The following is a 72,089-nucleotide window of genomic DNA, read 5'->3' on the forward strand; positions in this document are numbered from 1 at the left end:
TGATCAAGTCTGGTTGTACATCAGCAAGGACAGAATGCAAGGTGAAGGAAAGAAGCTGAAGCCAATAAGGTATGGGCCTTTCAAGATACTTGAGAAAATTGGTAAGAATGCTTTTCGCCTTGATTTGCCAACTTACATGCACATCTATTTAGTAGTTAATGCAAAGAACTTGAGACTATTTAAACCTTCTTTGATTGAAGATCTCGAAGAGCAAAGTCAATTGCCTTATATTGATGATCTATGGCAACAAGGAAGCCTATCACTCACAATCATAAAGATGGAAGTGTTGTTGCCCCTAGCCATCCACAACCTACAAGGTTGACACCACAACAATTGGAAGAAAAAAGAGCAAAAGGGTTTTGTTACAGTTGTGATAGCAAATACACTAAAGGTCATAAGTGTGCCGAAAAAAAATTATTTTACATATATTGTGAAGAGGAGGAAGAAAAGGAACAAGAAACGTCAAAAGAAGAGGATATACACCAGGAACAAACCCTAGAAAAAGAAGAAATGAATCCGACCATATCTTGTAATGCATTGGCTGGAATTACCACTCCTCAAACTATCAAGATAGAAGGGCATATCAAGAAGAAAAAGGTAATAGTGTTGATTTATTCGGGAAGTACCCATAATTTTATTCATTGTAAGATAGCCAAGGAATTGAATTGCTTCCTATATCCAGCACCAGAGTGTCAAGTGATGGTTGCAAGTGGAGGAACCATAAATTGCTCAGGAAAGTGCCACAATATCAAGGTATCGATGGGAGAATATGTATTAAATAGCCCAATGCTTTCCATTCAAATGGGTGGTGCCAATGTTGTACTAGGAGTCCAATGGCTACAATCCTTGGGTACAATAGCTTTTAATTTTCAAGAACTTTTCATGAAATTCTCTTCAGAAGGAAAGGAAGTTGAATTAAGGGGTATCGCAAGGAAACCAGAAAAGATAATCAACTCTAACGAGATGACAAAGCTTCTAAAGAAAGAACAGCGAGGCATAATTGCACAATTATGTTCACTAGAGGTTCCCACATCGAAATCATCCATTTCTCCAGATATCCAAAAAGTCTTGGACAATCATTCCAAGGTATTTGAGACTCCCAAAGGCCTCACACCTATTCGTGATCATGATCATGCTATTAATTTGATTCCAGGAAGTGTTCCTCTAAACATCAGGCCTTACAGATATCCCTATGTCCAAAAGAGTGAAATTGAATGTGTGGTTGCAGAAATGCTAGAGGCTAGTATAATTCAACCTAGTCAAAGTTCTTTCTTTGCTCCAGTAGTATTGGTTCACAGGAAGGATGGATCATGGCGCATGTGTCTAGATTATAGGGAGCTCAACAAGCTCACTGTTAAAGATAAATTTCCCATTCCTGTTATTGATGAATTATTGGATGAATTGCATGGATCAATTTACTTCACCAAGTTGGATCTTCGTTCAGGATATAATCAAATCAGAATAAAGACTGAAGACATTCCAAAAATAGCATTTAGAACTCATGAGGATCATTATGAATTTTTGGTCATGCCTTTTGGCCTTACTAATGCACCTTCTACATTTCAAGGTTTGATGAATTCCATTTTCAAACCCTTCCTTAGAAAATTTGTGTTAGTATTTTTTGATGATATACTAATCTACAGAAAGTCTTGGAAAGATCATGTCCAACATGTTGACATGGTGCTCAAACTATTGGAGGAGAAACAATTATATGCAAAAATATCCAAATGTTTCTTTGGAGTACAAGAGGTGGAATATCTGGGTCATATTGTATCTCATGAAGGTGTTAAGGTAGACCCTAGCAAAATTAAAACCATTAAGGAATGGAAAATCCCCACATCCATAAAGCATCTACGAGGATTTCTCGGGTTGACAGGGTATTATCGCAAGTTTGTTAAGAATTATGGGAGAATAGCAGTACCTCTAACAACATTATTGAAGAAAGATGCATTTTCATGGACTCCAGAAGCAACAAAGGCCTTTGAACATCTTAAAGAGGCAATGTGGCAAGCACCAGTCTTAGCTACACTGGACTTCACAAAAACCTTTATTGTGGAATGTGATGCCTCAGGAAATGGAATTGGTGTTGTTTTAATGCAAAAAGAAAGACCCATTGCTTTCGAAAGTCATCCAATCAAAGGAAAGTATTTACACAAAGCTATTTATGAGAAGGAAATTTTGGCAATACTACATGCACTTAAGAAATGGCGACCCTACCTAATGGGAAGACACTTCAAGGTAAAAACAGATCATGATAGTCTTAAATACTTTTTAGAACAAAGATCATCTTCAGAAGAGAAACAAAAATGGGTCACAAAGATGTTGGGTTATGACTTTGAAATAATCTACAAAAAAGCGTAGCAAAATGTGGTGGCAGATTCACTCTCAAGAAAGGATGAGGATGTGGAAGCATTTCTTTGCGCCATTTCTATTATCCAACCAGATTGGATAAACGAAGCAAGGGATGAATGGAAGAATGATGAGGAAGTGTGGGCACTCATTCAAAAGATACAACAAGATCCCAGTACATCTGATACAATTAGCTGGAAAAATGATTCGTTATGGTACAAGGAACGGTTATACCTATGTAAGAATTCCCAACTCAAACAAAAGATTCTTAGGGAATTGCACACCTCTCCCTTAGGAGGGCACTCAGGATTTCTAAAAACCTACCACAGGGTTAAGAAGGATTTTTTTTGGGATGGCCTTATATCGTATATTCAAAAGTTTGTGGCGGAATGTTTAGTTTGCCAACAAAATAAAGTTGAAACAATTAAGACCCCAAGACTATTACAACCTTTATCCATTCCAAGCCAATGTTAGGAGGAGGTTTCAATGGATTTTATCACAGGTTTACCCAAGTCTGAACGAAAGGGTGTTATCATGGTGGTAGTTGATAGGCTTACCAAGTATGCACACTTTTGTGCATTATCTCATCCATTTAAAGCAAGTACAGTTTCTACTGCATTTATGGAAAAAATTCAAAAGCTACATGGGAACCCAAAGATTATTGTAAGCGACAGAGATCCCATTTTCATTGGAAATTTTTGGACAGAATTATTTTCTTGTCTTGGTACTCAGCTAGCTCATAGTTCATCTTATCATCCTCAATCTGATGGGCAAAGTGAGATAGTAAACAAATGTTTGGAAGGATATCTTCGTTGCTTTGTATCTGATAAACAGACACAATGGGTCAAATGGTTGCCTCTGGCTAAATGGTGGTATAACACTTCCTTCCATACTGCAGCAAAAATGACCCCATTTATGGCACTTTATGGATATCATCCACCATCCATCACATCATATTTAAGAGAAAATTCTAAGGTTCAAGCAGTGGAAGATCACATCGAGCATCAGCAGCAAGTTCTCCAACTCTTAAAGGATAACCTCACCTTGGCGCAAAATAGAATGAAACAACAGGCAGATCAACATCGCAGCGAAAGAAGTTTTGATGTAGGTGATTGGGTATTCCTACAGCTACAACCATATAAACAAATGTCCCTCAAGCAAGCTAAGAAGGATAATAAATTATCACCAAAGTATTATGGTATGTACAAGGTGTTGCAAAAGATAGGTACAATGGCATACAAATTGGAGCTTCCTACAGCTTCCCGAGTGCACCCAGTTTTCCATGTTTCATGTTTAAAGAAGGTTATAAGTGACAAGCTTCCAGTTCAAACAATATTGCCAAAACTTGATGAGGAAGGAAAAATCATATTGGAACCTGAAGCAGTCAAAGAAGCAAGAACTCAACAGCTACGGAATCAATCAATTTTAGAGTATCTCATCAAGTGGAAGAACTTACCCATTGAAGATTCCACATGGGAGGATGAGAATTTTATACAGAAGCATCCAAAACTACTCAAGCGTTGAGGAAAACACTTTTTTGAAGGAGAGGGGCATGTTAGGTCCCTATAATACTAGTGATTCCCCCATTACTATTGTCATTGTATCCCTTATTGTTATTGTTGTGCCCCTATTGTCCCCATATTGTTATTATTGTGCCCCATAAAATCCCACTATTGTTATTTTTGTGCCTTTATATTATTATTGTTAGGTCAGCTTGGTTATATTGTGTCCCCTTAGACTCCTATATATAGAAAGGAGGTTTGTCATTTGAGTCATCCAAGAATTGTTCATTTGTGTAATGTAAAGGAGGTTTCCCCCTCGAAGAGGCTGAATTCTAAGACGTTGATCTATATTTTCTATCTTTTGGTAATATGGTTTCATAACAGCAACTGTAACCCTCCAGTCACTCCCACAACAAGGCCTCCATGTGACTGCAAACTCTTTCACTCAGTTTTGTGCCAATGACTGTGAGATTTAAACAACTTTTCAGGCTAGTCTCTAGACCACAGATCCGAACTTCATAAAACTTTCTTGAACAATGAATGACACTAAGAAAAGTATTTCATACAAAACTTAGATGATAACTTGACCTAACTAGGCCTATCCATGACAGACATTTCATCAAACAAATCATGAACATGTAATCTACAAGTCATAACTACATATATGATCTTAGGGGTCTCATACTTATATGAGAATTGTCAATAAGGTTTGATGCCCTCTCATAATAGTTGCATTATCATATTTTATTTCATTCATTCATTAACATTTCATCTACTAACCAAAACATGATGAGAACCATAACTCAAATATGTCATTGATCATGCTTGTAACCAACATATAACCAGATAAACAATAATAATAGAATAATCATCATAGCCACATAAGAACAAGTCCATTTACACATAGAACACAAGAGGAAAAGATCTCTTATTAACATATGCAAATCCAACCATGTCAGAGACTTCCACGTAGCACTCGACCATAGATTGGACTGAACTGAATCTTTCTTTCAACCAACCACCTTTGTGCCATATTATGAGCATGAATGTGGGATCTCATGGAATAAACCAAGAAACCAAACTAGGGATTCCAGAGGCCAAACCACCTCAACCCTCAACCAGTGATTCCACCTCACGCTCAAGCATCACTAACCATCACCAAATCGGTCTCTATCCAAGTTTTCCAGGGCTCCAGAGTGTTTGTTCCAACTCGGCTTCCAGGACTAGTAACTCAACCAAAAATTTTCATCGGGCTCTAGAGCGTTTTTCCAACCAAGGCTTCCAGGACTATTAACTCAACCCACCAAGGGCTCTAGAGAATTTGTCCAACCAAGGCTTCCAGGACTAGTAACTCAACCCAAGTTGTTACAGGGCTTCTAGAGTGTTTGTCCAACCAAGGCTCCAAGAACTAATAACTCAACCCACATTCATAAGGAACATGAGCACCAACTAGAAACAAAAGTTAAAACCCACAACACCATGGCTATCCAGGAAATGAAAAGGCTAGGCAAAACCATTGTCGATCCAAGCAATCCTCCATGCCAATGACAGACCGTAACCAAATAACCATGTGCGTGTGCCAGGAATGTCAAAACTAGCAAGGAAATAATACATGCAACTCAGTACCTACAAACAAAACCCATTGTAGTTGTTGATCTTGATGTTCCCTTACTCTTTCCCGATCTTCATTTTCCTTCTTGCTCCAAATCCAAAGTATACCATAATGCTCCAAGAGTGCACCAAGAAAACTCTTAGTGTGAAATAGTGTGTGAGAGAGTAGAGAGAGAGCTCCAAGTTAAAACTAACAAAAAACTATGAACTGATCCTCATAGGAATTTTTATCATTGAGGCCTCTATTTTCTTCATTTTCTATGATTTCCCTTCATTTTCTTCCTCACATGAAACTTGTGACCTTTCACCTTCCTTTTCTCCTAATTTCCATTATTTTCATAAATAAAATGTCAATAAATGCCTCATGCATTTCCAAATACTTTGTCATTCTCTTTGCCAATTTCCATAGCCAATAATTAATCATAAGTGATCCCCGTCACTATGTTTTTCCCAACATTTTTCTTGGAATACGTGTCCCATGACCTTGGCCTTATTTTGCCTTTATTAACTTTATTACATAGATTTTTAGCCCGGGGTTGTTAAAAATCCCTCCCCCTTAGGGGAACATTGTCCTTGTGTTCAATGACATCTACAACCAGAAAGGCCACTGACAACCATACATATTGCCCATGGAGCTCTATAACTTAGCTCATTGCAGTATTCACAGTGAACAACCTGCTGAAAAGCAAACCAACATGACAACCATACCGCTTATTGGAGCTTTATAACACAACTCGTTCTGGTATTTACAATGACAACCATATATAAATATGTACATATACCAAAACTCATTTGCCTCCACTGGCAAACAATGAAGGATATGTTGTACCTCTGAGATAGTAGTAGGTCAGTTACCAATTCCAGAGCATCTAAAATAAGTGTTCTGGGGTTTTTGGTTTTAGTTTTGGAATGCCAATGAATGAAGACAGATGTAGAATTGAAATACTTAATCCTTTGGATAATATTAATATGTCAACAAAGGGCTACTATAAGCTTTACACAGTGATATAGATCAAATAGTGGTGAGAAGAAGACAGAAAATAATATGATTATCACAGTTTCCAAACTGTAAAACAGAACAATCATAAGTATGAAAACCTTCTAAACTACGTTCCAAAGATTCAAGGCAATATACTTAAGCTTACAAAAGATACTGATGATTTATTGATTAGAGGGGATTAGCTAAACAGACAGTTCATTAATCCATTCTCTTAATAGATGATCACTTCAGGAGCTTATAGGAATAAATTGAGACACAATTATTCCTACCTAGATATCTCTATAAGTCATAAGCATATGAAGAAAAACATAATGATTGATAACTGGAAAAACTTACAGGATAACACAAACTGTGTAAAACCAAATTCAGAATCCTCTGCTTTGTATTAAGGTTCCAAAAATACTGAGTACATCAAGTGTCTAGAAAAGCTTCCTTCAAAGGTGCAACCAAGTTCAAAGTAGAATGAACAGTCACAACTTAACAAGTAGTGAATAATGAACCTTGGACCTTGAACCCTTAACAACTCGAGAAGAGAGTTATTAATACAATAATGAAACTAAGAAAATATCTTAAAACTGATTAAGATTTATTCTAGGAAAGGAAAGATCTTCATGCAAGAAGATAGGGGCAGCTATTGAATTGCTTCTTGCTGTCCCTTTTATTCAAGTTGTGTTGGCTTTGTTGTTTGATATTTTCCCCTTTAAGCTGGTTGATTCCTTCATTTGACCTTTCATCTGATACTCCTTAAACTTTGTGAATATCCTTTGACCCCGTTGAGTAACCTTTACTGTATTCCTCTTTACCTTTACTATGCATTTCAGGTTTTTACTGTGTTTTTCAATAGTAAATCATTTTAGATTTTATGTTACAGGGTAAAGTGATTTGATATTATCTTCATATTTGTCTTCTAACTATATGTAGGCTTTTTCTATGTAAGCCTAGAACAAGAGTTTTTACCTGCAAAACACAGAAATTGTTAAGAAAAACATAGGTGACAGAGAAGGTCATCAATGGCTTTGTTGAGCTCGAAAGGATATTTGAAGGAGTCCAGAGTGTATCGAAAGGTAAAACAATGGTTTTATTGGTCGCAGAGGCTTATGGAGGCTTCCATGTGTAAACGGGCGAAACAAAGCCGAAATGGTGATTTTTGCGTTTAAATGGAAAAACAGCTTTCTTTTTTGAAATATGGCGCAAAGTGAACAATGGTCATTTTGTTGTTATGCGGGAGGTGGTTTTGGTTTTCATCGCACCGCTTATGAGGCGCGGGCGATTTTAGGATGAGTCACCCGATACAATCTGAACCTGACACGTAGAAAGGGGAGGTCAGTGGAATACCGCTTTTCAGGTGGGTAACGCTCGAACAGAGAGCCAACCTGAAATTGCCGAGGGTCATTGGATTTGAATACATTGGATCGGACGGTGGTGGAGTGAAAGAGTAGTGTGGAGGTAAGAGGAAAGAGCAACGAAGGGGCCCAGGATTAATCATGGTGGTATGGCTTATTATGGATTAAAAACTGATATTAGTGGGGTTTTATGGTTAAATAGAGGTTTAGGTTTTGTTGGACACCTAATCCTCAATGGGTTAGTGTGGAAGCCGAATGGAAAAAAGGAGTCCAAGAGACCTTGGGATGTGGAACCCAACGGTCACATATTGTACTATAAATGTAAATCATTTGTTAATAAAAATGGTACTCTCATGATTTATCCTTCAGATTATTATTGCTGCCCATGTGTGTTTAACATGGTATCAGAGCAGGCGATTGCTGGTCCTGCTCCAATTTGAGCCACTTGTTTTGTGGTCTCTATATATATGTCAGTTCTGCCTTTCTCCTAATCAGAATTGAGCAGAATTGCCACCTTATAAAGCGTTTTACTGTGTGCAAACCTGCTAGTTCTGCCCATTACCTGTAACGCTCCATAACGCTCCATTAATTCATTATCTGCTACCTCTCCTACCTGACCTCTAGCACTGTATACGCTGCACCTGACTCTAGCTATTTTAAGACTCTGACATTACCTGCGCTCTCTGTCCATAAATGCTCCATTTAAAAGCGTTCCTCCTGTAGCTACTCCACCTGCATGCAAAACGCTACTCTCTGATAGGTTGCAATCTCGCTGCTCTCTGAAATACTCCTTCGACTGGTATGCTGCCACCCATACCAATCGATTTCCTATAGGCATAATGCCCTCAATCGACGACCAAAACTTGAGTCTAGCACCTGAGATCACTCAGCCATCCTTAGCTGTATTTCACATTCAAGATCCTTAACAGTGAGATAGAATTCAGGTTTTCAAACCTTAGTTCCCGCACTCTGTCCCTGTCTGTCATATGCGTTTTATTTCTGAACGCTGGCCTGCTCCACGTAGCCTGAACGCTTGGATTTCCATTGACATCGCTTGGATTTTCATTTCCTTTTACCTGCAATATTGAACGCTGTCACATGGAGGAGATGCGGTGAGCATGGTCCCGTTTGGAGTCTGGTGGAGAAGCGGGATATCGTGGAAAACACTGCTCCAATCCACGCATGAAAAGAATGTTGTCACATTGAAGAACACAGAAACGTGGTATCGTTGTTACAGTTATTACTAATATGCATATAGTCACCATTCCGTTGAACGCTGTTACGTTTATACGCATATAGTTTTTCAATGAAAACGCATATAGATCTGTTAATACGCATATAGTTTTGGGGAAATGGTGTGATTTGAGGTCAAATAAATCATAATGGACCTGATATGCGTGGTTATAATACCTGATATGCGTGGTTATGTCATTGTTAATGGAAAATGAATTCTCCGTGGAGTGCAGAATTGCGTGGGACGAAGTAGAAGAAGTGAGCCAGGCCAAAGCCCACTTTCGCCTATGCTCCGAGAAACAGGACCCTTTAGAAGGTTACTATAAGGAGAATATAGAGACCAATGAGTGTCGTATATACGAGGACTGATGAGTGTTTGAAGTGGATCTATGTTTGAAGGAACATGCAACCTTCCTTTGCAAGTGTGACTCCTCCGCACATTTTTTCGCCTCTTGAATCTCCAAAAGTTGTCGTTGTAAATCAATTATCTCATTGTCTTTCTCCGCTTCGGTGGCTATGGACAATGCAAATTCCTTTTTGACGAAATGCAGAGTTGCTTCCGCCGCCCTAAATTTTCCAGCAAGGGCGTTCAGATCACTTGCCATTGTTACAATTTTTTGAAGCGCCAAGATTTTGGCATTATTTTCGGTCGATTTGGGTATTATTTTTGACCCATTTTTGAAATGGGAAACTCTTTTCTGTCTAACACCTCTGCCTCTGTCTTCTATCATCTTGTTACACAGCATAAAGGAAAAACTGGAAATAAGGTGAAAAATTGAAAGCTGGATTTTCTCCACTTCTGGCAAATCCGCTGGCAAATCTTCGAGGGCAAACCCTATACTTGGGGCCATTAATATAAATATATTAAAGCCTTTTTCTGAACAAATTATTTCTATGAATGTCACAGGATTTATGATTCTCACCTTTCAAATTCAGCAGCCCATCACTTTCCAATTTCTTCACAACTCTGGCTTTTCTGCATAGTTAGCGCGCAGGGTTTTTAACTGTTTTTGGGCGCCAAATCAAAGGTGTTGATTTTGGAAGCGAGATATATAATTTGGAGTAGAGAGATTCTCACTGAGGATGACTCTACAATTATATGCAAAGTTATAATGTTTTGTATCATATATGGCAAATGGATTAAATGCTTAGATTAGGAGTGTTAGGGGCATATTGAACATTGGTGTTACACCTTCAGTTTTATTTGGAACTACAGTAAAATGCCAGTTTCATGGAGATTTTGTTGATGGGAGATTTGATTTCAGTATCAAGGACAGCACGTGTCAAGTTTGTGCAAGGACGTGTCTGGACCAAGACTAGAGACCAAATTGAGTGGAATATCAGCCCATCTTGCTCACTGATTGAACATGGAAGCTGTTGGTGCAATTTGCATATGACTGGTACGAGTTTCAGAGTTAATAACACTGTTGGACATGGCCAATTAAAGGTTATTATGTATGGTTGTTTTCCCTGAAAGGAATTGATAAGTTGGAGACATCTTTGCTGAAACTACATTACCAGTGAACTATTAACAAAGGTACTATTGAAATTAAAACACCCGTGGAGCTTATTAAGAAAGGAGACAAGGTTGGTTCTTCCGAGGCAGTTTTGCTGGCAAAGCTTGGCATTTTGCCATTTTCCTATGGATTGATTGGGCAGTCTATATACAACAATGGATCGGTATTTGATCATGATCTCACAAAGGATGATTTAATAGAAATTTACTGTTGATATTTCTATTGTGACAGTTCTTTCTAGTATTTGAAGGATCCAAGAAAGTTTGGAGATGTTGCTGCCCCAGTTGTGGAACTATATTTAAAAACTCATTATAGTTTCTGTCTACATATATATGCATTGATTTCTTGATTCATTTGCTGCACATTTATAAAGGATATTGTTGTGTACTGTGAGTGGGTATTACTTTTCTGCATTGAGTAGTTTTTGTGATCAGTTTTTTAAGGTGTAAAATCTGACATTAAAGATAAATGGCCAGAATCAGTGAAGTATTAGAGCTCCTCAAAACTCTCATATTGTCTACTAATCATGATACAATAAAAGTCAGCAAATTTTCTCTCACAGACATTCAGGTCTATCTACAATATGCACAAGAATAGATTGATTTTTTGCAGCTTGAATCTCAGCTACAGCAAGAAGAATTAAAACGGAGGAGTCATTCTGAACCTGCTTCTATTCAGAACAATGAAGCAGACTCCCATAAACAGCAAGACAATATTGTTGAAGTTCATTTAGATCCAGTGCCCAATAAAGCAACAGTTGTACATGCAGATGCAGAAACTCAGTCTGCACTTCCCAAGCCCATCATCAGACCTTGGGAACAGCCTGTCCACAACAAGCACAGAACTGTTCTTGGATATGAAAAGGACTTGTCCTTTCATATTCCAGACTACTCAAAGCGCATTCAATTTCAGAGTGCTGGATTCATTCATGACAGTTCACTGCCAACTGTTCCAGATTCTGCCCCTCTTCCACAGCAACAACCACAACAACATATCGTGAAATGCCAACACTGTGACCGAGTTGGCCATTTGAAAGATCATTGTTTTGATCTTCATCCATGTAAGCACTGTCATAAAACCACCCATTTTTCACACAGATGCTTCAGAAACAAACCTCCTGCAAGAACAAAGATTCATCTTGGATGGATCGCTTCTTGGCAATGGGCATCAACAGCCAAGAAGATATTCCAAACACATGTCAGAACTTGTTCCAGAGTATTGAAAAGTCTTGCAGTTGAGTTTTCTCCATCATCTCACCTTGTATCTGACAAGGGGGGAAATGATGGTCATCTACAACCTTCAAAGTCACATCAAGAGAGCCTGAGCCACAAGTTGCCACACTAGTTTCAGAGTTGTAGCCAGAGACAAAGATGCCCCTGAACATGCCTTCAGTTGGTAATCTGGGATACTTCCTCTAGCAGAAGACTTCAGCTTCTTGCCAGTTTTGGAAGAATTCCAGGAACACAATTGAGAACGCTTCCTCTAGCAGAAGACACCAGCTTCTTGCCAGATTTGGAAGAGTTCCAGGAATTGCATTAAGCATTCTAGAGTTGTTGGTCATCCTTAAACCATCACAGGTTGAGACTTCCCTTTTCATGTTGAAGTTCTCCCTTTTATGCGGGGTGAGACCTCCTTTTATTGGTTGAAGGTTTCCCTCTTCAAAACAATAGGAGCACTTTCTCTAGCAGAAGACTTCAGCTTCTTGCCAGTTTTGGAAGAGTTTCGGGAACTGCACTAAGCGTTCCAGTGTTGGTGGTCATCCTTAAACCACCGCCCTTTATACCAACATTTTAGAGAGCACATTCAGCCTAGTGCTGCCATGCATTTTTTCACATTTTCTATTACAGCTCTCTTCTTGGACTCATACATAACCCTTCAGATTAAGGGGGGGAATGTTGGACACCTAATCCTCAATGGGTTAGTGTGGAAGCTGAATGGACAAAAGGAGTCCAAGAGACCTTGGGATGTGGAACCCAACGGTCACATATTGTACTATAAATGTAAATCATTTGTTAATAAAAATGGTACTCTCATGATTTATCCTTCAGATTATTCTTGTTGCCCATGTGTGTTTAATAGGTTTGTTCTCTATTCAAATCATAAAAACCTTTTAACAAAGAAATCCTTTGCAAAACACGATATGGCAGACTTGAAATAGCATGAATTCGGACGGATAAATGACGTCGGGTCCGGGTTCATCGCATATCGCAATCGTAGTTTACCGAAGGAAGTCCCATCGCAAAGGAATGTGATAGGGGCCGGACGCGATGTGGAAAATAAATTGTAGATAATACTACATCGGGTCCGGGTTCCCATCACATATCGAAGATCACAATGGCGAAGGGTATATGTTCCAGCCGAGACTTGCAATGAAGGGCGGACGCGAAATGGCAATGAATTATGAATATATTTGCGTCGGGTCCGGGTCCATCGCGCATCGCATATCGTAATGTGGAGGAGAGTGCATGCATGTTGAAAATCTTGCGATCCACCGATGCGATGTTTTATTGAATACATAGTTTTATAATAAACTAATGGTTTCGGGTTATTTAATAAAGGGAGTTAAAAATATACGGGAAAGGGAACTTTTAGGGGTTTAATACTATAAGTTAGCGTTAATATGAAACATAAGCGGAAAGGGGAAATACACTAAGTATAATGTTTTTTCATGAGTTATTTGCTTTTCACATATATACATCAATACTTAGGCTAAACATCTTTTTGTGGGTTTTTTGGGTAAAAGGGGATTTAACATAGGGTTTTCACTTTTCCTAGGCAAAAAGGATTTTAACCTTAGGAAAAGGGGTTTTTATGGAAAATGAATGAATATGAACTGTATGAAGGTGGGAAGGGGAAATTAGTAAATATAGGAATGAATGAGGATGAGGGAAGTTAATTAATTGATCTTGTAGACCTTCATTTGCTTTGTGTAATTGCCTCATGGACATAGAAACATATGGTAAAACATGATAAATGTACATTTTGTCCAATGAATTATTATACTTCTGCAACCTTTCTTCTACTTACCCTTTGCTTATCCTATCATTTTTTCTTCACTTAATGGGTGCATCTAAGCTAGCAAACCCTTTTCTTTTCTTTTCTTTTTATTTTTTAAAAAGCAACTATCTAATTCTAACCTTATAACATCCAAGGGCTCAAATTAAACTGATGAGCACCTTATTATTCTCTACCTAACTACTAATCTGCCAAGATTAAACAGTTTGGACAGATCTTTATTCTCTAATTACAACATCAAATTTAAATCATTAAGCAGTCAAGATTAAACTATTTGACTGTCATGGGTTGTGGCATTTATGACAAGCTGCACACAACCATTATTTTGTAGAAAAATAGTAGTGGCATTTGGACTTGCTCACTTTCAGAGTTTATTTGATTTCTTTTCTTTCTAACCTAACATTTTCTTTTTGTCTTGATTTTTTAGGACATCTAACCTAACATTTTCTTTGATCTGGACATCATCATCAAGATATTCTCAAAAACATTTTATTCAATATTGTTATGTCCATATCCTAAATTAACATTTTTCAAATTTATTTATTTATTTATTTATTTTTAACTAATTTATTCTATCTTATCAAAACCAAACAATGCTACCACAAGATACATAGCCTGCATCTGATCAACCATCTCCCATTTAGCTTCATTGAGCCCAAAGTGCTTCCACTGCACTTTAACCTGCTCGATTGTTTGATTTCGGAGCATGAGCATATTTCTCTGCAAAATGCACTAAGGTTCCAACTGGAATTCTCCTTTTGGTTCCACCTACAATACAAATCAATGAATCACATGATCAACATCTTTAACATACTTCTTAAGTAATGACACATGGAAAATATCATGGAATTTCATTGTCGGTCCTCTCAAGGATTTAGAAAGGCCCGCAATACCGAGGTGCTAGCTTCACACATGACCCAATCCTCAAGGAGCTCTTCTTGGGCTTGATGCGCAAATACACGTGTTCCCCAAGTTGAAACTCCTTAAACACATGGTGCTAATTTGCATAAGTTTTTTGCATATCCTGTGCTGCCTTTAGATTATTATTGATAACTTGCATTTCCTGTTCCATTTCTGCCAACATGTTTGGTCCTATCAATACCCAGTTCATTGTATCACTCCAACTGATAGGAGTGTCACAACTACGCCCATAGAGTGCCTCAAACAGACTCATCGTTAGTGGCCCCTAATAACCATTGTTGTAAGCAAACTCAACTAGTGGAAGATACTCTTCCCACTTTTGCTATTGGTGCATAACATACATTCTCAACATGTCCTCCAGAATCCTGTTGACCCTCTCTATCTGCCCATCTGCCTACATATGGTATGTTGTACTGAAGGCCAACTCCATACCTAAACCTGCAAATAATTCCTTCCAAAATATGGAGGTGAACTTGGCATCCATATTCGACACGATCTTATTTGGAACACTATGCAACCTCACTATATCTCTGATGAAGACCTAGGCTACCTCACTAGCTGAATAAGTAGACTTCGCTGGAATGAAGTGTGCTACCTTAGTCAATTTGTCAACACAATAATAATAGAATCAATCTATCTAAATGTCCTTGGAAAACTTGTAATGAAATCCATGGAAATGACCTCCAATTTCCACTCTGGAATTGGAATCCGCTATAGTAAACCACCCAGATGCTTAAACTCTACTTTTACCTATTGACAATCCAAGCATCTCGTAATAAAATCTACCACCTCTTTCTTCAAATTCGACAAATGGTAGAACTTCGTCATAGTTGTCAATGTCTTTTGATATCCCAAGTGACCTGAATACGACTTGGCACGAATTTTTCTCAAGATAAGATTTTTGAGCTCATTATTGTCTGACACATAGATCTTGTCCCTAAATTTGACCAAACCATCCATTGCGAGATGATAGTCCACATCCTGATCACGTGTATCCTGCTATAACCTGTGCCTAAGCTCCTTATACCTATCATATTGATGTCATTCCTGCAAGATCCGATATTGTAGGTTTGTCCCATATGAACTCATAGTTGTAATGTGATTTACCTGTACTCTTCTACTAAGAGCATATGTAACCATGTTCTCTTTCCCTTTAATGTACCTTATCTCAAAGTAAAACTCACTGATCGTAGCGAACCACCTAGCTTTCCTAACATTCATATTAGGTTTATCAAAAAAATATATCAATCCACTATGATCGCTAATTAGGATGAATCTCCTGCCAAGAAGATAGTGCATCCACATCTTCAATGCATGACTGATTGTTTCCAATTCAAGATCATGTGTCACATAATTCTGCTCATGCTCATTCAATTTCCTTGATTCATATCACCCTACCTATCCTTCCTGCATCAGCACTCCACCAAGTCCTCTCTTGCAAGAATTTGTACACACCACAAACTCTTTGTCCAGATCTGTGATCTTTAGAACTAGGGCATTTGTAAGTAATTGCTTCAACTATTCAAAACTAGCTACACATTCTTTTGTCCATTCAAATTTCGTACCTTTTCATTTCAAGGATGTAATAGGATAAGAAATCTATGAGAAGTTCCTGATGGAGCCCCTATAATAACCTACTAACCCTGTGAATGATCTAACCTCATCCACATTCCTAGGAGTTTCCCATTCCATGATAACTTTTATCTTTTCCGGATCTACTGCAATGCCTTCCTTGGAAACAACATGTCCCAAGTAATGTACATATGTATGAAAGAAACTGCATTTACTAAGCTTGGAATACAACTGATGCTCTCTTAGCAATATCAATATTGTTGCTAAGTGTTCAGTATGCTCTTCCTCATTCTTAAAATATATCAATATATCATCAATGAATACAATCACAAACTTGTCCATATGAGGACGCAATACACTATTCATGAAGCACATAAAAGTAGCTAGAGCATTATTCAAACTAAAAGGAACTACAACAAACTCATAATGCCCATACTTGATACGGAAAACAGTCTTGTAGATGTCCTCATCTTTAATGTGTACTTGATGATATCCTTATCTCAAATAAATCTCTGAGAATATTGTTGCTCCCTTCAGTTGATCAAACAAGTCATCAATCCTTGGCAACAGATACCTGTTCTTGATGGTTACCTTGTTCAATTGCCTATAATCAATGCACAATCTAAGAGTACCATCCTGCTTCTTCACAAACAACATTGGTGCACCCCAAGGCAACACACTTGGCCTAATGTATCCCTTGTCAAGCATTTCCTTCAACTGCAACTTCAATTTTACTAACTTTGGTGTGCTCATCATGTAAGGTGCCTTTGATGTTGGTGTTGCCCCTTGTACCAAGTCAATAGAAAAGTCCACTTCCTTGTGAGGCAGCACTTCAGAAATCTCTGCTGGAAACACATCCTGGAACTGCTGTAAAACTAGATACTTCTTCAAGACATATGTATCCTCAACTTCCTTGCCTTTGTCACTAGAAATATGTACTACAAATAATACACATCCTTTTCTATGACTGTTATTTTCCTGCATAGTTGTAACCATTTTGACTGATGTTGCCTTTTTCTTACCCTTCAAGATTCTCTATTCTCCATTGTAATCCAAGCATTCAATGGCCTTCTCATTGTTAGGGTCCTATAATTTTTATAGGATTGCTTAATTATAGTTTATCATTATTATGTTTGAGATGTTGTAAATAATATTTCATCATGCAAATCATTTCCCAAGTGACACCAAGTATCAGTATTTAAGGAGATTTTTGCATAACAATGTTTGGATCAGATCACAATGCAGGTGTTTTCATCAGAAAGTGCTAAGAAGCAGCTTTCCAACGGTACATCCTGCACTCTAATCACAATCTTTGGATTGAAATATAGGCCAGAACAAAGTTTTTACTTCAAAACCGCTACGGTTTAAATCATGTTTGCATCTATCCTTTGTAAAAAACCATCTCCCCCATTATGAATATGCCATATGGTTTTAACTCTAGCCAGGACTCATATAACCTTTCCCTCATAGTTTTATTTCATTATCCCTTCATTTGTTCTAAAACCCAACTCTAGCCATTTTTCCATGTTTTATCCTAACTCTAGCCTTAATCCCAAAAATCCCTTGTATATTCCTTCTATCCGCCACTCCATTGTTATACCTTGGACCTTAGCTGAAGCTCCATTTGTATTAACTGTAGCCGCAAAATCCATTTATTCAAAACTCTAGCGCACCCATCAAACTATATCGAAATCCCTTTTAAAGCCTGCATTACCGCAATAGGTATGTATTACGTGAAATATCCCCTCACACCTTCGCCAATTCTAATAACTGGGCCCACGTCATCCCGCAGCTCGCAATCGGCGAATGTCACATGCATTATATATAAAGGAATGCCCCATTCCCATTGCCGATTTCAATTAATCTCGTAGCCCTATCCCGCAATAACCATCCCGCTTTATAATCTCACAGTATATAATCCCACATTGGGTTATATCCCACAAATAGTTCCATGGGCTGATTGCGATTAAGTCCCGCATCCTGGCCCCCGGAAATCGTACCACTTTAAAATCCTTTCCCCCAATAAGGCCCTATCCCCAATTGTGATTGTGATGCGGAAAGCCTGGACGGACGCGATATATTATAAAGTGTTCGTAAATGAAGTATTGTGTCTAGTCCATCGGCAGAATGCTATGGAAAATAGTTGAGAGCCCTTTTTCTTTATGTGATTGCAATTAGCCCTGTGGATGTGATATTTTATATATCGCAATGTTAAGGTTTCCAGGTCCACCTTTGTTGTAAAACAGGGTAAATCAGTGTTAACACCCTATGTCTATATTGTGATTGCAATACGATAGAGGCTCGGTCCTATTGCGATTACAATAAGAAAAAAGGGCCACGTGTTTAAAGTAAAATCCTTACCTTTCAACAGCCCGGAGCAAACCTGCCCAGATCAACGACTGAGGAAAATTTCAGACCCCCCTGAGCTCCATTTCAAATTATTCAAGGTGGGGGTCCGAACTCAAAGCTACGTGTCCCCTCCTCATGATTACGGACCGCCCACCCCCCACCCCACTGATACCACATATTGCCTACCTCCCCCCCAGCCTCCCCCCCCCCCGAAAAATTGTTTTCCCCCTGCCTTGCTTTAAAAAAAAAATAATAAGAAATACCATTTCTCATTCAAATGGACAGAGGACAACAAGATAAATACCATTTCTCATTCAACCACTACAATCATCAAACAAAGCACACTGGAATAGTGGGACAACGAGACACACATGCCAACAACTCAAACAACATTGCTCGATTAAAGGCCCAATCACTACCAGAATGCCTAGAAACAGCACCAGAACGCAGGCGACTGATATTTTTTAGACAATTTAATCTATTTTCATACCTTTTTGTAATAAACTCTTGAATTATGTTTCAAGATATTTCTTTTAGATATTTGTACTAAATCTTGATATTTTAAGTCAAGGTATTTTTGTAAACAAGTTATAAATACTTCATCATTTGAAGTAATAGTGGTTGGTTTTTGAACAAAAGAACATTATTGTATATTGTTGAAGCATCAGTGGATTTACCAGTAATACAGAAAGCTCTTTCACAGGATTCTTATGTCAAGTTGTTGGTGAAGTGCCTCTATCATCTTGAGTGTTTATATTTCTCTGTTTATCGAACATATTTGTTTCTTAATCTAAATTATTCAATAGATAATTAAAGGATGGAATTTGTTTAAATCTACCCTCTGCTCCCAGTTACGAATAATTTCAATGTTTTCTTCTAATCTTTAAATATAGGATTTAGATAACAATGCTCTATATCTAAAATGATTCTTAATATGTTGTTCCTTCCCCATCTCATAAACTAAAAGAATCCATTCAGTTTAGCTACCCTTCCCTGTGAGATCTATCTATAGACATTGAAGTCAATCCGTACTTTATGTAACAGACTCCATAGCCCAATGGTAATCTAGTTATCAACCAACCATTCAAATACAAATCAAACCTTAAACTTCATAGCTAACTTAATATTCAACACAACAAAGTTAAATCTTACAGAGAGAGCCCTCTCTGAAGCTGGTAGGGCTAGATCCTAGCTTCCAAAGTAGGTTTGTGGTTACCTTTGTGATTTCCTTTTGTAACCTTAGAAAATTAAAGAGTGCAAACATTCTGGCGACCATACTGGGGAAGAACATTTTAGATTCCTCAGAAAAGTGTAGAAATTCCCACTGTCAATCAACAGATTATGCAATAGACTAAAGCAAAATACAAGATCTATTGTGGGAATTTCTACATGGTATCGGAGCCAAGGTGATCAAAGGAGAAGAACAATATACAAGAAGGGAGAAGTTCAAAGGTTGTGGTCCCTGAATATAGAAATCGAGTTCTTATCACATCTCAATTTCACCAATGGCATTCAGTGGTTTAAGACTCGAGTATGTCCTTGATGGCAGCTCGAATTATATAGCCTGGAAGGATCGCATGGAAGCAGTATTAGAGGATAACGGTCTAAAGGACTTCATTGATCAAGAAGTCCCCAAGCCGACTGATGCTACTCAACTAGCGGAATGGAAGAAATGTGTGGCTAGAGCAAGGAGAATCCTCCTGGAGGGAGTTCGAGACCACATTGTCTCAAGCCTCCATGGGAAGGAGACACCGTTTTCGATGTGGAAAAAATTGAAAGATCTATATCAGAACAACAACGATTAGAGGAAGTTGGCGCTGAAAGACAAGCTTCATAAGATCAAGTGTGAAAAGGGCAACACGATCTCTACATATCTGAACAAGCTCACCACCTGCAGGGATGAGCTTGGAAGTGTAGGGATCACAACCGTTGATGATGACATGGTGAGTCTTGCACTCCTTGGTCTTCCTAAGAGCTAGCATAGCTACCAAGACTCGGTTAATGGAAGACAAAAACTGCCAGATTGGGAACGACCTTGGTCGGATCTGATGTAGGATGAAATAAGAAGAAGCACCAGAGATGGATCCTCATCGAAGCAAGATGATGAGGAAAATCTAGCCTTAGCAAGTAAAGCGAGGAAAGGTAAAGGGAAGGCATCCCATCCCAAATTCGGTTCTTTCCATGTTGGGAAGAAGATTGACAAATCGAAATTGCAATGCTTTCATTGTCATGAAGTGGGCCATTATGCTACGAATTGTCCACAGAAGAAATCCAAGAAGGGTTCCTCAAAGGGATCTAATGGTGAGGCACTGGCCTCACAGTTTGAGCTGGATTTCTCGCTTATCGCATGCATGGTTTCATCCATGGTGGGATGTGTGTGGTACCTGGACAGTGGATCTTCATTCCACATGTCAGATGACAAGAATATTTTCAATACCTTGGAGGAGAAGGATCTCTAGATGCGGATCGAGATGGGCGATGATGGAAAGTACCCTGTTTCAGGTGAAGGTACGGTTGTGTTTCATAGAGAGCATGGAGCTCCCCTCACCCTGACTGATGTAAAGTATGTACCAGCTCTGAAGAAGAATCTTGTGTCTGTCACTATGCTAGAAGATAAAGGTTATGATGTAGTCTTTAGTAAAGGAAAGGTATTCCTGAGGCATATCGGCACTGGAAAGACAAAGTGAATTGGGATTCGAGTAAAGAATCTCTACAAGCTGGAGGTAGATGATTGTGCTGCATTGAGTTCCAAAGCTGAGATGGTGCAGAGCCAAGATGTTGGCGAGCTATGGCATAGAAGACTAGGCCACTTGCACCATGGAGCCCTAAAGATCATGCAACAGATTTCTACCGGATTACCCAAGGGAAAACTTGAGCAGACGAATACATGCAAAGGTTGTACCTTGGGTAAGTATGCGAAATCTTCCTTTCCGAATCGAGACAGTAGAGCTGGAGCAATCCTGGAGCGAGTTCACTCAGATGTTTGTGGACCATTCTCTACAGCCTCCACCGCTAAACAAAGGTACTATGTTATTTTTATTGATGATTTTTCTCGTAGATGTTGGATCTACTTTATGCAAAAGAAGGATCGGACCTTCTTGAGGTTTTGTGAGTTTAAAGCCTTGGCAAAGAAAGAATCTGGAAAGAAAATAAAAGCCTTGCGTAGCGACAATGGTGGAGAGTATGTCTCCCAACATCTTAAAGGCTTCTGCACTGCAAAAGGAATTAAAACGGGAACTGGCGGCACCCCATAACCCACAACAGAATGGGGTGGCCAAAAGGAAGAACAGATTGATTGTGGGAGCAGCTCGAGCGATGTTGCATGACCAAAGAATACCACTACATTTGTGGGCTGAGGCATGCAATACAACAGTATGCTTGCAGAACAGAAGCCCGCACCGTATACTGGGGATGAAGACACTGCCTTTTCCGGGAAGCAACCTAATGTAAGTCACTTCCGAATATTTGGATCATTAGTTTACTGTCATGTGACCAAATATGCCAGGAAGAAGCTAGACCCAACAGCTGAGTTGGGAATACTTATGGGGTACACGGATACACCCCACAACTATCGGGTGTACCTACCTAACACTCAAAGGACAGTGGTACACAGGGATCTGAAGTTCGACGAGCAGAAAGCCATGTGGTTATCACTTGAGAGGGAGCTCAAGTTGCATGCAGAGGAGGAACTTTCAGTTCCTAAGGGGGACGAGCCTCAAATTGATGCGGAGCAACCACATGCAAAGGATTCAAGAGTGGAGACATACACTCATGCTGAGACTTCCATAGATGGGTGGAAATGCTCAAGGGAAGCTGACAGGTTGATGCTAGATGCACGAAAGAATGTGGGACAGCCATCTTCTTAGCACATATAGAGGAGGTCGCCCGAGTGGTACACTGGGTACATGGCCCTGGTTGGGGAGTGTGTAGATACTGAACCTTCTTCATTCAAGTAGGCAATTGAGCAACCAGTCTGGGTTGATGCAATGGTTGAGGAGTACGACTCTATCATTCAGAAAAGTGTGTAGGATGTTGTCCCAAGACCTCAGGGTAAGTCAGTGGTGAGTTCCAGATGGCTTTACAAGGTAAAGCAAGTAGCTGATGGCAGTGTTGAGAAACATAAGGCAAGGTTTGTTGCCCAGGGTTTCTCACAGGTCAAGGGGATCGACTACGATGAGACTTTTTCTCCCATAGTAAGGTACTCATCGATTAATCGATGTTGGCACTATCAGCTTAGATGGGGTGGAATATCCACCAGATGGATGTGAAGATAACATTCCTCAATGGGAAGATTGAGGAGGAGGTGTACATTGAGCAGCCAGAGGGTTTTGAGACCTTCGATCGTGAGTCGCATGTGTGCCGACTCAAGAGGGCTTTATATGAGCTTAAGCAAGCACCCCATGCTTGGTACACCAGGATCCACAACTATTTCACCGGGTTGGGATTCACTAAGAGTGAAGTAGATGTGAACCTTTACCACATCATGGTAGAAGGTAAAGCATTGATCATTGTTCTTTATGTCGATGATCTGATTTTGACAGGTGATGATCAGCTGATACAGTCTTGCAAGGAGGACCTTGCAAGAGAGTTCGAAATGAAAGACATGGGTCTTATACACTACTTTCTAGGCATGGAGGTGTGGCAGAAAGATGGTGAAGTATTTGTGTCTCAAGGCAAGTATGCCAATGAGATACTCAGGCGCTTTCACATGGAGAAGTGCAAGCCCATGCAGACTCCTCTAGCTAGGAACTAGAGAAAGGAGGATGCTACTTCAAGTGAGGTAGTAGTTGCTACTGTTTATCGGTAGTTGGTGGATTCACTTATGTATCTGGTGAACACACAAGCCGACTTATGCTTTGCAGTGAACCAGTTGAGTCAAGCTATGGTTCAACCTACCAAGTTGCTTTGGAAGGAAACGAAGCATGTGCTGAGATACCTCAGAGGCACATCTCAGTTCGGATTGTGGTACAAACAGACAGAGGGAGTGAAGCTTCAGGGCTTCACAGATGCGGATTGGGCAGGGAGTCCATTAGACTAGAAGAGCACTTCTAGAGGAATCTTCAACCTTGGTTCAACTGCAGTTTCCTGGTACAGTAGGAAATAGAGATCAGTTGCACTTAGCTCAGCAGAGGCTGAATACATGGCTGCTAGTTAGGCTGCATGTGAGGCCATTTGGATGTGGAAGATTCTAGTGGGATTGTTTGGTCAGAGGATGGATCGAACTGTGATCTACTACGGTAACTAGAGTTGTATCAAACTCTCTGAGAATCCAATTTTTCATGACAGGTCCAAGCACATTGATATCCGGTATCACCATCTTCGAGACTGTGTGGTCAAGAGGATCATGTTGTTGCTGTATGTTTCGACCGAGGAACAGGATGCAGATATTTTGACTAAGGCATTGTCAAAATGCAAATTCGAGTTCCACAGAGACAGGATTGGAGTTACTGATAATCCCTTTCTTGTTGAGAGGAAGTGTTGAAAATAGCAACAAGAAATGCTAAATATAGAAGTGTTAAATTTAGTACTGCTATAAATAGCATTTCGGGATACCTTCCTATTTTGGTTAGTCCCTGAACTAAAATAGAGAAGTAAAAATTCGAATTTGATCTTGCCATCTGTTTGTAAAATAATTAATTAATTCACCATGAGTTAATTAGTTGTAGAAAATCAAACATGAAGTCTATGTGGGGACATGCAACAGTTTCTCCATTGATTGAGGAATTTATCCATCAGTTAAAGAGATAAGGATGAGTTGTAATATTGAGTTGTAATTAGTTGACTTAGTAAACTGAGTCAGGTCTAATTAGATTAATTCAAACAGTTTGTTGAATTAATTGTGAGTTCAGTTAGTTAATGCATGCATGCATGTAACTGCTGCACTTTAGATAATTGAATATTCTCTCATAAATAACTCATGCATGTCAGTTTAGACAGAGACCCAGTTGAGATCAGATGGAGGGGCAATGTACTATTAGTTGCTATAATATTCCATTGTGAATATCTCTTGCATGCAGAAGGAATTATTTCCTTGAGGATTGCACAGTTACTTCTTTAGGTTTTGCGAGTGTGATGAGGCCAATTCACACATGTGGCTTCACTGGACCCCAAGTAAAACTGCACAAGGAAATAGGAGGCTTGGAGGGCTTGAGGACATATACAGTGTCTATTCAGTCTGTGAGTTGTATTGTTTGATTGCAGAGAGAGCAGGATAGCTTGAGAGCTGATTCTTTTTGTAACTTGAACAAGATTTCCACTTGTATGATAATACAGAGATTGGGGTTTTAGGCCGAGGCTTTCCCAGGTTATTTCTTATGTGTTATGCATGATTGATTTCTCATTCTCAGTTATATGTGTTCTCATTGATCGTGCTCAAATTGATTAAGCTTCCGCAAAGTTTATTGTAGAAGTAGATCTTGTATTTTGCTTCAGTCTATTGCATAATCTGATGATCTACAGTGGGAATTTCTACAAAAAGAAAATCAAGTTCTAGATCTGAATACTGATGGTGGATAGTGATCAGACACAAGAAGGTTGTATCATTCACTTGGCGACTCCATGATTCAAGCATCCAGAGCTTCAAAGTTTTCAGGGTGACTCCACTGTTAAAGAATCCATATTTGCAAAAAACTCATGGCGACTCCACTGCATATTGATCAGATTTCTTGCTAAGAAACATGACAGAGTATGTGGTAAACCCTAGATATGGTGAGGTTTTAAAATAATTCAGGGATACGTTAACATATTTTCAAATTGATGAAGCTTTTTCAATGGCCGCGTTTCATTGTTTGAAAACGAGAAAATTTCTCTTTAGAGTAAATTTTGTTTTCTTGAATTAATTGCTGAAAGATTTAAGAAGGGTATTGAATTTTTGGATTTTCAGATTCAGTCATATAGTTTCCAAGATCCTAAACAGTTCTTAGAAAATCTTCCTTCTCCAAAAAAAGAGGAGATTGTATTGCCTTTTGATTCGCAGATTGATGAGATTCTTGTTTTCGAGCATAAGGCTAAAGCTGACAGTTGGAATAAAGGTTTAACCTTGAGAATACAACTTGTAGGGCGATTTAATTGTATGTTAAATCCCTGTCATTTAATTTGTCAACCCGGGGGTTTCGTAAACTTAGAAGCAAACCAAAATATATGGAACCTCATATGAAATTGTTGTAGAAAGTTTGTTTAGAATGGAAATGCATATTACAACTATAACTAAAGAAATCTGCAAAAGAAATCACATGCAAGAAAACTAAATTAGATTCTAAGGGTGAAATGAATGAATGACATGGCCTTTCTAAAAAATTATAAACTAATCTATGAACAACTATAAGAAGCAAATCTATGATAATCTAGAAAGCAGTAAATAACAGCTAGTGAGAAAGCAGTAAATAACAACTAGTGATTTAGTTGTCAAGCAAGAAAACTGGGATAACTAGTAAGAAAGCAGTTTAATGACAATCAAATCAAATCTAGGAAAGTAAATCATATTTGCAGAAAGTAAATCATACTTTCATAAAGGAAATAGCAAAAATCAAATTATGTTACAATTGTATGCAAATTGTGGTTGACGGGGATCCTTCCATTCCTCAACGAGCACACATGAACAACTATCACACCTTAAGAATCAAACAACACTCATAACTCATAATTTTGGAGAAAATGATATTATTCATGTTGAATGAACAATCATAAATCTGATGCTAATGAATAACTGATAATTGTTGGCTTCCTTTGAAGGATGCACCTCTTATTTATACATGAGTTAGGGTTATCTTCTCAATAAATGCAGATCCCTTAAATATCTAATAGATCCATACTTGTCTCATCTTATCCCTAAATGTTAGATACAAATCTTATGACTCATAAAGATCTCCATGATATTTCTCCTTGGAATATGGTCCACCTCTTGAGTTGAAATTCGAATTTGTGCTTGGGAGGACAAGTAAGACCTTTCTAGAACCTCCAAATAAGCCTACACATGTCACAAAACTCATAACACATATATAGGTATATGAAACTATGTTAATTTCCTAGTTTTTAATCATTAATTCACTTATAATGGCGTAAATAAATAATTTTGGAAAATAAGGATTCTAACCCATATGTTTGTGAAGATGATTGCTTGATGTAGTGTTTTAGGACTAGACGGTCGTGAGATGAAGATTAAATGGACATGAAATGATGGAAATATGGATGAAAATGGAAGACAATTTTGAGACTCAACATACCCCCCAACTGAAGTTGTTGCATGTCCTCATGAAACTATTGCGTTGATTCATTTATCCATAAGTTGATCCTTTTGTAATGCTTTGCTTATTTATGAGCTTTGGATTGTATGGATTTTCTTCAAACTTTGTGTTATCATATTCTCTTTTGCATTTGATTGCAACATATATTTTTGATGGTTGGTTCTTGTGTGACAACCAAAATTTTTGAGTATTGGTTCTTGTGTAACAATACTTTTATTGTTTTTGTTGCATCAAAATACATGAAAACATTGAGAATTTTATTTTCAATTCCTCTAGTAATTATCAATGAATTGATAATTTGCAAAGCATATAAACTTTTGGAGTCATACTGCAACAATAGTTGATTGGGAAGAATATGCGAGTTGGAATGAAATGAAAATGTATGATGGTGTATGAAATGTAAATGTGAATTGATGTCCCTTCCCCCCAACTAAAGTTGTTTTCAGTTTATGATAATATGAGAAAGGGAGTATAAATGGAGTGATGAATTTTCCAAAATTACAATTTTATCTTTTAAGGAATTGTATGACTAAAAATTAGAAAACAACATACCTTCACTTACCTTCAATGTGGATGAGTTGTGTATACTGAAGAGTGCGGTTGTTGATGTTTGATCATGGAGTATGTAAACAAAGGAATTTGATCTGCTTCTTTGTTCTTTTTGTGTTAATGACAAGATTGGGATATTTATTGCTACTGTTACAAATTGATTCCTGCTACAAATTGATGAAATGATGTAGTCTTCAATCGTTACACAATCCAATTGTACAATTCTAGTCATGCGAATAAATGTATTGATGTCGAGCATGAAGAGAAGTCATTAGATTACCGGCCATTAATGGATTTTGTTAACTAATGTGAGGCAAACTCACCATTAATGTCAATGAGTGCCAAGGCTGTAGGTTTTAACCCCGTACAGAAATTACCTGCATACGAATTCTAAAACACAGAAAATAAACAATGCGAGAGAATAACACATAAAACACATATACACAGAGATTTCCCCTGGATCCCAAAACCGGGACTACCAGCTTGATTTTTCATTATATTCCTTTCAATGTTATAATACATATTTACATGTGCCGAAGCATCCAATACCATGGACCGAAAAACATCGCGTCCAAAACCATGGACCGAAAAACCATCGCGTCTAAAAACATGTGCGAAAATCATGCACAAAGCCATAGGTGGGTCTGCCCAACCTAACATAGGTTCCAAAACCAAAATTTTCCGGGGCAATGACCCATAGAGTGGGGTTAACTGCACCCCTCAAACCCCCTGTGACCCCCCGCTATGCAATCGGTGCAACAAAGGGGGGGCTCTGCCCCCCCTCTAACCCCCCAGTTAACTATGTGGGCTAGTCGTGGAAAGAATATAACACAACCCAACATTCTCCCACTTGTTGTTTTCTTTCCATAGGGGGCCATAGGAGAGCTTAGTCATTTTTCCAGCCCTGAAACACCCATTGTTTCTCTACACCAAGAGAACTTCTCAGAGCTCACAGATTTTGTCAATGCATCTGCAGTATTCTTCAAAGTGTCCACCTTTACCAACAACACCTTTTTGTCTTCTATCATATCCCTCACAAAGTGATACTGAACATCAATGTGCTTTGTCTTTGAATGATATGCAGGGTTCTTTGCCAAGAAAATTGCACTTTGGCTGTCACAGTCTATCCTTATAGCTCCCTGTACTAACCCCATACTTGAACACAATCTCTGCAACCAAATTGATGTTGGGTTGTGTTATATTCTTTCCACGATTAACCCACGTAGTCAACCGGGGGGTTAGAGGGGGGGGCGGAGCCCCCCCTTCGTTGCGCCAATTGCCCAGCTGGGGGATCATAGGGGGGGTGGCAGGCCCCCCTGTTCGGGGGGTTTGAGGGGGGTGGGTAGCCCTCCTCTACGGGGTCCGGGGCAGCGCCCCGAGAAAAATTTTTTTGGACCTTATATTAGGTTGGGCGAACCTACCTATGGTTTTCGGTCCATGGTTTTGGACGCGATGGTTTTCGGTCCATGGTATTGGATGCTTCGGCATGTATAAATATGTATTGTAACATTGAAAGGAATATAATGAAAAATCAAGCTGGTAGTCCCGGTTTTGGGATCCATGGGAAAATCTCTGTGTATATGTGTTTTATGTGTTATGCTCTCGCATTGTTTATTTTTCTGTGATTTAGAATTCGTATGCAGGTAATTTATGTACGGGGTTAAAACCTACAACTGCTTCCTTTCTTGCATAAGTGGCTGCCATGTATTCTGCCTCTGTAGTTGATAGTGCCACTACAGATTGTTTCTTACTCATCCAACTGACTGCACCTCCAAATAGGTTAAACACATACCCACTTGTAGATCTTCTCTGATCCAGATCTCCAGCCCAGTCTACATCAACAAAGCCACGAATATCCAACACTATGTCCAATCCTGGTCTTCCTTGGTAGCACAAACCATAATCACTAGTGCCACGCAAATACCTGAAAACCCGCTTCACTGCTGTCCAGTTCTCCTTCCCTGGTTTTGACATAAACCTGCTCAATACTCCCACTGCATGTGCAATGTCTGGTCTAGTATAGACCATCGCATACAACAAGCTACCGACTGCACTTGCATATGTAACACGGGACATGTCATCTTCCTCTTCTTGTGCCTTGGGACACTGTTCAGCAAATAACTTTACACCTACAGGAATAGGAACCTTCACCGGTTTACTATCCTGCATATTAAATCTCTGCAATATTGTCTCGACATACTGCCTCTGGTTTAACCACATCTTCCTCTTTGTCTAATCTCTTTTAATTTCCATGCCCAAAATATAGTTTGTAGCACCAAGATCTTTCATGTCAAATTTGGAGGACAAATGGGTCTTAAAATCCTGGATAATTTCTTTGTCATTTCCAACCAGTAACGTATCATCCACATACAAGACTAGATAAATAACACGGTCACCAATTAATTTAAAATACACACAGTGATCTGCTTTGCTTCTGGTGAAGCCAAATCCCCATATAAATGTATCAAATTTCTGATACCACATCCTTGGTGATTGTTTTAACCCATACAAAGACTTCTTTAACTTGCATACCAGTTCTTTCTTACCCTTCAACACAAAGCCTTCAAGTTGCTTCATGTAGATCTCCTCTTCCAGATCCTCGTGAAGAAATGTTGTCTTCACATCCATCTGTTCTACCTCAAAATCAAAAACAGCAGCAACAAATAAAAGTAATCTAATAGAAGTTACCTTGGCAACAGGAGAAAAATTTCACCAAAATCAATTCCCGACACCTGGGAATAACCTTTTGCTACCAACCGAGCTTTGTATTTCTCCACCTTTCCTTCTGCATTTGTCTTCTTCTTGAACACCCATTTGCTGCCAATGGGTTTCCTTCCAGCCGGCAACTCCACCAGATCCCAAGCCTCATTTTTGTGCAAAGATGCCATTTCATCAACCACGGCCTCTTTCCAGAGTTTTCCATCCTCTGAATCTACTTCTTCCTTCACAGTTCTGGGATCATCATCAGTAATAGATAAAGCAAAATTTGAACAAAAGGCAGATGGACTATACCCTTCTGGCTGCCTTCTTTCTTGAACTGATCTCCTCACACTTGGAGTTTGTGGCTCTTCATCTTCTGATTCCTCCTCTGCTGTAGAGTCTGGTTCTTCCTCCTTTAGCTCAAACTCTATCTTCTCAGTTTCCTTTGGTTGGACTTCATGTTTAATAACATCTTTCACCTCTCTGAACACCACATCTCGGTTGTACACAACCTTCCTTGTTACTGGGTTCCAAAGCTTATAACCCTTTAAACCATCCTTATACCCAATAAAGATGCACTTTTCAGATTTACTATCCAACTTGGTCCGTTTCTTCTTTGGAACATGTACATATGCATCACATCCAAATGCCCTCATATGTGAAAGAGAGGGTTTCTTACCAGTCCATACCTCTTGTGGAGTTTTATCCTCCAACGCTGATGAAGGTGATCTGTTGACCAGGTAACATGTTGTCTCCACTGCCTCTGCCTAGAATTCTTGTCCTAACCCGGCACCACTTAGCATGCTTCTTGCCCTTTCCATCAACGTCTTGTTCATTCTTTCTGCAACTCCATTTTGTTGAGGTGTATATGGAGTAGTCTTCTCCCGTGCTATACCACACTTCTTATAGAATTCTTTCAATTCCTTACTACAAAACTCTCCACTGTTATTTGTCCTCAGCACCTTTATCTTCTTCTCTGTCTTGTTTTCCACCAAAGCCTTGAATTCTTTAAACCTGTCAAAGACTTCAGATTTCTTCTTAAGGAAATATATCCATGTATTCCTTGAGAATCCATCTATAAATGATACATAGTACATAGACTTACCTAGTGATGGAACCTTCACAGGTCCAAACACATCACTATGCACAAGCTCTAATAGATGTTTCACCCTCTTACCACCAGAGGGGAAACTAACCCGATTATGCTTCCCATATACACAATTTTCACAGAAATCAAAATCCAGAGAGCTATTACTCATACCTTCTACCATACCTTTACCATGAAGTATTCGAAGGCCCTTCTCTCCAATATGTCCAAGCCTTTGATGCCACAGCATGGTCTTCTCTCCAGAGACCACTAGATTTTCTGCTCCACTTTTAGGAACCACAAAACTGTTGCACCCATCAACAACCGTGCTACCTTGCAGCTTGTACAGAGTTCCAATCCAAACTCCCCGCATCAATACCAGTGTTCCCCGAACCATCTTGCAAGTATCCTTCTCAAACATTGTTTTTACACCTGCATCACCCAACTTGCTTATAGAAATCAGATTTCTGGCCAATGCAGGAATATGCAGAACACACATAAGTGTTCTAACCCTTCCACCTTGCAACTTCAACTTTACTTTTCCGCGACCAATGATTCTAGCCTTCCTATCATCCCCTAAGAAGACATCACCACCATCGTATTTCTCATACTCGCAGAACCACTCTCTGTGGGGAGTGAAGTGAAAGGATGCACCTGAGTCAATCAACCATGCCTCATGATCTACATGTGTACTTGAAGAAGCCAAGTACACATCCCCACCTTCATCCGAGGTGGTTTTCGCCTCTACGGAAGAAGCATCATCAGATCCCTTTCCTTTGTCAGGAGCTTTAGATTTATAGTCCCTTTTGTAGTGCCCTTCCTTTCCGTATTTCCAGCACACCACCTTTACAGGTTTTCCTGAAGATTTAGATCTCCCACTCGATGACTTATTTTTGTTTCTGTTCTAGGACCGTCCTCGTACAGACAAGGCATCACCATTCTGCCTCTCCATATTTTTCCATCTCATCTCCTCCATCAGCAAGTATGAGATTATTTCATCAAACTGCAAGGAAGTTGCATTGCTACCTATTGCAATAACCAGACTATCCCACGAATCTGGTAGAGAACACAACAAACTGATGCACTTATCTTCATCAGAAATTTTAATATCAACAGATGCTAACTGACTTACCACAGTATTAAATGCGTTCAGATGCTCTGTCACTGAGCCTCCATCTTTCATCCTCAGGTTATACAGCTTTTTCCGCATGAACAGTTTATTCACCAGAGACTTAGATTGGTACAAAGTCCCTAACTTGTCCCACAAAGCCTTCTCCGTAGCTTCCCCTGACACATTCAGCAATACTGAATCTGAGACACACAATCGTATTGTGCTCTTTGCCTTATGATCCAACTTCTTCCGTTTTTCATCGAACACTCCTGTTGGTCTAGTACTTGGATCTACCACGATCCACTGATCTTTATCCACCAACCGATCCTCCATCTTGAGTTTCCACAATTCAAAACTCTGACCATTAAATTTCTCGATCTCTATCTTTCCACTACTCGCCATCTTCTTTCACCACCAAAATCGATCTTGCAGATCTCCCACTGAACAGGGTCTACCACAGGCCCGAGAGGAACCCCTCAGCAACAAAGGCGTCCCCTTGAAGCCAAAAACTGCTCTGATACCAAATGTAGGTTTTAACCCCGTACAGAAATTACCTGCATACGAATTCTAAAACACAGAAAATAAACAATGCGAGAGAATAACACATAAAACACATATACACAGAGATCTTCCCCTGGTTCCCAAAACCGGGACTACCAGCTTGATTTTTCATTATGTTTCTTTCATTGTTATAATACATATTTATACATGTCGAAGCATCCAATACCATGGACCGAAAACCATTCCGTCCAAAACCATGGATCGAAAAACCATCGCGTCCAAAAACATGTGCAAAAATCATGTACAAAACCATAGGTGGGTCTGCCCAACCTAACATAGATTCCAAAACCAAAATTTTCCGGGGCGCTGCCCCGAACCCCATAGAGTGGGGTTACCTGCACCCCTCAAACCCCCTATGACCCCCCCACTACACAATCGGCACAACGAAGGGGGGGCTCTGCCCCCCCTCTAACCCCCTGGTTAACTACGTGGGCTAGTCGTGGAAAGAATATAACACAACCCAATAAAGGCACCTAAGTACATCTTGTGAAGTGCTAATAGATTAGTTGATGTTGAGCCACTTGCAAGATCCAACGATCAAGGGACATTGATGTATTCCCATGATTGTCATCGAGAGAACTTGTCATTAAGGCATACAAGCCTCAACATACTAATAAGGGCTCTAGCCTTGAACCTAGATAATGTGTTGATGTCGATAGGCCAAGACTTGTTAGAAGGGAGGCCTTAATGAATCCTCCATCATCTAACGTGAGCCAAAAAAACAATGATTTTGAAGCACTATGGATGAAATTTTTTGCAGTGGATCAAGGTTTATTTGACAAAACAAAAAGGAAATGAAATGAATCAGCTTAGTAAGGGAGTTGAATGGTTTTATTGTTGGGTTACAGGTTACTGAAAGCGAGGCAGGAAAATGATTGTGAAGGAAAATGAGATGAAGATTTTATTGACTAAATAAGTAGGAATGCAATGGTGAGACTGGTATCTGAAAGGTTTTTAAATGGTGTGATGGATATGACTTTGAATTATTTATCCAAAATCGTGTGCTCATGCTTGGATATTTCATCTTTGATGTTGCTCTGATCATGTTCTTAAGAAATGTGGTCTTTGAGAGACATTGTTTGCTTGTGGTCATCTGTTTATCTTTCTGGAACCTGCAAAAAAAAACTAATACTTTTTTCTGAAATGAACTTTAAGATTATCAAAAGAGAGAGGTGATCAATCTCTCTATTTATGACATTTACACAAAAAATAATAGAATTGGTACAAATAAAACAAATTCAGGAAAGAAAAATCAAATGAATTTTTACCTGTTTCGGAACTAGTGCCTTAAGTTACCTGTCATGTCTTGTCAGCAATTTCTTCATTCTTTTACTGTTCAAATTTTAATGAAAGATTTCTCATTGTGTAGATCTCGTCGAGATCTTTCCAATGATGTTTGAGTTGTTGAAAACCGATGTCGTATGAGAAATTTATGCTTATTTTAATTTTTTGTGAAACAACGAAAATTGTCATTCGTGAGTGTGACATGGTGCTGATGTGAAAGATGAAGTAGGCAGATGATATGGCATGTTGATTATGAATTTCTGATTAGAATTCATTGTCAACAAATTGATCATTGAAATGAATAGATAGCTGCAAAATTGTTTTTTTAGTTGCAAAATTGTTTTTCAGCTGCAAAATTGTGCATTTCCTGCACCTAAAAATCCTGCATGGATAGTTAGGTATATAAAAATACATAGATAATCAGTTCGATCTTTCTATTGATAAGTACCTTTTCAGAAAAAACGAGAAAATCCCCATTTGTTTTATTGATTAGAAAATGCAGTGAACCAATTTTATTTAAAAAAAAAAAAAAAAAAAAAAAAAAAAAAAAAAACCTTTTTTTTTGTTACCCGCATTAAAACAACGAAGAAATTTTTAGAAATACCTATAGATGTTGATGTCATAGTCTTGTTTGCTACTCTGTCTGCAAGACTCAAAGAAACAATATCATTTTGTATCAATTTTTTTGTACAATTATGAGAGGTCTTTTTCGTTAAAACAAATTGCAGATTTTTAAAATGTAGACTCTCGAGTAAAACTTGATAAATCTAAATGAAAGTACATGTTTCTTCTTCAGATGAGTTGGATGGTAAGAATCTCAAAAAGAAAAAAAGCAAAGAAAAATGGTAAATCATCCTCTGCCCTGGAATGTTTGTTGTCCATGTTTCGATTACCTCAGGGAAAGAGAAACGAATCAACCTGAGGTTCTCATCAGCCTTTGCACTTCTCATGTCAAAGTGATCTAAGGCATTATATAATAAAGTTGCAGGTGATGTGCTTCTGATCTTAAAAATGGATTCATATGTTGCAGAAATTCCATATTGGAATTGTTGACTCACTACATGAATATTGGAAAAATGTATCACTAGCAAGACTGTCCTAGAGACTTGTGTCTGCAAACTTGAAATAGACAAAAGAAAGCTCGCTCCCTTATAAGAGGTGAACCTCTCATTCATAGAAAACTCTCGATCTATCTACTTTCAAAAATAGTTCACAGCTTCTAAGCCATGCCACCACTAGATGTTGTTCGAATAATTTAAAAAATAGATGATCCAATCACAACAAAGACAAAGAAACCAAGCACGATTGGCCCCACTGGATACAAATTGCCTTTCTTTACTGTTGTTTTAGGGCACAACTCCACTCTTCAGGATGTTTTTCTGAAACTTGGCACTTTCCCTGTCTGCAAGGCGCCTAGATGTTGTCATTTTTTTTGTCGAGAGATTGCACCAGAAAATGTTGGTACTTCACATCTCCCTTCACTTAATCGTTTCATTGGTGTATTCACGTAATCGATTGGAATGTTTTCAATCATGCAGGAGGTGTTATACTCTGTACAGAAGTCCAACATCTCTTGAGTTTCTTTTATTCCTCCAATCGAACTACCCTAGATCTGCAGCTCTCTCGGGATCCACATGACCTCAAACACTTGAAACACGGTCTACTCGCATATCTTCAATCGTTATATTGACGGATCCACCTCTTGTAGAACAGGTAAACCGGATTTGATCCTTTCAGCATGGCCGCAACTGAAGTAATTGTGCATTGAATTGAAAAACAGTTTTTCCACGCAATCTACAAAATAAGGCTCCAAAGAACCCCAAAAATCTCTCAAATGGTATGAATTTGAGAAAATTGCTCGTGAGGAACATTATTGACTCCGTTCTGAAGAAAACCCATGTTTTAGTTTTGGTCATAAAACGCATTTTAAAATGACTGGTCAAAACTGTTATGTATTTGGCCTATGCTCAAGTAACAAAATCAATTGCTTCTAGAACGACTGCTAGATTTAGAGATTTGGAATGTTTGTTGCCAGTCAATGTGGAAATGGGAGCTGGAAATGTTATCCACATGTCCTTTTCTCATTACCATAGCGAGTTTTTAACAAAATATCCTTAATCAACACATTTTTCTGTGTCAAGTAAAAGAAAACCTTAGCCTATATTTTCTCCAAACCTCTATAGTTTCTAAGTTTGTGAATGAGTTTCTTGTAGACAAAATTCCAGTTTGAGAACCCTCTTCTTAAGCTCTTGATCAACCTGTCGTTGCTTCTCTAACTGTGCTTCAAGATCTTGAGTTTTAAGTTTCCATTATGTAGACATCATTTTGATATATTCTTTCAGCCTTGCAATCTCTTCATCTTCCTGGTAGAAACTTCATTCAAAACTTTTTGAAGTTCACATTCCTTATGGGTACCGGCTTTAGTAACTGCAAAGCTTTTTTCTTGCTCTATTCTTATTATTTCTTCTTTCAATGGTCTCTGAGAAACCTCTCTTGAACTAAGATCATGTTGTAGCTCTTCAAGTTGTCGGCCCAGTGTTATAACTCGACTTTCTTGCTCTTCTAGTAGCTTATTCTTATTATCTAGCTCTTTCAGTAAAGAAAAACATTGTGATTCCGTTGATTGAGCAGATGTTGCAATTGCTTCTGCCAATGCTTAAGTTTCTGTCAGCCTTGATCTTACATCTACCAACTCCTTCAAGTACTGCTCGGCAATTGAAGCTGAAGATTGCAGTTGAGAATCCCCTTCCTCCAAGTTCTTTTGCAATCGGTGAAGCTTAGTTTCCATGCTATTTGCTTTTGCCTTTTGTTTTATTTGGTGTGTGTGTGTTTTTTTTATTTTATTGTTTAGTTTATGTACAGAAGCAATTTATTTAAAATAAGAAAAATTATTTGTTCTTGTCTTATATATATATATATATATGTTCCCAAAAAAAAATGTTTCATTTTTGTTTTAAATCAAAAGAAAATTAAATTCGATTTTAGTTATTTATTTTACTAACAAATTTTTTCTTTTTCTGATCCTCTGTTAGGCCCCTATACTACTAGTGTAACTCCTTATTGTTAGTAATACAACCCCCTTATTATATTGTTGTACCCATGTAGTCCCCATATTGTTACCCCCTTATTATATTGTTGTACCCATGTAGTCCCCATATTGTTACCCCCTTATTATATTTTTGTACCCATGTAGTCCCCATATTGTTACTATTGTGCCCCATAGAAGCCCACTATTGTTATTATTTTTCCCTTACATTATTATTGTTATGTCGGTTTTGATTATATTATGACCCCTTAGACTCCTATATATAGAAAGGAGGTCTTGTCATTTGTATCATCCAAAAATTGTTCATTTGTGTAATGTAAAGGAGGTTGCCCCTCGAAGAGGCTGAATTTTAAGGCATTGATCTATCTTTTCTATCTTTTTGTAAGCTGGTTCCATAACATTTGGTATCAGAGCTTTGAATTCTAGGGTTTCACTGCTCCAAACAGGGCATCGTGGCATTTGCACTATAGCTTTTTTTCTGCGACGTTTCAGACACCCAAAAAAAAAAACCCATTTGGGCCAAAATCGTTCTGAACCATGGGTCCGAATTTCAGAGCTTTTCGCGCTATATTTGCAGAGATATGATCTGAGGAAGTTGGCATTTTTGCAGACTCCCAAATTACATTCCAAACAGGTGACCTGGGGAAAATAGTCATAACTTTTGTTTTGAGCATTAGATTGAAATTTCATAAGAAGTTACAGAAAGAGGATGGACTGTAGTTTCCTATGTATATTTTTCAGATCCTAAGGTCGAAACAATGACACGTGGAACTTCCTACAAGTTCGCTCTTCTGAAAAGGTCTATAATCAGGTCATCTTGGGAGTGCATAAATCTGCCTTGGAGAATCTAAATTCGATCAGACCGGTGGCATTGGAAAGAGGAAACATAGGGCTACTGTAGATTGCAATTTTAGAACTGGATGATCTGAAATTACAGAGATACGTCAGAAGCAATATCGAGCTCCTACAAAGTGAAAAAAGGTGTGTAGATTTTTCTAAATTTTTGCTCAAGCTTGGTTTGAAAAATTATTTTGAAGGAATTCAAAGGGCATAGTAGAGCATTATTATCGGTAACTGATGCCCCGAGGAAAGAAAATGCAAACACCTAGTAAGCAACCTGAAAGCTCTAGAATGACTTATGAAGAAGAGGAAGAAATGCAACATGATATATCAAAATTACGAGACTAAGTGCAACAAATGTCACTCGCACAAAAAGTAACAGAATCTAAGATGGATGGTTTAACGAAAGATGTAGAAGCTAAGATGTATGATTTGAAGATAGATTTGAAGACAGATTTGAAGACAGGCATGGCAGATTTGAAGACAGATTGGACAAATTTTCTACAAGAAATACTTACTAATGGTGAAAGGGTAGTAAAGGAAACTCATGATGAGAACAAAAGAAATGTTAATCATGATTTCATAGACTCTAATGTTGGATCGAAGACCCACCATATTCCAAAAATCGATATGAGGAAGTTTGATGGCAAGGATCTCGCAACATGGATATTACAGATGGAGCAATTTTTCGATCTCAATAATGTGAAAAACACACAAAAGGTACGTATTGAAACTTTATATTTGGAACCAAATCAGTTTGTATGGTATCAATGGCTTTGCTCTCGTAAACAAATTATCACTTGGGCAATTTTTACGGAAGAATTGACAACACATTACGAGGATACAAAAAGCAACACTTTTTTTAGCCAATTGATAAGTCTCAAACAAAAGGGTTCAATAATGGAGCACATTGAGGAGTTCCAAAAATTGAACATAAGGGTAAAAAATATTCCAAAGGAACATAGGATTGTTGTGTTCATAGGGACTTTAAAGGATAATATCCAACATGATGTTCGCCTTTGGGAACCTGATTCATTAGAGAAGGCATTCAGGTTAGCAAGAAAAATGGAAAGCAAAATTATGGCAACTAGGAAGCATACCACTCACAACTCTAAATATGGAAGTGTTATTGCCCCTAGCCTTCCACAACCTATAAGGTTTACACCACAACAATTGGAAGAAAAAATAGCAAAAGGGATTTGTTACAGTTGTGATAGCAAATACATTAAAGGTCATAAGTGTGCTGAGAATAAATTATTCTACATAAATTGTGAAGAGGAAGAAGAAAAGGAGCAAGAAGTGAAAGATCACATCGAGAAAGAAGAAATGAATCCGACCATATCTTGTAATGCATTGGCTGGAATTACCACTCCTCAAATTATCAAGATAGAAGGACATATCAAGAAGAAAAATGTTCAAGAAGTGAAAGATCACATCGAGCATCAAGAAATGAATCTGACCATATCTTGTAAAGCATTGGAAGAAATTACCACTCCTCAAACTCTAAAGATAGAAGTACATATCAAGAAGAAAAAGGTTCAAGCAGTGAAAGATCACATCAAGCATCAACAACAATTTCTCCAACTTTTAAAGGATAATGCCACTTTGGTGCATAATCAAATGAAACAACAGGTAGATCAAAATCATAATGAAAAATGTTTGATGTAGGTGATTGGGTATTTTTATGGCTACATCTCAAGCAAGCTATTTATGAGAAGGAAATGTTGGCAATACTACACACACTTTAGAAATGGCGACCTTACCCAATGGGAAGACACTTCAAGGTAAAAATGGATCATGATAGTCTTAAATACTTTTTAGAACAAATATTATCTATAGAAGAACAGAAAAAATGGGTCACAAATATGTTGGGTTATCGCTTTGACATCATCTATAGAAAAGGGAAGCAAAATTTTGTTGCAGATGCACTCTCAAGAAAGGATGAGGATGTGGAGGCATTGTTTTGTGCTATTTCTATTATCCAACTAGATTGGATAAAGGAAGCAAGGGATGAATGGAAGAAGGACAAAGAAGTATGGCCACTCATTCAAAAGTTGCAGAAGATCCCAATTGAAACAATATTGCCAGAACTTGAAGAGGAAGGAAACATCATATTGGAACCTGGAGCAGTCACAGAAACAAGAACTCGATAACTACGAAATCAATCAATTTCAAAGTATCTCATCAAGTGGAAGAACTTACCCGCTGAAGATTCCACATGGGAGGACAAGAGTATTCTACAGAAGCATCAAGAACTACTCAAGCGTTGAGGACAACACTTTTTGAAGGAGAGGGGCATGTTAGGCCCCTATACTACTAGTGTAACCCCTTATGTTATTAGTACAACCCCCTTATTATATTGTTGTACCCATGTAGTCCCCATATTGTTACTATTGTGCCCCATAGAAGCCCACTATTGCTATTATTGTGCCCTTACATTATTATTGTTATGTCAGCTTTGATTATATTATGACCCCTTAGACTCCTATATATAGAAAGGAGGTCTTGTCATTTGTATCATCCAAGAATTGTTCATTTGTGTAATGTAAAAGAGGTTTCCCCACAAAGAGGCTGAATTTTAAGGCATTGATCTATCTTTTCTATCTTTTTGTAAGTTGGTTCCATAACATCCTCAAGTTCACACAAAGCGCAGGAAGAGAGCATACTCAAGATTTTTATTAATCAGTTCCTTTTTTTTTTTTAGATTTAGAAAATAAATGAGAAGAATCAATTTCATACTCGAAATTATCGCTCTTTAATCTTTGTTTTTTCTCCTTGTTCACAATCGTTTGTTTTATAACAAATTTTCCTGCCAAGGGTTAGTAAATGGGTGGCTCTTACTGCAAAATTGCAAATTTATCCTAGAAATCACAAAAACTTGTTTTTATTTGTTAGTCCTATTCTATTAAAAAATGAACATTCTCTTAAGTATAAGAGAATTTCCAATGCATCCATCTGCGTAACAAGTAAACTCATATCCAAGTTTGAAAAATAAACCCTAGTGAATTCTTGGACATGTTTATGAAGATTTGTTGCTAAAAATTGTAGCCTAATGACTAGTTGAGACCAAATTTGAATGTGATCTTTAGATTTTTGATCTTCTTCAATTGTCATAGCACAAAGCTCTTCAAATCTTGTTTTTGCATTTGGATTTTTATTGTGTTTTTATTTTTATTTTTATTTTTTAGTGAATGGGGGTTTTTTATTTGTGGAAGTTTTATTTTATTTTTATGTTTTCTATATGCAAATGCAAATAAACTTAAATGAAAATGCCTAAATGTAGCTAGCCCTAAATGAAAATGCTTCCTAAACAATCCTCCTAACTTAGTTACATCTAAGGTTGCTTCCCCGGCAACGACGACAAAATGTAGGGTGATTTAATTGTATGCTAAATCCCTGTCATTTAATTTGTCAACCCAGGGGTTTCATAAACTTAGAAGCAAACCAAAATATATGGAACCTCGGATGAAACTGTTGTATAAAGTTTGTTTAGAATGGAAATGCATATTACAACTATAACTAAAGAAAACTACAAAAGAAATCACATGTAAGAAAACTGAATTAGATTCTAAGGGTGAAATGAATGAATTCCATGACCTTTCTAAAAACTTATAAATTAATCTATGAACAACTATAAGAAGCAAATCTATGATAATCTAGAAAGCAGTAAGTAAAAACTAGTGAGAAAGCAGTAAATAACAACTAGTGATTTAGTTGTCAAGCAAGAAAACTAGGATAACTAGTAAGCAAGCAGATTAATGACAATCAAATCAAATCTAGGAAAGTAAATCATATTTGCAGAAAGTAAAATCATACTTGCATAAAGGAAATAACAAAAATCAAACTATGTTTCAATTGCGTGCAAATTGTGGTTGATGGGGATCCTTCCATTCCTCAATGAGAACACATGAACAACTATCACACCTTAAGAATCAAACAACACTCATAACTCATAATTTTGGAGAAAATGATATTATTCATGCTTAATGAACAATCATAAATCTAATGCTAATGAATAATTGATAATTGTTGGCTTCCTTTGAAGGATGCACCTCTTATTTATACACGAGTTACGATTATCTGCTCAATAAATGCAGAGCCCTTAAATATCTAATAGATCCATATTTGTCTCATCTTATCCCTAAATGTTAGATATAAATGTTATCATAAAGATCTCCATGATCTTTCTCCTTGGCATATGGTCCATCTCTTGAGTTGAAATTCGAATTTGTGCTTGGGAGGACAAGTAAGACCCTTCTAGAACCTCCAAATAAGCCTACACATGTCACAAAACTCATAACACATATATAGGTATATGAAACTATGTTAATTTCCTAGTTTTTAATCATTAATTAACTTATAATGCATAAAATAAATAACTTTGGAAAATAAGGATTCTAACCCATATGTTTGTGAATGTGATTGCTTGATGTACGGTTTTAGGGCTATATAGTCATGAGATGAAGATTAAATGGACATGAAATGATGGAAATATGGATTAAAATGGAAGACAATTTTTAAACTCAACATACCCCCCATTTCAGATTTCAGTTTGCAGAATGGTTTTGGTTTCAGTTTAAGAGTTTCAGCCGCAGAGTTTTTATGACAAGAACAAAATGCAGATTTGGTATCAGCCCAATGGATCAGGCTACTAGTCTACGGTGTTCTTGACACTTCACCAAGAAGTTCCATCCCTAGTTGGAGCCACTGTTAGGGTCCTATAATTTTTATAGGATTGCTTGATTATAGATGATCATTATTATGTTTGAGATGTTGTAAATAATATTTTATCTTGCAAATTATTTCCAAAGAGACACCAAGTATCGAGATTTAAGGAGACTTTTGCATAACAATGTTTGGATCAGATCAAAATGCAGGTGTTTTCATCAGAAAGTGCTCAAGAGCAGCTTTCCAACGATACGTCCTGCGCTCAAATCCCATTCTTGGATTGAAAGATAGGTCAGAACAAAGTTTTGACTTCAAAAGTATCCGCTGCGGTTTAAATCATGTTTGCATCTATCCTTTGTAAAAAATGATCTCCCCCATTATGAATATGCCATATGGTTTTAACTCTATCCGGGACCCACATAACCTTTCCCTCGTATTTTTATTTCATTATCCCTTCATTTGTTCTAAAACCCAACTCTGGCCAATTTTCCTTGTTTTCTCCTAACTCTAGCCTTAATCCCAAAAATCCCTTGTATATTCCTTCTATCCGCCATTCCATTGTTATACCTTGGAACTTAGCTGAAGGTCCAATTGTATTAACTCTAGCCGCATAACCCATTTATTCAAAACTCTATCTGCACCCATCAAACTATATCGAAATCCCTTTTAAAGCCTGCATTACCACAATACGCACGTATTACATGAAATATAAAGCATGTCGCTCACCCTTCCACTGATTGTGATAACTAGGCCCGCATAATCCCGCAGCTCATGATCAGAGAATGTCACATGCATTATATATAAAGGAATGCCCCATTCCCTTTGTCGATTGTGATTAATCCCGTAGCCCTATCTCGCAATAACCCTCCCGCTTTATAATCCCGCATTGGGTTACATCCCAAAAATAGTCCCGCGGGCCGATTGCGATTAAGTCCCACATCCCGGCCCTCGGCTATGAGTCCCAGCCACCGACAATCGCACCACTTGAAAATCCTTTCCCCCTGCAAGGCCCTACCCCCGATTGCGATTGTGATTGCAATGTGGAAATCCTGGACGAATGCGATATATTATAAAGTGTTCGTAAATGAAGTATCGCATCCAGTCCATCGGCAAAATGCTATGGAATATAGTTGAGAACCCTTTTCCCTTATGCGATTTCAATTAGCCCTACGGATGCGATATTTTATATGTCACAGTGTTAAGGTTTTCAGGTCTACCTTTGTTGTAAAACGGGGTAAATCAGCATTAACACCCTATGTTTGTATTACGATTGCGATACGACAAAGGTCTAATCCTATTGTGATTTTGATAAGAAAAAAGGGCCACGTGTTTAAAGTAAAATCCTTACCTTTCAATAGCCCGAAGCAAACCTACCCAAATCAACGGCAGAGGAAAATTTCGGACCCGCCTAAGCTCCATTTCAAATTATTCAAGGGGGGTCTGAACTTAAAGCTACATGTCCCCTCCTCATGATTTTAGACCCTCCTCCCCCCCACCCCAAAGGGGGGGGATCCGAACTCAAAGTTACGTGTCCCCTCCTCATGGTTTCAGACCCCCCTTCCCTCCACCCAAAAGGAGGGGATCCGAACTCAAAGCTACGTGTCCCCTCCTCATGATTTCGGACCCCCGTCCCCCGCACCCCACTGGTACCACATACTACCTAACCCCCCCCCCCCCCCCCCCCCAACTAATACCACATACTACCCACCCCTTTCCCGAAAACTTGTTTTCCCCCTACCTTGATTTAAAAAAAAAACAAAAACAAAAACAAAACAAACAAACAAACAAAGAAAAAAACAACAACAACAACAACAGTAAAGGAAAATAAGACAGCAAGGACACATTCAACACATTTTAATCGGAAACTAGCAAATGGACAGAGGAAAACAAGATAAATACCATTGCTCATTCAACAGCTACAGTCATCAAACAGAACACACTGGAATAGTGGGACAACAAGACACACATGCCAAAAACTCAAACAACATTGCTCGATTAAAGGCCCAGTCACTACCAAAACGCCCAGAAACAACACCAAAACACAAGTGACTGATACTTTTTAGACAATTTATCTATTTTCATACCTTTTTGTAATAAAATCTTGAATTATGTTTCAAGATATTTCTTTTAGATATTTGTACTAAATCTTGATATTTTAAATCAAGATATTTTTGTAAACAAGTTATAAATACTTCATCATTTGAATTAATAGTGGTTGGTTTTTTAACAAAAGAACATTATTGTATATTGCTAAAGCATCAGTGGATTTACCAGTAATACAGAAAGCTCTTTCACAGGATTCTTGTGTCAAGTTGTTGGTGAAGTGCCTCTATTGTCTTGAGTGTTTATATTTCTCTGTTTATCGCACATATTTGTTTCTTAATCTGAATTATTCAATAGATAAGTAAATGACAGAATTTGTTTAAATCTACACACTGCTCACGGCTACGAATAATTTCAATGTTTTCTTCTGATCTTTAAATATAGAATTCAAGTAACAATGCTCTATATCTAAAGTGAGCCTTAATTCTTTCTTCCTTCCCCATCTCATAAACTAAAAGAATCCATTCAATTTGGCTACCCTACCCTGTGAGATCTATCTGTAGACACTAAAGTCGATCCGTACTTTATGTAACAGACTCCATAGCCCAATGGTAATCTAGTTATCAACCAACCATTCAAATACAAATCAAACCTTAAACTTCATAACTAGCCTAATATTCAATACAACAAAGTTAAATCTTATAGAGAGAGCCCTCTCTGAAGCTGGCAGGGCTAGATCCCAGCTTCCAAAGTAGGTTTGTGGTTACCTTTGCGATTTTCTTCTGCAACCTCAGAAAATTACAGAGTGCTAACACTCATAAAAATCCACCTTGGTCCTATGAATATACAACCAGTCCATACCCAAAAACATATTGTATGATCCCAATGGAAGCACATTCAAATGCGTTGATGTAGGCATACCATTCAACTCAAATGCACAAGCTCTTACCCAGTGATGAACTCTTTTCTTAGTACCTGTAGCTAGCTACACTAACCAAGACACTACATGCACTTCTTTATTCAAACCACACTTATCCACCACGTCAGGATTAACATAATTATAATTAGATCCAAGGTCAATCAAAATAGAAAAAACTTGATCACAAAGCTTACCATCCATCTCGATAATGGATGTTTGGTGATCTGCCTACCTATTATCCAACGCTGCATAAATTCGTGGAATACTTTGTCCAACATCCCCCACTATATCTGCCTCTTGAGCACTGTAAATATGTGGTTTTCCACCCTAATTTTGTGGACAATATCTCCTATGATGATCCTTGCCACAAGTTCAACATTGTAAAGGATTCCTTCCATCACCCTTGTGCTGCTCCTCAGACTGAAACCCATGTCCTTTGTTAGATGCATTGAACTTCTTAGGCGATGTTGCATTCTCTTTGTTACCTATGTCCCGAGGTCTTATTTGCTTCTTATTCCATTTTCCTTTATTCTTCTCATTACCCTTCCAATCCTGCTTAGTCTCAGATCTGCGCTTCGATTGATCATAACAATGATTTACCTTTCTGATGGCTTTCTCCAACGATCTAGGCTCATCAAACTCAATCCTATCTTTGAATGCTACCAACAACCCATTGATGAATCTCTGAATCTTCACTTTCTCCTCCTTAAGATAAGGCACATACCTCAATAACTCTAAGAATCTGCTAGTGTACTCCTCATCAGTCATGGATCCCATCTTCAGCTCATAGAATTATTTTTCCCTATCATCATAGTATCTCTCTAATAAATACTTCTTCCTGAAAAGTCTCTTGAACTCACTCCAAGTCAAATCCTCTTCCTAAATGCCCCTGACATTATTTACATCTTCCCACCAAATGTTCGCTTTAACTCTAAGACTGAATGTAGCTGTTATGGCCTTCATGTTCTCTGATTACTCATGCAATCTGAAGAACTTATTTATCCCAAGCAACCATGCTTCTGCATCTTGTGACTTCTTCATTTCTCCATCAAATGTAGGTGGCTTTTCTTTCTTGAACTCATCCGAAAAATATCCCCTAACACTCCTCCTGTAGGGATGATAGTGATGATGACCATGAGACATGTATGAACTAGAACTCGAGTAAAGCCCATACCACTAACTCGTCTATTGGGTGTATCCATGAATCTTCCCTCTCTGACCCTGTCATCTCTATCTAACATGTGCCCACCATGATACCTACTACCATATGCTCCATTAGTCCTGTCCTCCTATCCATGACTGATCTTAAGTGGTCCCTATCTCTGCAAGTCTAACAAGCTTTGAAGGATGATTGCATTGACCTGTGCTTGTTTCTCCTGCACTGTGACAAGTCTCTCTTATGACTAAATGATTTGGTCATTATCTGCTTTACAACTTCTTATTTCAACCTTCAAGCTTCTCAAACCCATCACCATGTTGCTCATCTGATCTATAGGGAGAGTCTCGAGAATTGTAGTCTACCATTTTTCTAGTCATCTTTAATCTTCTACCTGCAACGATATCATGTCAGATAAACCAAACATAAATGCATTAACATACCTCAGTGTAGTTCAGGGGAGGATATCTCGTCTATGAGATCAACCTGGTTATATATATATACCATTTTTCTAGTCATATTTAATCTTCTACCTGCAATGATATCATGTCAGATAAACCAAACATAAATATATTAACATACCTCAGTGTTGTTCAGGGGAGGATATCTTGTCTACAAGATCAACCTGGTTGGTTTTGGTTATTCGATTCCACTTCCTTAACTATACTTGGGAAGTTGAATTGTATCGTAGGAACTCTTCGTGACATATTTACTACGGTGGATCGGTTAGCTTGGGTAAGTATGGGAGGAGAGTGGTTACAGAGTGATATTAGAGCATGGTTCAACACTTGGACTGGATGGGCGGAATGTGTTGTCATGCATACATGTCGGTTGCATATGTGTTCATTATGTCTGTGGTCTATGTGTTTTTTATGTCATTATTCATTGTTGGAGTTGTGTTGTCATATAAAAGTTGATGACATTGTTGTTGAAGTGTGTTGTCATGAATACATGTCAGTTGTATATGTATTGTCTATGCATGCATGTTGTCTATATGTTTGTCATACATGCATTGTACCTATTTTGTGTTATAGTTGTGACATCATGCATGGTAACTGGGATATGATTGATATTTATTAATGTGATTATATATATATATATATATAGATATATATATATATATATATATATATATATATATATATATATATATATATATATATATATATATATATCTATAACCAGGTTGATCTTGTAGACGAGATATCCTCCCCTGAACTACACTGAGGTATGTTAATATATTTATGTTTGGTTTATCTGACATGATATCATTGCAGGTAGAAGATTAAAGATGACTAGAAAAATGGGTATATATATAACCAGGTTGATCTTGTAGACGAGATATCCTCCCCTGAACTACATACCTCAGTGTATTTCAGGGGAGGATATCTCGTCTACAAGATAAACTTGGTTATATATATATATATATATATATATATATATATATATATATATATATATATATAATCACATTAATTAATATCAATCATATCCCAGTTACCATGCATGATGTCACAACTATAACACAAAATAGGTATAGTGCATGTATGACAAACATATAGACAACATGCATGCATAGACAATACATATACAACTGACATGTATTCATGACAACACACTTCAACAACAACATCATCAACTTTTATATGACAACACAACTCCAACAATGACTAATGACATGCATACATAGCAAACACATAGACCACAGACATAATGAACACATATGCAACCGACATGTATGCATGACAACACATTCCGCCCATCCAGTCCAAGTGTTGAACCATGCTTTGATACCACTCTGTAACCACTCTCCTCCCATACTTACTACGATACAATTCAACTTCCCAAGTATAGTTAAGGAAGTGGAATCGAATAACCAAAACCAAATTGACCTTCCTTGGGAGCTACAGGATCCTGAGGGGCTAACCAACCACTCCAGATGCCCAACCCATGAGTTATCTTATTTTTTAACTAAACTAAACCCTTAGTCGCTCCCATGACAACCCCTCCATGTGATTGTAACCATCCAGTCGCTCCCACAAAAAGGCCTCCATGCAACTGCAGACTCTTTCACCCAGTTCTATGCCAGTGACTGCGATATTTAAGCCACTTTTCTAGATAGTCTCCAAACCACTACCCAGAACTTCATAAAACTTTCCATAACAATCAATGACACTAAGACAAAGCCTTTCACACAAAACTTAGACAAGAACTTGACCTAACTAGGCCTATCAATGACAGACATTTCATAAAAAAAAATCATGAACATGTAATCTACATGTCATAATTACATATCTGATCATAGGGGTGTCATACTTATCTGAGAATCGTCAATAAGGTATGATGCCCTCTCATAATAGTTGCATTATCATCTATTAGGTCATACATTCATTAACATTTCATCTACTAACCAAAACATGACAAGATCCATAACTCAATCTATCATTAACCATGCTTGTGACCAACATATAACCAGATAAAGAATAATAATAGAACAATCATCATAGCCACATAATAACATGTACATTTACACATAGAACACAAGAGGAAAATAGTTCTTTTTAAGATATGAAAATCCAACCAAGTCAAGGACTTCCACGTACCACCCAACCATATATTGAACTGAATCAAATCTTTCTTTAAGCTAATCATCCCCATGCCATATGCCAAGCATGAATGTGGGATCTCATGGAATAAACCAAGAAACCAAACCAAGGCTTCTAGAGGCCAAACCACCTAAACACTTAACCAGTGATTCCACCTCACGGTCGGACATCACTAACCATCACTAGATCGGTCTTTATCTAAGTTGTCCAGGGCTCCAGAGCGTTTATTCCAACCCGACTTCCAAGACTAGTAACTCAACCCACAACTGTTGTCGGGCTGCAAAGCGTTTATCCAACCAAGGCTTCTAGGACTAGTAACTCAACCCACCAAGGGCTCTAGAGTGTTTGTCCAACCAAGGCTTTCAGGACTAGTAACTCAACCCAAGTTGTTACAAGGCTTCCAGAGCATTTGTCCAACCAAAGCTTCAGGAACTAATAACTCAACCCATATCCATAAGGAACATGAGCACCAACTAGAAACAAAAGGTAAAACTCACAACACCATGGCTATCTAGAAAATGGAAAGGCTAGGCAAAACCATTGTCAATCTAGGCAATCCTCCATGCCAATGACAGATCAAAAGCAAATGACCACATGCATGTGCCATGCATGTCAAAACTAGAAAGGAAATCATACATGCAACTTGGTACCTACAAGAAAAACCCATTATAGTTGTTGATCCCGATCTTCCCTTGGGCTTTCCTGCTCTTCCTTTTCCTTCTTGTTCCAAATCTAAAGTATGCCACAATGCTTCAAGAGTGCTCCAAGAAAACTCTAAGTGTGTAATAGAGAGAGAGAGAGAGAGAGAGAGCTCCAAGCTAAAACTGACAAAAAACTATGAACTGATCCTCAAAAGCCTTTTTATCATTAAGGCCTCTATTTTCTTCATTTTCCATTATTTTTCTTCATTTTCCTCCTCACATGCAACATGTGATCTTTCACCTTCCTTTTCTCCTAATTTCCATTATTTTCTTAAATAAAATGACAATAAATATCTCATGCCTTTCCAAAGCCTTTTCCATTGCCTTTGTCAATTTCCATAATCATTAATTAATCACAAGTGATCCCCCATCACTATGTTTTTTCCCAACATTCAACTTGGAATACATGTCCAAGGACCTTGGTCTTATTTTTCCTTTATTAACTTTATTACATAGATTTTTAACTTGGGGATGTTATAGAAAAATAAGCTAGAGGATTGTCTCTCAACTTTGAATCATATACCATATGGTTGATAATATTCTTGGAGTATTCTATAACTCTAATTTATTGCATGTCAATGTATTTTGCTATTTTCAGCCCTTGCAATAGAACATATGCTTGTGCTATATTTTTGGAAGTGATACCAAGTACCCAAGCATAATAAACTTTGATTATCCCTCTAAGGTCCATGATGATCCCACTCTTGCACCTACCACCCCATGTACATCTTTAGTGGGCCTAATGGTTATGAGTATGTGTTTCCTCCTAAGAGGTTACAAGTTCAAATCCAAAGGGAGATAGAGCATGTCTGCCTTCATAGAATTTAGCAGTCAAATCACTACGGTTAGGTGGGTCCTTTGTCCCACAAACAAAGGGTTCTCATACATCAATTTGGTGTATGGCTTGACCATTACCTTAAAATTAGAAAAAACAAATCAAAGAAACGAGTATGAAAGTTTTATTAAAAAAGAAAGTTCGGATATGGCCCAGAACCATTACATTTATTCAAAATCACCAATATTCGGGGGTTTGAGATTGAGCATAGAGGCTTAATTCAATCCCTCAAGTGATCGCCCCATGATACAAAAATTCCAGTCTCGTTCTAGCTAAAACTTTTCCAAAAGACTACTAAGATCTAGATACATTTACATTCCATTTTTTACTACTTTTGATTTAATTTTGACTAGCTTCTGGTTTTCCTTAATGAAATATTTTTGCCCTTCTTCCCCACTTGTATCCAACCTACATATTCTATTGTAACTGATTTATCACACTTCGATGAGTGAGCATTGTTGTCTTTCGATTCTTCGTTATTTACCTGATTTGTCGAAGAAGTTGCTTTTCCAGTTGTTTTCCTTAAGGATTTAGAGGCGGGTCCAACTTTCATTAAGGTATGTTTCACTCTCATTGTTGTTGAATCTGAAGGATCCTCATGTACATCTTCCTAACTGGTATTGTTTCCTTCAATGAATCTTCTTTGTCAATAGATTCTTCTTGTTTTTCCTTTGCTTCTTTCTTACTCTGAGTCTATTCTTCTTTATATACCATGTAGTGTTTGCTCTAAGATCCTTCCCACCATTTGGGCCTCCAGTTATTTTTCTAGACTCTGTTTTTTTATAACACTTTGGATATTTTTTTTATTGCATGCCCTGTTTCATAACATGGACGACATTGAAATGAAACATTTTCATAATACAACTTTTGAACCCACACATAGCATGGAGTTGTCATATTAATATTAGCAAGAAAACCATTATTGAAATCCATCTCAACACATATTTGAGTGTAAGTGGTTTTATAAAAATTTACAAATTGTGGGCTACGACAATAAACTTTCCTAATGCATTACCAATGGAAGATAACGTTGGGAGTTTCCAACGATGCAGGGGAAGGTTCATGAACCTTACCCAAATAGGAGCCGTGGAGATTCACGTTGTGACTAGATCAAAGGTGGGAGACCAAAGCTGCATGAAAAGGCCAACACTGCCCCAAAACCAGGGCCCAGATTCACAAGTATACTACTTATCCTCAACATTATCAAAAACCACAACAAAATAACCCAGAGCCAAGGGGTAAATATTCAGATCATTAGTTAAGAGGGGTTTCCACATATCAGAAATCCAATTGTGCAGATCAGTCAATCACGTCCAAAACCCATTAAATCAGTTAGGCAATCCATTTAAAAAAAAAAAATCAACGTTGGAGGCATCATCTTTCAAGGGAACATTAAGAGCGAGAGCTTCTTGGACAATTGAAAGAACATATCCATATTTCAGCATGGCATTATACGACACTGAGGCTTGAGTTGTCAAAAAAAAAAAAACAGCGCTAAAGGCATCCTCTTTCAAAGGAACATTAAGAGCGAGAGCTTCTTGGGCAATTAAAAGAACATATTCATATTTCAACATGGAATTATACGAAACCGAGGCTTGAGTTGTCATCCCTTCAACAAATTCCTTCTCCGAATCACTAGAATTCACCATTGATCGGAGAGTTGCAAAAACCCTAATCTTTGTTCCCCGTCCTTCCTCTTATCTCTATGTCCCCTTCAAATTAGATTATTATTATTATTATTATTAAATTTTTCCTATTTTATTGATGAAACATTTCCATGTTTTTTTTTTAATTTTGAGCGAGTTAAAAAGTGAAGAAACCCAATCATTTTTTAGTGGAAAATTTTCCCCAATTTGATATGCATTTTGTTGAAAGTTATAAATCCACCTAATTAATGAGAAATTTGACCATAGAACTTTGCCCAATGGATTTAGATCATTTTGAAGCACACCCATATCATTGAAATTAAAAAGGAAGAAGATTAGATCAATAACTGCTCTTCACTCCTTTTAGTGCACTCCTTTTTATTCTTCGGATAATTATAACTATTATAATGAATAGTTATAACTTTTGTTTTTTGAATTAGAAGAGTCTTTCATTAATTAGAGAAAAAGTACATGTAACTTGGCTTGTCAAATTCCACAAATTTTCGTTTATCATAAAAAGGACTATAAATTTTGGCCTATCAACCAAAGATACTAGTAAATCTACTAATAAAAAACAAACTATCATAGCTTGATAGTAATAATAATTAAAACTAAGAACATACTTATTCTTTGAAGATTCTGGATGAAAAATTTACAGTTTTTTCTGGTTGAGAAGGAAGAAATGTCTCCTATATTAGTATGACTTTCCTTGAGTTGATTAATTTTTCTCCATCTTCTTGGACCAAGTCTTTAATTCTCTGGCGCCCCTTTTTTTTGTCCTCCTTAACCATATTGGGTGGGTATTTGAAAGATTGTGTATGAACTCCTAAACAGGGATTTTAAAAAATCAAGCTAGAATTAACATTATATGTTTGATGGTCTAGCATGGGTTGTAGATCTTCTAGTAGGTCTTCAGTCTCATCCTCTTCCATTATTGCGCTAGTTGGCTCCTTTCACAGAGAATTTTGCAAATTACCTTATGGATTATTTTTCTCAAGTGTTGTTGGGGGTAGAAAAGACTTAGGAATCCTTCTAGTAGCTGACTGGCAGACCAACTGATTAACTTCTTGCTCTAGGGTCTTGTTCGGAGAAGAGAGAGACACAAACATGTTTCTAGATTTGGGATTCTAACTAGAATGTGTGGCTCCATGAGGTATCAAATTCCTTATCCTTTGGGGGAATTTCTATAACCTTCATTCTCTTTATGGTTTCATTGATATGTTGGTAAACCTTTTGTAATCATAGAACAATCTCTACAAATATTCCCATATTCATGACAATCCCTACATTTAAATGTGACATTTTCATAATCTAATGTTTGTTTCCAAATATCATCTTGATAATAAATGTCTATTGAAGCTATAAGAGGCTATAAAATATTCATATAGACATAGATCCTTGCATATGATGCATATCTCCCTCTTTTAGCTGCCTCAGGAAACTTGACAAAGCTACCAATGACATTGTTAATGCCTTCAAGGATTTATTCCTCCCAATATTCCTTTAGAAGATAAAAGAGTTGAACCCATACCAGGGAAACAAGGTTCTCTCCCTTCTTAGGAGTGTACTGCTCTTACCAAAATTGAATGAAGATACCAAAATTATAAAGTAAGGCCCTCCTTCAGAAACCTTCATTCCATCTTCCAAGATGGGAAAAATTATTGTGAAAAACAATTTTGCTCCTAGCTCCATATCTATTTTCCCCTTAAGGTTCCATTTATTTTGGATTTAACCTATCAACGCATTTTCAGAGGGCCATAATATGAATAACTTGCAGATGAAAGCATGATCCTGCATATATTGGACATATTCTCCAATCTAGTTAGAATTGACCTCATAGTTTGGATCTTGCACTATTTTTGGCAGACAATGCCCTTGAATTTTATTTTGCCAAAATGCTTCAATCAGTAGTTTCCCTTAGAGACTAGAATCTCCATTACCTTTAGTTGATATTTGAAAAGGGTGTGATTAATGAGGAGTCTAGGAGGGATTGTCGACCAATCTAGTATTCCTGCGAACTCTCGAGACAATATAACTAAAGGAGGGGGTCGAGCCCCCTGTTGTGGAACAAGCCATGGACGACTATACAAAAAAACCCTATGCCTAACTATTTATTAATATTAACATATACTTTGGATCTTGCACTACTTTTGGTAGGCAACATCCCTGAATTTTATTTTTCCAAAATGCTCCAAGCAGTGGTTCTCTGAGTGTCCAAAATCTCCATTACCTCCAACCGAACTTTGAAAAGGACACGAATGATGAGGAATTTGAGAGGGATTGTCAATTGATCTAGCATTCCCATGAACTCCTAAGATAATCTGACTAAAGGAGGGAGTCGATCCCCCTCCCACAGAACAAGTCATTAACGATTATATAGAAGAAACCCTGGTTGAAAACACTATCCCTAACTATTTATTAAAATTAACATTGTCTTATTTTCTTGATCTATTCATAAATAATTTTATTTATTAATATGTAATTATATGAACTAGCTTGAATGGTTGAGTGTTTTGAGTTTCATGCAAAAGGGGACCCCATGTTCACTACCCTTATTGTGTGTCTAACTCATTGTTATTACAGAGATAAGCATCATACTCAACATTGATGACTTTGCATTGGGTACCATCCATGAAACATAGGGAAGTTCCAATTTTTTTTCTCAAAATTTTTCTTGGAAAAAATACATAGATAGAGGGAGAGAGAGGGAGCCTAGGTCAGGGCTAACCCATCTATTGGATTAAAGATAATCTACCCACAAGTAGGATGTTATCACAAGAATTTTGCGAAACTCGATCAAACTTGGATGCCCCTTACGATAGTTTAATTCCCCCGAAAGTGACTTCCATCCTCAACCCCTGCTCATAAAATTTAAATTTAAGACTTAATAGAGACTAAACCTCACTCAAATCATTTGATATATACCTCATAAGTAATTATTATCATTATAATAACATATAAATAATCCTATCCATTCTTTTAAATATACCAATAATAAATTCTAATTTAATTTTGAATACCTATTATTATATATTATATATAAAAAAATCACTCGAATCATTTCATATATACCTCGTAAATAGTTATTGTCATTATAAATAATCATATCCATTCTTTTAAAATATACCAATAATAAATTCTAACTTAATTTTGAATACCTTGCATTATACATAGAAAATTACAAAGTTACTAATTCACCACAATGCTCACATTTATTATTACCCTATTTCACCACAAATCTCTATCTTGATTATTATTCTATTTCATTGATATTCGTATCCAAAATGGCCCATGATTCCAAAAACTTATTGGTGCAACACTCATGTTTATCATTGTTTCTTGCAAAGTGTCTAGACATGCGGTTACTTGAAGTGATCCCCGTTAATTGCTTTACAAGTTAGTAATTTCAGTACTATGTATAAGAAATCATTGGAAGAGGACATGATGACCCATATTTGAGTGACCGGTTGGTGGAAGTTTTCATTTCACTTGTATTCGGGGGTTAGCATTTTATATTTAAAAATTATTTTTTGGGATGGATGTGATATTATATTTTCATTTTAATTTAATTTTGAATATAAAAATAGAGATGATGATGTATTCTAAGGAAGATCCACTCTTTATCAAGTAGAGAGAAAGAAATTGTAATGGTCAACATGTGTTTTCATTTTCATTAAACCAACGACTAATGGGCTAAGGTATTGGATCCCATCTTTGTAATTTTATCTTACTAAAGTAACTAACATAACAATATTCCTACTCAATGAAGGTATGATGTAAATGGTGACCAAAAAGTTATAATGATATTTGTGAATAATATACTCTCCGTGAAACTATAATTAAAACTCTTAGTGATTTTTGTGAATAATTAATTTATTTTTATATAAGAAATGTGTAAGTGTAGAAAGTTTTTAAGGATAGATTAATTGATAAGTATCATGAAAATGAAGTATTTTATATCAAGATATTTGAGGTTCAAATTTTCTTGAGTTACTTTTGTCTGTAGAAGGGGAATAGAAGGCATCTAGGGGTTATAGTGTAGCGGTCAGAATCGACCACGTATCACACGAGTATGAAATGTTAAGTGTAGAATACGTAGTTTATTGAGTTGGTGTGGTGGTTAAAATGAAATGTTATCATGATAATGATGTAAGTTCATATTTCAATACTAAGTTTAGATTTCAACATATAAAATTTTATAGATTATGTAATTAATTATTTAATTTAATATAATTTTGATGTGATAAATATAAAATTTTATAAATTAAATGTGGCGGCTAGGGTTTCGAGGTTGAGGACAATTTCTCTATGCAAGGATGGTAGCGAGGAAGCATAGTGTAATTCCTTTGAAAATGGGAATCCTTCAGTCACTGTTAGTGGTCAGAGGTTGGAGGGGGAGGATATTTTTGAGGGTATGGATGAGTTGGTTGATTTTTCTCCCAATCTAGACAATAATGTCACTTTCTGGGCCAATAGGCCAGCTCAACATCATGCAGCTTCAACAAATGAGCCAGTTGGAGAGTTGTTTCTGGAAGCTGATGTAGATATTCATAGACAGTTACCCGACATTGCGTGGGTCTCTAATGCTCCTTCGCAAAACTCCATTCTAGAACAAGCTAGGGTTTTTTTGTCAATTCCTATAGGTCCAACGCCATCATATCTAGAGTTTCCTGCTTGGGAAGGGCTCATAGTTTCGAATCCAATGGTATCTCAAGTGGAAGATTTATCTGGTGGGTTTTCCGAGGCTTATTCGAATTATGACTACAAACATTTTATATGATTATTTGACGATATAAGGTTTCTGTGGGATGGGGTTTCCAATGGAATAACGATGACAATAGGTCTCTCTTTGGACTAAGGTTTGGTGGAAAATCAATGTGTGCCATGGGGTTTGGTTGGCAGTGAGGGTTTCCTTCAAAACTTAATAACCACTACTGAAACAAAGTAAGGGCTCGACGCTGGTCAACCTTTTGGACATTCATCTCAAGTTGAAAACCTAGGTGGGGTTGTTGTGAACGCAAACCCTCCTTCAAGTGGTAAGAAGGGTAAGAAAAGAAAGTGTATGTGCCTGAAATCTAATGAAGCAAATATCGGTTTGGGGAGGATGTTAAGATGGAGAAGTAATGGATACTTTAGAAAAAGTGGTAGTCAGATGTGTTAGGGGTTGTTTTTTCTCTATCGATTTCCTTAGGGAATGGTATGAAAAAGAATGGAAAAATGAACTAGTGGATTCCCCAAAATTTAGAACCCTAACTTGTGGATGGTTCTTAATAAAGTTCGAGACGACGAAGGAAAGATGTAAGCTCTTGTCCAAACCCTGAAGTGTTGATTCATCATCTGTCCTTCTGAAGAATGGTCTCCATTGTTTGACACCAAGAGAGAAAATATGGGTAATGTCCCTCTTTGGCTTTGGCAGTCGGGGCTGCCTCCATAATTCTAGTCTAAGGATTGGGAATTGCCTAGGTACATTTGTGGATGTAGAACATTCTTTTGAATTCACGGGGAGGATGGCCATCGTAAGAATTTTGGTGAATTTGGATGCTTACAATGGGTTGTAACTAGATATAAATTTTAGCTACAAAGGAATAATTCACAAACAATAACTAGACTATGAGGCTGTCCCTTTTGGATGTCATTGTTGTCATAACGTGGGTCACGTGTTGGAAGATTGTCCTCTCTCGTACAAAGGAAGGAAAAACATGTGCTATGTTCATCAAGGTGACCAATATAAGGAGGTGGGGTCAGCTTCAATGGGGAAAAATCAAGCATCCCCTTCCTCAGGTCCTATGGCAACTACAACTGCTTCAGATCCAATGGTGAAATATGGAGGTCTGGTAGCGGGACAACAACCTTTTCATCAACCTAGGATTGTTGGAACACCTTCATCAAAGGTCGTGGATATGGTTACCTTTTCTATTCCTCCTCCAACTCCTCTTTAGCAAACTCTTTATCCTGTTTGGCTATGGATGTGGGTTGTCTTTCTTTGTCTAAAGAAGTTGTGCCTGAATCCCATCTAAGTAGGAAAAAACCTTAGCCCATCCCATCCCTTCGTTCACCTTGTTTGTTCCCCCACTTGTCCCCTCACTAAGTCAATCGTTGGACTCATCATTGTTGTCCTCCTCTGGTTATTTCCTTAGGTCATCTACAAGACAAGCCTCCTCGAGTATAGGTAGCCTAGGGCCATCTTTACCTGCTGAACAAACTGGTCGGGGAAGAGGTCGAATATCTAATATTTCCCAAGCTCAATTCATAGCCAACCTCGAATTGGCAGTTGGTTGTCAACAAACTATCCATGGGGCACTTAGAGAATCGTAAGCCCCTTCATCGACTCCCCCATGATTTGTCTATCCTTCAATTATCGAGGTTTGGCTAGTGCCTCTCAAAAACTAACGTGGAAGAGACTAGTAAATTTGGTCATTGTGGACATAATTTTTCTACAAGAAACTTTGGACCCTAGTGAATCCATTATTCAGATTTTGGAAAGTCTTCTTTTGGTATGGCTTTTTGTAGCCAGTTATGCGAAAGACAAGTCCGGAGGGTTAGCATTAGGCGTTATTCTGAAAACCATCAAGATTATTGGATCGTGAAGCCTGGAACTAGTTCTGGGGGCAAATGTATTCTCATTTGACTTGAGGATAGTCCTGAAGCTTTTAAACATATATGTATCGCATCAGGATAAACTTGCTTTTTGGAACTCTCTTCTCACTTAATCTTTTATGAAAGAATCTAACTTAATGATTGGAAGTGATCTGAACTTTTCTATCTGAGAGTCAGAGATACAGGGTCCTTGTGCTTACCAAGATCCTCTATCCATGTGCTTTGTTCATAAGCTAGAGGAAGGCAATTTATGTGATGTGGATCTAGTCAAGAATAATCCCACCTAGAGGAAAAAAAGGACTAGAGAGGCTAGGATTGATAGAAGAATTGATCACTTTCTCTTAGCAAAATCTTTGACTTAGCGAATACTTTTGTTTCATTAATAGATTGGGAAGGGAGGAGAATCAGATCATCATTCAAATTTTTTAGAATTAAAAGGGGATCAAAGCAAGCTGGGCAACCCCTTCAAATTTAACTCTTCTTGGATGAAAGATGCTTTCTTTCACAATTTGGTTGCTGAGAATTGTTCATATTACAATCCAATGGTTGATGGTGTGGTAGCAACCAAATTCGTCGAAAATCTTAGAAGGATCAAACAAGCCACCATTATGTGGGCCTCTGATAAAAAGAAGGGGGAGGAAGAGGAGCTCAAGGTAATAGAAGAGGAGTTAGAAATATTAGAGGCTCTGGAAGGAAGGGGTTACACATCTAAAGAATCCAAGTAAAGGGTAATCTTGCTAGAAACTTCTAAGAGAAAAATCCCTGAGGATAAGGAAGAAATGTGGTGTCTCAAAATCCAAGCTCTATGGCTAAAAATGGAGATGAAACTTATTAAGTTTTTCTAGTAGTATGCTAAAGGAAGATAAATTCAAAACACCATTCGGGAGTAGGAAAGCCCAAAAGGTGGTAGCGTTTCATATTTTAGAGACTTGGCTAAGCTTGGGAAAACTTACTTCATAAGACTATTTGAAGCTCCCCCAGTGGCTAGAATAGTGGAATTCATTGCCCTAGATAGGGTTTTTCCCAGATTTGTTGAAGCAGAAGAAAATGAGGTTATGATGGAACCTATCGCAGAAGCCAAATTACACAAAGTTCTTCACTAATTTCAACGAGACAAAAGCCCAAGTCCACACGGCTGGACAACTGAATATTTCATAGACTTATATGATATTATTGGTCAGGACCTTTTGAAAGTTGCTGAAGAATCAAGAGTTGATGGTAGAATTCATGATTCGTTCAATGCCACCTTCATTTCTTTAATCCTAAAAACTGACTACCCAAATTCATTTGATGATTTTCAACATATTTCACTATGCAATGTCATATATAATGCCATAGCCAAAATCATAGTGAACAACCTCAAAATGATCTTCTCAAGGAATATGTCTAAGGAAAAAATTGCTTTCCTAGAGGGACATCCGATTCATGAGACTATCAAAGTTTCGTAAGAAGGTCTTCATAGCTTGAAAACTCGTAAGCTAAAAGGGTTGGCTATAAAATTAGATCTCTCAAAATCTTATGACATGGTAAATTGGATTTATCTTTGTAGGTTGATGATTCACATTGGTTTTGAAGTTCCTTTTATTACTTGGGTTATGAGTTGTACATCTATTGTCTCTTTTGTTGTTCTCATCATTGGTGTGAAAATCTATTTTTTCCACACCCAGTGGGGATTGCGTCAAGGTTTCCCATTATCCCCGTTACTCTTCCTACTCGTGGTTAAGGGGCTTAGCATATTATTAGTTGACACCATAAGAAGGGGAAATTTAAGAGGTATAGTTGTATCTAAGTTATGTTACATCATCCATTTGTTATTTGTTGATGACATATTATTGTTTTGTGATGGGTCTCAACAAGATGTGACATCCATTCGAGAGGTGTTTTATTTATTTCAATCAGCTACTGGTATGTAGGTTAATCAATTGAAGGAATCCATATCTTACAATGGTCTATCTAGGGAGGAATCAAGGAACATACAACATGTCTTTCCTTTCCATTGTATGCCCATTAATGATGACCTTAAATATTTGGGCTTCCGCCTAAAACCAAACGATTATCATAAGGCAGATTGGTAGTGGCTTACGGAAAAGATTGAAAACATGCTAAAATCCTGGAGCTTCAGATGGCTTTCGTAGGAAAGCAAATTCATACTTGCTAGATCGGCTCTCAAAGTGATCCCGATATTTTGGACTTCCCTCTCATGGATTCCAAAAGGCACCCTCTCCTTTGTCCAAAAAAATTGTTTCCATTATTTTTGGGCTAGTTAGAAGAAAGGAAACTATTTGCATAGGTAAAATGGGATAGAATTTCATTGCCAAAGGAATGGAAAGGATGGGTATTAAATAACATTAATTTATTTGCGAAGGCCTTGGCAGCTAAGGTGGGATGGTGTTTGATATCCACAATCAATTTATGAACATAGGTAGTCTATCAGAAGTATATTAGGCCTCGGTCCATAGTGGAGTGTATCATTGCCCCTAATCCTAGCAACTAAATGGTTTGAGTATATGGAAGGAAATTATACAATCTTTTCAGGTGATTGAGAGGGGTCTCGTATGGAAAGTTGGAAATGGGGAACAAGTTAGAATAGGCACAAACCCATGGGTTGGGTGTGGCCCAAACTATCGCCTCCCACCCAAGTTCATTGAATTACTACATGAAAATGGCTGACATACTTTGGCTTAGATAGTTGACGAGGCAACTGCATCTATTTAGGGTCGGGGATGGATCTCCACTCAACACCTCCATATCTCGGGAGAGTGGGCAGACCTTTGGTGAGGATTCACTTCCAGTTTAAATGCAAACCATGTTTACATCAGGGACAAGGATGATTCCCTAGTTTGGGTCGATGCCAAATAAGGCATTTACACTCCAAAATTGGGATATGTATTTCTGATTGAAGACAAGAAACCTCCAAATCTCTCTTGGTGGTGGAATAAGTTATGGAAAGTCAAATGCCCAACAAAAGCACACCTTTTCCAATGGTGCATTTTGGAGAATCAAATCCCTATTGGGGACAATCTTTCCAAGCGTGGTAGGGCCAAGCTGGTGCCCTTTCTGCAAAAATTATGCGCAGTTAGTCTATCATCTTTCCTTGATTTATTTGTTTACTATGGTTTTCTGGTCTTCTATGAGATCTTCCTTGGGTTTTACTTACCAATGGCAAGGTAAGTCATATTCCGCTACATAGGAACCATGGTGGAACTTTGTCCATTCAAATAAACTCAAATCTCTTATGTTATCGATTTCATGGGGTATTTGGTTAGCTCGAAATGTTCATGTCTTTCTGGACAAGACCTCTGTGCTAAACAAACTAGCTGCTCAATCTTTGGCTATCTATGCTTTCATCTCTGACTCTAAACCTCCTCCTTGTACACTTATCATATATGAAGAAGTTATCGATTTTTCTTTCCTATGGGCATATTTTAATGGTGCCTCTTTGGCAGATAAAAATTGTGGGGGTGAGGATGTTCTCCATATGTCTTATTGTCACTCTTTCATGATGAAATCAACCTTGGGTCAAGGAAAAATTAATTATGCAGAGATTATGAGTTTGAATTTACTTACGTTGTTTGCAATTGAAAAAGGAATTTGTTGCATTCAGATCTTTGGGGACTGATAGATAGTTTTAAATTGGTTCAACAATACAACTAGATGTCACATGCACACACTCAACCCCATCATGGAGGAGATGAACCTATTAAAGCTCTCTTTTGAAGAAATTTTTGTTTTTTCACATTTACAGGGAAAGAAAGGGGGATTTCGATGCTTCGTCTAAGGACAGTGCTTCACGACCTATGAGCACATGGCATATAAATGAACACAACAATGATCAGGAACATTTGTTTCAACTATCTATATACTAAATGCACATATTAGCTTGCTTCGGTTGATTGAGATATCACGAGAGTGGATTATAATATTTTGCTTTGCATTTATTATGGATGAACTTTCTTAATGTTGTATACATGGGGATGGGAGACCAAGTACATATTGGTTTTTGTCATAACCATATGTGGCTATTTTTTGTTTCATGACTTTATAGGTATACACTGATGGATATTATGCATAGACATTCTTTTTGGTACATCCATAGTTGGCTAGCTTTTTCCGAGTGCTTCCACGCACATACAAAATGTAATTTTAGTTTATAATAAAAGTTAAGATTTTTTCTTCAGGAAAATAAATAAATATATATGTGTGTGTGTATATTATTGGGGCACTTTACAACCCAGTTTGTGGGATATGTTGTCACATAACATTACATTTAAAAATAATAAAATAATATTTACATTAACAAATTAAAAAATAGTAATAACAAAAATATCAATGTCCACCATAAATAAAAGTCTTCAATCTTGGCCTTAATTTTATATCAACTTTATACATAGAGATAAAATATTTGAAAGTTAATAATAATTATTATTATTATTATTATTTAGTACCAGGGAGAGATATAATTCCTTACTACTTAACATGGAAACAAATGACATGCAAAAATAATATTATAAATAATATTATAGACATTATATGATGTGTAATTCATTATATTTTCATGTGACATGTAATATTTAAAACAAAAATATATTAATAGATGTCCATATTAAATAACATAATTTTATATCAATTAAAATAAAGTAATTTAAATTAAAAATTATCTTATATTTTTACTTTCCACTATGATGGGGGTGTGTAAGGATGTGTGATTTATCCCATTCTTAATATGGAGTTGATATATAATATTTAATAAATGTTGTTTAAAAAGAAGGTGTAATTGTGTCGAGAGACGCTCTCTAGCCCGATATGGAAGATATGTTGTAATATTATGTTATGTAATGTAAACAATAAAAACAAATAACAATAATAAATGTGTTTAATAATTATTAAAGTTGCTTGAACAACAAAGATAACACTAGATAAAAATATGATAATGAACGAATGGAGAGCTTGGAAAACCCTTGTGGTGACTAGGGTTTCACCCTAGCCGACTGACCAATTTCCAGATCAAGTGGTTTGTTGTAGGTTTTTGCGGCTTTTGGAGCAATGGTGAAACTTGGTGACTCTGTGATGAAGTTGGTCTCTATTGCTAGTATGTTAGTTGGAAAGGTAGATTCATTTTCTGCCTCTTATACCTCCATTTTAAATTTAGGCTCTGCCCTCCTAACAATTTAAGAAATTTCTTCCCTTGATATGGATTTGGACAAGGAAGCATGTAATAGCGAAAAGTTTTTCTTAAAGCAAGGATTGGTTTGTCAATTCAATGGCTTTTGGCCGCAGCTGACGGATCTGCATAAATGGATATCTGAATCTTGGAAGCCCCATATATTAGATAACTTGAATATTTACCCCATGGCTCAGAGTTTTTTCATTGTTGTCTTTGACAACATCAAGGATAAGAAGGTTATTTGCAAATATGGTTTGTGGTTTGGGGTAGTGCTGGTTTATTCATGCAACCATGGTCTCCCACTTTCGATCCAATAACGACTTCAATCTCCACGACTCTAGTTTGGGTAAGACTTCTGAATCTCCCATTGCATTTGTGGAACATTCAAACGTTAACATCTATTGGGAACACTCTTGGAAAATTTTGCTATCATTGTCCAAATACTAAGTATTATTATAAAATAACTTATGTTCGCATTTGTGTGGAGATGGACTTTAGTAAGGGCTTTCCTACTGAAATAAATTTGAAGGCCCCAAACTATGTTTGGGTTCAAAAGTTAGATTACAAAAATGTTGCTTTTAGGTGCAGAGCATGTTATGGCACATGTTTAAAAACTGCCCCAAGTGGCAAGACAATAAAGATTAGAGAAAATATTGGAGTTCAAATTGGTGGGATGGAGTGAAGGGTGATCATTATATGATATATAAAGAGGAAGAGCTCCAAGAATTGAAAGACCCATAAAATAAATCTAAAGAAAGCATTGACAAAGCAACCAAAATGAGGATTAATCAGCGGAAGAAAGAATCAAAAAACATATCTGAATTTGGTACTAACAAAGAAGATGCACCAAAGACAAAACAAGGGGAAATGCAACATGATCCTCCAAACTCAAGAAAAGAGGAAAAGCAACTAAATCGTGTGGAAAATAGATTATCGCAGGAGGAAAACAGGAAGAAATTTGGAGAGGCGGCCCCTTGGGCAGACCAAGTAGATGAAGAAGATCTCAAGAACTAGAACCAGAATGTTCAACCAAAATCATCAGAAAACACTAGATGGATACAAATCGAGAAGAAAGGGAAAAATGTCTCACCAAGAAAAACCAGAAGTTACAATAAAATAAAACCAAAATAATGATTAATTATATATTGTCGATACATAGAATTTTTAGGAGCTTTTAGCGAGTGTACACATATAATAGTTTGTATAGAATAGTGTATTCGAGGGGAAGAAAAATAAAAATATTTCTTAGGAACTATTGGACAATAGAATATGTAGATGAAGAAATTTATGTAACAGGTTCTGGTCTGCAACCCAAATCTCTTATGATATAAAACCCCATAGTCGTTCCTTTAAAAAGTAATAATTATTATTAATGTTAGCTCGGCAATTAAATAAAAAATACAATTGGAGAGGTCAAATTATTTAAAATAAAATAAAAAATAAAAAATTATAACAAACTAGTGCTTATAAATATTGTTACAATAATTTAGGTAAGTTTCATAACATAGAGTCAATTTATATTGAGTGGTTTTTGGACTCTAGGTTTTGACAACTCATAATTTTGCTAGTGGTCTCTCTCTCTCTCTCTCTCTCTATATATATATATATATATATATATATATTAATTGTGGATCTATCAAGTGCCAAGAGGGATTAGATCTCTCAAGGTGTAAACTTCCTTTTTGAGTGCAAAACATAAAGAAATGATTGCACCTTGAAAGATTTGATCCCTCTTGGCGCTTCACGGATCTAGAGTTAAGATGTATCTAAGCTTGTGTGAATCATAAATCAAATATTTTACTATTTATGTTGAGTAAAACATTTTAACATCAACTCTGAGAGAGAGAGAGAGAGAGAGAGAGAGCGTTCTTATTCCATTAATATGTTCTTTCTAACTCTAGGTACTAGGGAAATTTGACATGTAATATTTAAAAATATGTGTGTACACACACACAGAGTCCTATGGATATGTTTTTTTACTTCCAAATATAAGGAGACATGTATTAACATTTTAATGTGGAGAATTCTGTCTGATTAGGATTCTATGCCGGGGATATAATCTCGCTCATATGTATATACTGATGTTTTTTGAATATAATAGAAATACTATACAACTTTTTCTTCTTAGAAAAAAAAAAAAAACATTTTAATGTGGAGAATGTGAATTATCAATAAAATATATTAATGTCAACTACGTGTATATTATATTATATAAAACGAGTGAAAAAAATAAATTAAAAAATTCTTAAAGTTAAAACATTTTATTTGTGTTTTGTTCAATGTCAACTATGTACATATTATATAAAACGAGTGAAAATAAACAATTCCTTATAGTTAAAACATTTTATTAATTTTTGCTCAAAACCAACATACTTCCATCTTAACTCTAAGTCTACCAAGAGTAAAACGGAATCAAATCACTTGAGGTGTAAACATTTCCTCAAATTTTATACTAAAAAAAGTTTACATTTTAGGAGATTTGATCTCTCTTGACATTTGGTAGTATCAAAATTAAGATATATCTATGCGGTTAATAATTGTGTTGTAATAAATATAAAATTTTATTATATATATATATAAACATATGGAATAATCTATATTAAAATAAATAATAAAAATATTATCTATGCGGTTAATAATTGTGTTGTAATAAATATAAAATTTTATTTTATATATATATATATATAAACATATGGAATAATCTATATTAAAATAAATAATATAATGCAGGATTGTAAATAAAAATATTTATTCTTTATAAGGTATTAATAATGTCAACTAATTTATTTATTAACTTGAAAACATGTAGATTAATTTAACTTGTTAATTTTTTTTTGGTTGTATGGGATAATAATAATGAAGTAAAAATGTTATATATAATATATAAAAAAGAGTACCGCATTCACAAAGTTGTAGTCATCTTTCTTTAATTAAAATAATTTTGAATATTCTTCGGATTGTAGTGTTAATATCATTTGTAGCATTTTTTTTTGGGTACCTCATTAAGTACATTATTAGTGGGATCCTCCTTAGTCATGTGGTGGGAACTTATGGGCTTATTACCTATCTGTGATAAAAGAATATGATAAATAGGGTAATTATTTAATTTTAATGTTTGTTATTATTAAATAAGTTTTATTTCATAATTAGTATTAAATAAATATAATGTGGTTTTATTAAAAAAATATATTTGGTAGTTAGCATTTAATTATAGTTAAGGTTTGTTAGCTAGTTATAAATAAGGATGGAGTTTTTTCCATAAATTATGTATTATATTGGAGCTTAGTTTTTTGGGAGGTTGTCTTTTAAAAGAAGCAAGTTCTATGGAAATGATCATTGTATGGTGTGGTTCTACTTCAAAATTTTTTAATGAAGGACAAAAGTTTTCTTATATATCTACTTTGTGAACATTTTCATGTGCTAAGGATCATTACAAGTAGTATGTGAATACTTTTATGAGCAAATGATGTTATTCTTGTTATTACTAGATTTTCTTGTGATAGGCTTCTCACTCGGCTTATTCGCCAAATCACAATCAAACTAGTGCTTGTAGAAGTAGAGTGGCCATGGCATTTTAGAATTAGAGCCATAATAAATAATAAAAGTTATAGTTATTTCAAGTTGGGGTTACCAAATCCTTGCAAGAACATCTAATGGTGTTGTTATCTCTTTATTTGGAGCTTCAAAAACTTCATGGGAAATTCTTGTGATGCAATTATCTCTTTGTTATTTATTATATTATTAGATTTTCTTATGGTAGATTTCCCACTCTTCCTATTCACAATTAAAATAGTGCTTTTAGAGGTAGAATAGCCATGACATCTTGAAATTGGGATCATAGTAGAAAATTAAAGAAGTGCCACATGTTATATTCATTTCAAGTTGGGACCTCAAAACCATCATGTGGAATGCTTGTGGTGCAATCTCTTTGTGTAAGGACTAGATTGCAATAGGTGTGATGTCATTAGAAGTAAAATGGTTATGCCAATTTTAGATTGGGGTTATAATAAAGATTATGAAAAAATATCCCAAAACTTACACCCATTTCAAATATCCCAAAACTTACACCCATTTCAAGTTAAGCCTTAAAACCCTTGTGATAAATTCTTGCAACAAAATTATTGCTTTGTTTATGAACCTCATTGTAGTGGGGCTGAGATCATTAGAAACACATGGGTTATCCCATTTCTATATTGGATTGTAATGACGATTCTAATCAATATTGAGGAAATTTGTGGCCTCGCAACTTTAGTGGGGCCAAATAATGAAATAATTGGAAATAGATAGCACAATGGAAATTGTGATCCAAAGATAATAAAAAGATTATGGAGATATGTGCAAATATTAAAGTGGACAACATTGAATTTAGTAACAAAGTGGAATGTACTGGAGAATATCGTAGAGAAATATTTGTGTGTCAAGGATGCTTAAAAGGAACGTTATACATTGTAACTTTTAGAACACAACGACTTCTAACTTCTCTTTGATGACTCTACTCCACCATGTGAAGAGAACATCATTAAGGGAAGACATAAGACATTGATACCTTCTAGTTTCTAATCCATATGGGATCATTATATTATTTTTCATCCATCTTGATGCTTTTAGGGTGGAAAAATCAGAAAAATCAACTTACAGGAGTAGTTTTAGTGACGAGAACCAGTTTGGAGAATTGGTTTCAAAAACCTTCGGGGTCCATTTAAGGCCGTAAATTATTTTTTTTTGGGTGTAAAACTTTCCTTATTAAATGTGGCACCCCCTAGTGCTATTCTACACTAAAAGACCTTTCCAATGGTGCAAGAATCATGTCAATCAGAGTTTGGATGCAAAATTTATGCCTTTCGGAAGTTGATCTATCATGATTGCCCGCCATAATTTGAGAGGATGCTATGTCAACCCCTATTATTCATGGAAAAAGGTTGAATGGGTCAAATTTAACCACTAATTGACTACTAAGTTGTGTTATAATCGAACCACTAGTGTAAGTTTTAATCCTGTACAATAAATTGTTACAAACTATTCTTAACAAATTACAAAGATGCAATGGAAAACACACACATTAACACATAGATTTTACCCTCGAAACCCAAACCAAGAAAAAAAGAATTATTTTTCAATATGTTATTCTTTACAATATTGCAAGATTATATATATATGAAACACATGGGTCATCCCATTTCTAGATTGAATTGTAGTGACGATTCTAATCAATATTGAGGAAGTTATGGACATTTAAAATTTGTGGCCTTGCAACTTTAGTGGAACCAAAGAATGAAATAATTGGAAACAGTTAGCACAATGGTAACTGTGATCCAAGATAATAAAATGATATGGAGATATGTGAAACTATTAAAGTGGACAATATTGAATCTAGCAACAAAGTGGAATGCACTAGAGAATATCGTAGAGAAATATTTGTGTGACAAGGATGCTTAAAAGGAACATTATACACTATAACTTTTAAAATACATCAACTTCTAACTTCTCTTTGATGACTCTACTCCACCATGTGAAGAGAACACCATTGAGGGAAGACATAATACAATGATACATTCTAGTTTCTAAACTATGTGGGATCATTATAAATTTTTCATCCATCTTGATGCTTTTATGGTGGAAAAATCAGAAAAATCAACTTACATGAGTAGTTTTAGCGACGAGAACCAGTTTGGAGAATTGGGTTCAAAAACCTTTGGGGTCCATTTAGGGTTGTAAATGATTTTTTTGGGTGTAATACTTTCCTTCTTAATTGTGGCACACCCTAGTACTATTCTACACTCAAAGACATTTCCAATGGTGCAAGAATCATGTCAATCAGAGTTTGGATGCAAAATTTATGCCTCCTGGAAGTTGATCTATCATGATTGCTCACCATTATTTGAGAGGATGCCATGTCAACCCCTATTATTCATGGAAAAAGGCTGAATGGGTCAAATTTAACCACTAATCGACTACTAAGTTATGTTATAATCAGGCCACTAGTGTAAGTTTTAACCCTGTACAATAAATTGTTACAAATTATTCTTAACAAAATAGAAAGATGTAATGGAAAACACACATTAACACATATATTTTACCCTGGAATCCCAAACCAAGAAACTAGATTTTTTTTCAATATATTCTTCTTTACAATATATATATATATATATATATATATATATATATATATATATATATATATATCACAACATCCATGAACCACCAATCCATTTACCCTAGATTAGAATACAACTGTAGTTTCTTTACCGAAACTATAAAACCATGGGCTTTAAACCACCATGCACCATAAAACCACTTAAGGCAAAAACCATGTGTTGAAAATCACCAAAAATGGATGCAAAAAACTGCCCAATCTTTTTTTTCAAGTGTGCTTCCTAGAACCCCTACATAGGGAGGTTTCTGCCCCTACAAATTCTTCGAGCAGGGGGGTTTCACCCCATTGCACCTAATGCAATGTATAGTGAAAGGTTATATTTCTGGATTTATTAATTTATTATTTTCTTTGCTTATGCATGCAATAGATAAAATGTGGAAAATAATGAACAATGAAAAACAAACACACACCAATCACAATGAACACCAGATATGACCTAAGAAACCCTTTCAAGAGAAAAATTAGTTGGAAGGTGAGGTCGCTCTGATCTCTCTTTCTTCAAATGGAAATGATGCAAATACAAAGGAGTGAGACGGGTGGTCCATGGGCTACTACATAACACAAACTCTCTCTATTCTTCCTTCTCTTTATCCACTCTCAACTACTCTGCTCTACTATGAAACAAAATGCACTTTAATATAATGGAACCCCTTTTCCTCCTAGTTGTTTGGTATGGGTTATATTCTTTGCATGACTACCCTTGGATAAATTTTTTCATTAGATTAATTGTAATGAATGTTGTAGTGGAATATCTACATTGGTTTACGAATTAGTTTATAATATGACTTTTCTACAATGGTAGTGTCTAATCTAAACCTATCCTTTTATTACTATCCATGCGATATTCTACTACGAATGATTTTACTTATTTAGATCCATGTGACTTTGGTGGGCATTTGGATCATAGTACATGGCCATTTGTCGAGCTCAATTTCCATAAATTGGAAGTCAATGTTATTATTATATTATTATCATATTTTATTGTTGTGGGTTTATCTCTTAGTCTATTCACCAAATCACAATCAAAGTAGTGCTATTAGAAGTAGAGTGACCATGACATCTTATAACTAATATCATAATAAATAATTAAAGAAGCTTCACATAACTTATACCCATTTCAAGTGAGGGCCTCAAAATCCTCATGGGAAAATCTTGCAATGTAATTGTCTCTTGGTTTGGGGCTTCATAACCCTCATGGGAAATTTTTGTAGTGTAATTATCTCTTTGTTATTTATTTATTTTATTATTATATTTAGATTTTCCTATCGCAAGTTTTTTGCTTGTCTTATTCACTAAACCACAATCAAACTAATGTTATTAGAAGCAAAGTCGTTGTGGCATTTTAGAATTGGGGTCATATTAAAGAATTAAATAAGTATAAAAAAAAAACGTACCCATTTCAAGTTGGGACCTTAAAACCCTCAAGGGAATTTTTTATAGTGTGGTTATCTCTTTATTTGGTATCTAGATTTCAATAGGACCATTTCCATTAGAAGCAGGAGTGGTGGTGTCATTTCTAGATTGAGACTATAGTAAATATTTTGAGAAATATCACACAAGTTACACCCATGTTGACTTGGGGCCTTAAAACCCTTGCAAAGATTCTTGCAACATGCCCGTCTCTTTATTTATGAACATCATTTATCATTTTTTTTGTAAATTAAAAATCTTTATTACCACAAAATGCTTCCAAAACATAGTACATTGTCCAACCATGCAATGCTCACTCTTTGTTCTTTGAAGCTGGTTTCTTTTTGTCTTAAAGGA

At 36.8% G+C, this 72,089-nt stretch overlaps 2 pseudogenes; both read right to left on the reverse strand.

The window, feature by feature from the left end:
- Positions 1-35,166: 35,166 nt before the first annotated feature.
- LOC149218246 (uncharacterized) lies at positions 35,167-35,374 on the reverse strand (annotated as a pseudogene).
- A 726-nt stretch (positions 35,375-36,100) lies between these two features.
- LOC149218247 (nuclear envelope-associated protein 2 pseudogene) lies at positions 36,101-52,410 on the reverse strand (annotated as a pseudogene).
- Positions 52,411-72,089: the final 19,679 nt, after the last annotated feature.

The sequence above is a fragment of the Pinus tabuliformis genome, chromosome Q (genome assembly GCF_031772625.1).
Source record: "Pinus tabuliformis cultivar Carrire ecotype Pingquan chromosome Q, CPIR1, whole genome shotgun sequence".
Classification (NCBI taxonomy): domain Eukaryota; kingdom Viridiplantae; phylum Streptophyta; class Pinopsida; order Pinales; family Pinaceae; genus Pinus; species Pinus tabuliformis.